This window comes from Oxyura jamaicensis, chromosome 2 (assembly GCF_011077185.1).
Source record: "Oxyura jamaicensis isolate SHBP4307 breed ruddy duck chromosome 2, BPBGC_Ojam_1.0, whole genome shotgun sequence".
Classification (NCBI taxonomy): domain Eukaryota; kingdom Metazoa; phylum Chordata; class Aves; order Anseriformes; family Anatidae; genus Oxyura; species Oxyura jamaicensis.
In genome coordinates, this window is record NC_048894.1 from 15749587 (window position 1) to 15821001 (window position 71415).

General features: G+C 41.6%; 1 protein-coding gene and 2 long non-coding RNA genes across 5 annotated transcripts; 2 read left to right on the forward strand and 1 right to left on the reverse strand.

Annotated features, from left to right (window-relative positions):
* Nucleotides 1-539: 539 nt before the first annotated feature.
* On the forward strand, nt 540-52664 carry ZNF438 (zinc finger protein 438). 3 transcript variants are annotated; one of them, XM_035318906.1, is made up of 7 exons: nt 540-668; nt 1793-1874; nt 2374-2427; nt 31290-31346; nt 39903-40008; nt 44694-46557; nt 48314-52664. In XM_035318906.1, exons 5-7 carry the CDS (start codon nt 39957-39959, stop codon nt 48918-48920), a joined length of 2523 nt encoding a protein of 840 aa, XP_035174797.1. In that variant the 5' UTR covers nt 540-668; nt 1793-1874; nt 2374-2427; nt 31290-31346; nt 39903-39956; the 3' UTR covers nt 48921-52664. The 3 variants fall into 3 exon arrangements, with proteins under 3 accessions (XP_035174797.1, XP_035174798.1, XP_035174799.1); XM_035318907.1 differs by lacking the exon at nt 39903-40008; XM_035318908.1 differs by lacking the exons at nt 31290-31346; nt 39903-40008.
* Nucleotides 52665-54024: 1360 nt separating this feature from the next.
* On the reverse strand, nt 54025-58462 carry LOC118162613. Its single transcript, XR_004748537.1, has 3 exons — nt 58451-58462; nt 54719-54728; nt 54025-54190 (listed from the first exon to the last, which is right to left on the reverse strand). It is a non-coding gene; the product is annotated as an uncharacterized LOC118162613 (long non-coding RNA).
* On the forward strand, nt 54561-56398 carry LOC118162612. The gene is made up of 2 exons (XR_004748536.1): nt 54561-54930; nt 55402-56398. It is a non-coding gene; the product is annotated as an uncharacterized LOC118162612 (long non-coding RNA).
* Nucleotides 58463-71415: the final 12953 nt, after the last annotated feature.

Here is a 71415-nt window from a genome sequence, read left to right on the forward strand (position 1 = left end):
AGGCGCCACGTGAGGTGTGATGAAGGCGAGGCGCCACGTGAGGTGTGATGAAGGCGAGGTGCCATGTCAGGTGTGTGGGAAGGCGAGGTGCCATGTCAGGTGTGTGGGGGAATGCAAGGCATGATGTCAGGCGCGAGGCAGGTGAGGCACCATGTCAGGTATGTGGGGGAGACAAGGCACCATGTCAGGTTATGTGGGGGAGGCGAGGCACCGTGTCAGGTATGTGGGATTGCGAGGCACCACCTCAGGCACAGGGAATGCAAGGTGCCATGTCAGGTGTGTGGGGAAGGCAAGGCGCCATGTCTCCATGCCAAGCACGAGGAAGGTGAGGCCCTGTGTCAGGCGGACATGTGCTGCCCTCAGCCTCCCTGTAAGCGATGGCTGATGTGGAAGGGGAGGCACGAATGGCCGTCATGGCCCGCCGGCGGTGGCAACCCCGCAGCCGCGCCCTGCCACACGCCGCCAGGGGCGGCCAGCCCCATGCCCGCTCCCCCCCCCGGCCCCGCCGCCCCCTCAGCGCCTTTCCCGCCAACCCCCTCCCCCACCACCCATCCGCGGGGCGCCACCGCGCCTGCGCCGCGCCGGGACTCCCTCGGCGGGTGACGCCACCGCGCGCCGCCGCCGTGACGTCGCGGAGGCGTGACGCAGCAGGCGGAGGGGGCGCGCGTGTGAGTTCCCTGCCCCCCGCGGCGGGACGGGCCGGGGCGGGAAGGGGGGGGCGGGCCCGAGGGGGGAGCGGGCCCGTGAGGGGCAGCGGGGCTGGCGGGGCGGGATGGAGCCTCCGCTGAGGGAGCTTGGCCCCAAAGGCACCCCCTGGCCAGAGGCTTGCCCGGTTCCGTGCCTACATGGCAGCCGGGGTGCCAAATCTCGCCCCTCGGGGCGGCCCGGTGCGCCTCAGGTCGCTGCTGGTGCTCAGCTGCTTTATTTTATCCGTGTTAACCGGGTCTGGAGCTGATTAATAACCTGAGGTCACAGGCAACTGTCAGTCCTTCGCTGCTGTGCAGCGTACCTGGCATAGTCCGGGAATTGCAGTCCTAAATTCGCGTGTATTCGTTTATCTGAACCTGTAGCATGCCATTGTTAATGGGCCTTCATGTAATTATTCCATAATAAAAGACCAAATAAAAGAACAAGATGAGGTAACTGCACAGCTCCCTCAAATCGCAGGAGCTCTCGTGCACAGCTTGTTTTTCACAGGGCTGCTCAGCAACCAAGATACTGAGCTGCCTCTTTTTTTTAGTCTAAGTTTATCACACCAATGCATTTCTAGTACTAGTTTTATGTGTAGTTAAGCTTTTTAAAGCTATTTTTATGCAAAACAAAGTGTACATTTAAGGGATGAGGGCATATCTTTTTTTTTCTGCCTCACTTGCTAAAAGAATCAGACTTTTTCGAAGTTAAAGTCTCTTAAAAATCAGAAAGGAAAAGGAAGGAAAATTCTTAGAGCAGTTATGGTGCAAGTTTAAAATACTTTTTGTAGTGGTCCAGTATATGGTTTTCTTGAAACATAGCTGGGGAATCAGAATAAAACTAACACTGTGTTCAAATGTTCTTAACCTTTGCCCAAGCTGCTGAAGTAATAAACTTTGGGGTAACCAGATATTCTGTAACTAAGGTGTTTTTCAGAGTATTCAACAAGGAAACACCAGTTTCCTATGCATCGGTTTCTCATTTGTGAGAATGTTGGAAATAGTGAGGACAGTGTATGTTAAGGTATTTCTGACTTCCTCATTATGAAACCTCAGATATACTTAGTAACTGATATGTATATGTACATGTTTTTAATGTACAGGTTCAATGATTATGCTGTGTTAGACCAACAGAATGTTCTTCATCAGTGACTTGAGGTGTTTCGAGCATTTTTATGTGAAGAGGTAATATTGTTTATGGAAGTGGTTTAATGTTTTAAATCTTTATGTGAGAATGGTGATAGTTTCATGCATTTATTTGTACCTAACGAGTTAGATGTTGTCAGGTCAAAATGAAATGCATGGCCAAGTGACAGAAGTACAGCTTTGATCTGAAGCTTGCTGAAAACATTAGTACAGTTACAATTACAGAAACTTAACAGAGTTTTAAAAAATAAGTGATCAAATCAGGAATGTGTTAACTTCATCAGTTACTTTATTAACAATATTGCTTGAAGTATTTATTACTGTAATTTCTAATTCAAATCACTGTAAACATATGGTATGCCTCAAAGATGTCATTCTATTTGATCTATTGAAATATATGTTTTAGCAGAATTCATGATTATTTACTGCTCTCTAAAATCTATGCCTCTGTTTTCTTATTTAATATGATTTTCTGTCCTTTGCTAAATACATTTCCTGAGATACTGGGACTTTCTGTTTTTTGTTTTCTTTAAAACAGGGATTGAGATGGATGAAATATTTTATTGGCCATAGCAGGAACAGGATGTGAAAGGTGGGTACTTTGAAAGAATACAGTTAAGATCCTTGCAGAATATTCTTTTTTTTTTTTTTAATCTGTTTTTATTTGAGCACAAAGAGATTGCATATTGTAAAGTAGAGTTTGAATTCAGTATTCAGTTACCTCATAAGAAGCACCTCTTTCTAATGGTAGATCTAACTAGCTTACGTCCTTTCAATTCTAGTAAGCTACTGTGTGTTTAGCTTTGGTTAAAAGATTAGATGCAGACAGCCTTACGTAGCTGATGCATTTTAGTTCTGCATTCTTTGAATGGAAATTTTAGAATCTGTCCTGTTCCGATGGTTTGCATGTTTCTATACTATTGTAAAACTGGACTGAGAAAATACCGCAAAGTGTTTCAGAATCTTGTGTTCTATATTCTGTTCAAATGGGGTCAAAGAAAGATTCACTCAATTTATGCAATTTCCTCCTTATTTAGAGCGTTTTTATTTTCATGCTTGGCATGATGGTGTTGGTTTTTTTTGAACCATTTCTGTAATGTCATCAAGGTCTATTGGTATACTCCAATGGAACTGCGTTCAAAATTTCCATGGAAAATATTGGTTCAGGAGCAGTAAAAGATTTTGTAATGCTTATCCTTATCTGCAATCAAGTTAAGATTTTGTCCTTATTTGCTTAGACTTAATTATAACAATAAAAATTAAACACTGACTTATGGAGAACCAGAATACTTTTTTTAAAAAAAAGATAAAATATGAACATATATTTTTACAAGACAAATACCAACAAATAACAGAACAGTTATGCTTGGGTAATACTCGAGCACTTATGCAGAATATTTGCATATTGTTATTATCAGAGTAGAGTGAAGTGTAAACTCCTGTACAATGTAAATATTAAAAATACCTATGGTGTACATCTTTAATGATATATATTTTTTTTAAATTTGGAAATAAAAACTTACAGTCACTTTTTGCTTCCCTGATTTCTCTTGCTGGCATAGCAAACAGGTTCTTACTGTTACCTTAAAATGGTGTTTGTAGAATCATGTCATCTTTTATTTTCTCTGTATGACTTCATGAAAATGCACAGAACAGCTGGGTAGAAACCATCCTACTCCTCACCGGATGTTTGCTGATTGTGTCTTTGACTTCCTGTAGCACATTGTTTGCAGGTATTGGTTTGCCCTGAATAAGCTGATTAAACTGAGGGCAGTGATACTCAAGCATTTTGTATTTATTAAATGAATGATTTCCTTGGTATTTATAACATAATTAAATGTTTTAGGAAATGTTATCACAGTTTGTATAGTGATACATCATCATTTATTAATTCTTACTAATTAATACCAAAAGTGTAATCAAAACGCCATCCATCTAACAGTGCTACAACTGTGCTGTGCATTAAACAAGGAAAGACTGTCTTTGGTTTGTCACTTCACTCTTTTTACTACTTTAGGAAAGAACCATTTCCTCACATAAGCTTGTGAAATATTCTTTCTATTCTTGGTTCTTTTTTTTGTCATTTTATTGAAGGGTGTACTGTACTCAGAGTCCTGCCTGAGGGCAGGCTGGCCAGAGTCCTGATACTGAAACAGGCTTAGCATTGAGCTGTCAATACGCTTACAAGCAGTGCACAAATGGAAAGGAAATAATATATAGCTCAGCACGTCTTTCAGAGTTGTGATGCATTGTGGTCACTTTGTTTGTGGTGAAGCTTTTTTCACCGGATTATATAAAGTGTAAAATTCTGCAGTATTTAGTACTGTGAGTAATCTATATATCTCTATTTACTTTTTTTTTTTAAAGTGAAACTTTTAGTGGATGCAATAGGATCTTAATGTCTGTGTATGTGTCCTGTAGTTTCATTCTGTGGCTTAGTCATTTATTGTTTTTCAGAAAGGCCAAGAACAAGATTGTTGGTTTAGAAAACATAGTCATGTTTAATGCCAGAGAGAGGTCACGTGCTGAGACGAGCTTTTGAGTGTCCCGTCCTGCTAAAATGCCCCTGTCACAGTAAGTCTCTGGGGAGACAGGAAGGTGGAAAGACCGGGAATGTTCTTGTGGCCTGCTTGACTTCTTGCTGAGAAAGGCAGGTGCGTTGAGGTGGAAAAGCAGCTCAGAAAATGTTTGATGTAAGTAGGTGCAAGGGTTGCTGGGAGAATGACACCACACCAGAAAGGCTTACCTGGACCTGTCAGTGGAATTGGTTTGGGATGATAGGTGGCTTCTAAGTTCATAGCGGAGTCTTGCTATTTGGCTGAATTTGGCAGATCAGCCAGAAAGAAACATTTCCCTAATCAGTCTCCCATACAAAGATATTATCAGTAAATGAAGGTTGGAATATCTGTAGGAATTAATGATTTCACTTGCCCTCTTTAAAACACCAGAAACCAAACCAAACAAGGCCTTAAGGGTGCATCTTCTGACTACTTGATTTGTTATTTGACCATTATAAGTGACAACTGAAAGGAATTCGGCTCTTCTAAGGGCTGTTGCTTAGGAAGAACATTCTCATAAATTATGTATGGTGACAGATTACAGTTCAAACCAATGTGATTTCTGCTGTAGTCATGCTTCTTTGCCACTTTGCTTTTCTTATATGTACATTTGTGGTTCTTTTGGATGAAAAATAGAAAGCAGGGTTTTTCCTGTTACTGCTTTGTACCCTGTTTCAGTATTCTACATGTCATTGATTTTAAATAGCATCAGTACAAAACTTAATCTCAGGCTTTTTTTGGCCTTTCCCTGAGTGGTTTTACCTCCTGAAGTGAGGTTACAGTCTGTCAGTTCTCTGAGTGCCTGTAATCTCAGGTTTGTATCAGGCTGCTGTTTCAGTGAAGTACCGCTACATACACGAAGACACTAGATTCTGACAGTTCTTGGTCTTTGTTAGCTCAGTTAAAACAGAGCAGGTGGTGAAGAAATAAGGTAGATCCATATTTTTAGGAAGCGAGACAGTAGAGTTTAAATATCAGTGTTCACTCCAACGTTCAGTGTCTCTGTTAATGACATGCACTCTCTTAAAAGTACATGAATACCCCAAAGTGCTGTTAGAGAATCCAAAAGGAGCAGTCTATACAAAGCTGCATAGCTTGTTGTGCAGATGTGCTCTGTGTATGATGAATCAAGCACTTCTTAAGTTACCAATCTGTCAGTAAAATCTCCTACATTAGTAATATGGATATTTAGTGGGATTTATTGCTATTGTCATAAGCAATTTTGGAGGCACTTCTGAAGAAGGAAAATGAATTGTTACTGGATTTGGAAAGGAAGTACTCATCTGTATTTCGGGACTGACACTGAGACCACCCAAATGCCTTCAGCTGTCTTCTGTTATTTTCAAAAATGGTTTGTTCTTTCTAGTAAAGTGTTTAGGAACAGAGCTGGGTCAAACACTATTATGTTTTTTCCTAAATGGCAGTATTAAACAAACTTTACAATATTGTTCCTGTCAGAGGAAAAACAATTGAGATGCTTTGTTTGATTCTCTCTTTTTTTTTTTTTTTTTTAAGCTCTCAGACAAAAGTAGCCATAGGCAGTTGTGACTTCACAGCTTCAGATGCGCCTTTTTCTTGGGAAGTTTTGCCTAATTTTGACTGGATATTTACCCTTTAATGGTCAATATAGTATCTATGATGTTTTATTAAGTTAATTCAGGGATGTTTGCTTGGAAGTTCTTGTAAGGTTAGTGGGATGTAGAATGTTCTTTTTCATATATATACGTGTTATGATGTCTATTTAAATCTTAATTTTTCAAAGGGCAAGTCCACTGTATTGCGTTACGGAGTTGTTCTTATGCAGAAGCACAGTTACTGCCTTACGTCAGTCCTGATGGTGAAAAGTTTGCAATTCTGCAGTTACCTTTGCTTATTCCGTCTTTATCTTCTCAGAAATCAGTGATTTTCTTTCTGGAAAGGTATCCTAGTGAGGATATAACAGAGATTTGGGACTGTAATGGGTGAGAAGTGAGCAAGAAATTATGCTAAAGAAGAGGGGAGCAAAGCTACCTGGCCTGAAAGAGTGTCTTCAAACATTCATGATAGCACATTTTCAAAGCAGGGGACTGGGTGTGAAGAATCTTGTTCCTGAGAGTTTGGTTAACTTCTGATATGTGTTCGTACTTGAAATCAGAGTAAACAAACATTAGCTTAGGTAAAATGTGTGATGGAGAATAGTATAGAAAATGAAAAACTATGGTAAAAATCAGTATCGTGCTGTGGTATGGCATGTCATCACACCGTGGTGCTGGATACCTCCTGGAAAAAGGGAGGTGTGGAGGAGAGGAGATTGAGAGAAAGCTAAAGGAGTGGTGTGTGTGGGGGTGGAAAATTGCTTGTATGAAGAGAAACTGAAAAAAGTTGGATTGTTCAACCTTTCAAAGGCAAAAATAAATAAATAAATAAAAGAAATGTAACACAAATACCCAGAATGATGAATGGTTTGAAAAAAGTAATTCAGCTTTTATTCTGTTGGTTCATGATACAAGAGTATGGAACATTCTGGGAAATCACGCTGGCAAATGGAGAAAGGATATATTAATGTTGATGAAACAGTGAGCTCTGCATTCCAGGGATGATTTTAATTTAGGAGTTTTCTTATAGAAATGGGATAATTTAGGGTGCAATAATATTTAATGACACTGATTCAGTTTATTTTTTTCCCTGGGAGAATATAAAACTTCATTTTTTTTTTTTAATTATTTGAGACTTTTTTTTTTCATTGGCATCTTTTCCACTGAAGTTCCCCCCAAAACCATGTATTGATGGCGGGAGTCAAGGAATTCAGATCACCCCTAGTTTGCATACAGGAGAAAAGGTAACATTGCAGTAACATTGCAGAGAAAAGGTAACATAGCAGTAACATTGGGGTCCTCATCAATTTGCACAGACGTTATGTAGGGCAGTTGGTTTTGTGACTTGCCACTAGTGAAACTAGCTAGGCATTGGAACGGGCTCCCAGGGAGGTGGTGGAGTCACCGTTCCTGGAGGTGTTCAAGGAAAGGTTTGACGTGGCGTCTGGGGACATGGTTTAGTGGGTGACGTTGGTGGTAGGGGGATGGTTGGAGCAGACGATCTTGGAGGTCTTTTCCAACCCTAATGGTTCTGTGAGACGTTGTTCTATTCACCGTTGATTTTTCTGTTGCCTGGACTCACGCCTTGAGTCCAGGCAACAGAAATACTTGAAATACTTTAATCCAAGTCAGTTCACGAGTTTATTCTGTACCTGGAGTGATGGAGGTTTTAGGGATGGTGAGATGAGCTAACATTGGCTTTCAGTGTCATCCAGCCAACTTCCAGCAACTATGTAAAAAGTCATAAAAGATAGCAGTGAGGGTATCTTTATTAAATGAACATGCTTGTCCCTGTGCCAGTTTTCTCTCTTGGTATGGTTCAAGTCCTAGAAACTACACGTGCTTTCAGTCTCTATCAAATACAAACCCCAGTGATAAACAAAAGCTTCAAAAGCAGTGTTCAGCAGGAAAAGGCTACAGGATCAGCGTTTGCTCATTCCCACTGCCATGTCCTTTTCAATCCATTTAGTGGAGGCTGCAGTTCTTACTTTTTTTGGGTGTATTTAGCAACAGCCTGACTTAAATTTGTTGTATTTGGCTCTAGCAAAGAGCAGATGTCAGGGAGGTGCTGTGACAGGAATAAAACAATTCAGAAAGCTTGTGGGAATCTGTGAGGATGGTTATAAGGGGGAAGACTTTCTCCTATTTTTTTTCCATGTTAGAATCCATACTGTAACATTCAGAGTTGGCATTCAATACAAACCTTGCCATGTTGCAAGGGCTGGTGCATTGACACAGGCATTCTTTCCTACAGCTCACGTTGTGGAGTTTATTTATAAAACAGCATATGCCTGTGAAATTATAATTGATACCTTAATTATGGGGAACTCATCCTAGAGATGGTAGCTCAGTGACCTGTGGGATTTTTTTCTGGTTTAGAATAGCCAAGATTTATACTGAAACATTTTCTGTGTGATTCTTAAACACAGAATTCCCCTGTCAAGACAGGAAAAACTTCAGTAATTAAGAGGTACTCTGTCAGGATGATAAGCCTAAAATAGTGGTCAACTTTAACTGTTACTTACGGTTGGAACATCTAAATAGTAAGCTTTACTTTTCAGGGATCATCACTTTTTCAAAAACAGGCATTTAAAAGCCACTGCTACATGTTGCCAGTCTTCTCATAAGCAAATGGGTGCCAGATGTGTGTGGGATCCTGGGGAAGGTTGTTGTGTTGTTTTTTTTTTCTTTTTTCTTTTGTAATGAGAAGAACGCTTCAAAAGTTACTGCCTTTTTATCTTTTGGACTGGAAGTATTTTATCTTTCTCTTGATAGAGACAATTCTGAAAACACCGTATAACTTGTTAGTAGAATGGTTGCTTGTTTATCTTTCTTATCTTTTTTTTTTTTTGCTCATCACCTACGTGCACTTCAAGAATATCTGTTGCAGCAGTACAGTTTGTAGATGATGAGAACATAAGCACAGACTAATTTGCAGTGGTTTTGATCACAGGGTGCTATATTTGAGAGTTGTGCCAACTCTGTTGTCTTACATGGATAATGATGTACTTAATACTTTGTGGAGCCTGAGGGATTTTTTTTCCTGTGATGAAAAAGCATTGCTTATACAGTAATCTGAAGAGGAGGATAGTAATAAATCTTCTGATTTTCCTTGAGATAATGCTCCTTAATCTTGTGCTTTATAAAAACCATGCTTCCTCCTGCTTTGGGTCTTTTGGTTCTAATGGGGTGATTGTAGCAACTCTTATCATTTTCAGGAGAGATGAGATTTGAAATAGAAGGAATCTATAGTATTGTGTGCTTAATCAGAATGTAATGAAAAAGCCTGACTTTTTTTTAAAGGCAAATGGTGCAGTGGAATGAGTTGTCAGAAGCTTCATATCTGTAAGGTACGTAGTATACTTACTTGCTCTGTTCTCCTCAGGGCTTATAAGGTCATGATTGGAATATGCAATTCACATTTGGGAACAAGTCTTTCCTATTTTTTGCTGATGAACAATGTAGATGTCATGCTTAAAGGAAAAAAGGACAAAGCAGCTTGCTTTTTAGCTGTAGCATTTTGAGTTTCTTGGCTAGGTTGTCAATTTCAGTGACAAAGTGACAAGCCCTTAAATAATTGTGGTCACCTCTGGTCCAAGAGGATTGAGTGAAGTCTTTTTGCTTCCCTAAAAGGAAGCCAAGTTTTTGTCAACAGCTGCTGTGATGTTTATTCAGGCTGCAGGTAAATCCTGTCGAGTGCACAATTTTACAGTTCTGACCAGTTGAGGGGATGCTCTTCTGCTTAAGATGAAATGCTGAAACTAACACAATTTGATTAGCATAATATATCACAGAATCACAGAATTTCTAGGTTGGAAGAGACCTCAAGATCATCGAGTCCAACCTCTAACCTAACACTAACAGTCCCCACTAAACCATATCCCTAAGCTCTACATCTAAACGTCTTTTGAAGACTTCCAGGGATGGTGACTCCACCACCTCCCTGGGCAGCCTGTTCCAATGCCTCACAACCCTTTCAGTAAAGAAGCTCTTCCTAACATCTAACCTAAAACTCCCCTGGCGCAACTTTAGCCCATTCCCCCTCGTCCTGTCACCAGGCACGTGGGAGAACAGGCCAACCCCCACCTCTCTACAGCCTCCTTTAAGGTATCTGTAGAGAGCGATAAGGTCGCCCCTGAGCCTCCTCTTCTCCAGGCTGAATAAGCCCAGCTCCTTCAGCCGCTCCTCGTAGGACTTGTTCTCCAGGCCCCTCACCAGCTTCGTCGCCCTTCTTTGGACCCGCTCAAGCACCTCGATGTCCTTCTTGTAGCGAGGGGCCCAAAACTGAACACAGTACTCGAGGTGCGGCCTCACCAGAGCCGAGTACAGGGGGACGATCACCTCCCTAGCCCTGCTGGTCACACTATTTCTGATACAAGCCAGGATGCCGTTGGCCTTCTTGGCCACCTGAGCACACTGCTGGCTCATATTCAGCCGACTGTCCACTATCACTCCCAGGTCCTTCTCCACCTGGCAGCTCTCCAACCACTCATCTCCCAGCCTGTAGCTCTGCTTGGGATTATTACGCCCCAGGTGCAGGACCCGGCACTTGGCCTTGTTAAACTTCATGCAGTTGACCCCAGCCCATCGGTGCAGCCTATCCAGATCCTCCTGCAGAGCCTTCCTACCCTCGAGCAGATCGACACACGCACCTAACTTGGTGTCATCTGCAAACTTACTGAGGGTGCACTCAATGCCCTCATCCAGATCATTGATGAAGATGTTAAAGAGGACCGGCCCCAGCACCGAGCCCTGGGGGACGCCACTAGTGACTGGCCTCCAACTGGATTTGACTCCATTTACCACAACTCTTTGGGCCCGGCTATCCAGCCAGTTTCTAACCCAACGAAGCGTGCGCCAGTCCAAGCCAAGAGCAGCCAGTTTCTTGAGGAGAATGCTGTGGGAGACGGTGTCAAAAGCCTTGCTGAAGTCAAGGTAGACCACATCCACAGCCTTTCCCTCGTCCACCCAGCGCGACACTTTGTCATAGAAGGAGATCAGGTTCGTCAAGCAGGACCTGCCTTCCATAAACCCATGCTGACTGGGCCTGATCGCCTGCTTGCCCTTCAAGTGCCGCATGATGACTCCCAAGAGGATCTGCTCCATGAGCTTCCCTGGTACTGAGGTCAAACTGACAGGCCTGTAGTTCCCCAGGTCAGCCCTCCGGCCCTTCTTGTAGATGGGCGTCACATTCGCTAGCCGCCAGTCAGCTGGGACCTCCCCCGATAGCCAGGACTGCTGATAAATGATGGATAGTGGGTTGGCCAGCTCCTCTGCCAGTTCTCTCAGTACCCTTGGGTGGATCCCATCCAGCCCCATCGACTTGTGCACATCCAAGTGCCGTAGCAGGTCACCAACCAGTTCTTCGTGGATGGTGAGGGCCACATCCTGCTCCCCATCCCCTTCCACCAGCTCAGGGTACTGGGAATCCAGAGAACAACCGGTATTGCCGCTAAAGACTGAGGCAAAGAAGGCATTGAGCACCTCCGCCTTTTCCTCATCTCTTGTAACTAAGTTTCCCCCTGCATCCAGTAAAGGATGGAGATTCTCCTTTGTCCTCCTTTTTGTGTTGATGTATTTATAAAAGCGTTTTTTGTTATCTTTAATGGCAGTAGCCAGATTGAGCTCCAGATGAGCTTTGGCCTTCCTAATTTTGTCCCTGCACAGCCTCGCTACATCCTTATAGTCCTCCCTAGTGGCCTGCCCACTTTTCCAAAGATTATAAACCCTCTTTTTTCTCCTAAGCTCAAGCCACAGTTCTCTGTTCAGCCAGGCTGGTCTTCTTCCCCGCTGGCTCATCTTTGGGCACATGGGAACAGACCGCTCCTGCGCCATTAGGATTTGCCTCTTGAAGAGCGCCCAGCCTTCCTGGACCCCTTTGCCCTTTAGAACCGATATGCCTGTCCTGTACCTAATTTCTGCTGGGTATTTTTCACTTGGCTGTCAAATTCCTTTCTTTACTGCAAACACTGCAGTAAACAAACATTTGAAAAAACTGTAAGTTACGGATTCTGTATTTAAAGGCTTTATTCTTGATCGCTTAATCACATTTTTAAAGGTTTCTACTACCTGATGAATTTCACTATAAAAGAAGCATGAAAGCATAGATTCCTTTTCGGCTAGATCAAGACCTGCAAGGATCACACCCCTATTTCTTTTTCAAAATGCTACGTAAGTGTTAAACTTGCCTTTATATCCTAGTGTACTGTGAAGATAGCTGCCTATTGCAAGGGGAGCTGGCTTCTGTATCTTCTCTGGCAGCTGAAGCCAAATGGAGTCTACATACAGCTACCGAGAGGCTTCTTGTTACTCATGGAACAAGTGCTGAGCAGTTGAGGGCTTTTTTCAGTAGCCAGAGAAGTTATTAAGGAACTGAAATTATTTTTTAAACCATAACTTTAATAATCTCTTATGACGTGCTTAGGTGCATGTGATAATGCTTTTGTATACTGTTAATTATTCAGAATAATTGTCATGTTCTTTATAGAACAATAATCTATTACATTTGGAACGCGTTAATCTATAATTGCTCTAATTTGGTGGCATGCTGGGAGAGCAAAATGCAGCTTTTGGAAACCTTTTGAAGCATTGACATTTTTAGGGTAAAAATAACTTAAATTTACAGGAATAGGTAAATGTAATACATTTACACACATGTAATAATGTAAGGTCTGGGTGCTTGCGTACAGTTTTGAGGTCTGGTTTTGGTCCTTACAGATAGTGGGTAAGACTGACTAGAATGTTGAGAGCAGCCCTTTGGTAGTTCTGTGGTCTTGTTTCAGACAAGCAGAAAAACACGTTTCCTTAAAAAAAAAAAGAAAAGTACACTGTGTAGTACATAAGTAGTGTTTTCACTCTCTGACATTCTCGTATCTTTCACGCGTTTAACAGTTGGTAACATGTGAAATACACAAATAATTTGTTTCTGATGTTGATGGGTCACAGAAGGGAAAGTGGCCTGCAATTCTGTTCCGCATCTGATTTGTGCGTAGCAGTAGAAGCAGGAACTGACCATATCTTTAAACAGTGCACTGTACCACTGGCTGTAGCCTCTGGCATAAAAGTAAGCTGGTTCTCAGGCACACTCTATTTCTCATAAAAACCTTTGGTTAGTGATATTATTAAGGTGTAATTGATATAATGGTATTATTTTTAAAACCTTTTTGGAGGTATTTTGTGTATAAAAATCTTCAAAATATGTAATATTGATGCTTATTGGAATGTGACATTTTTCAAATTTCAGTACCCAAAAGCTTATTTGCCTCTGCAAGACTAAAATAGAACTACTTTTTTTTTTTTTTTTTTTTTTAAATCAAACTGCATTTAGAGAATTTAAGAATCTTTTGAGAGATTTATTTGATCAGCTTTTGAGAAGCAGATGAATTCTTTAGACTAAAAAGGCTGCTAAGTAAGTTGATAGAAATGCTTCACTATACAATTGTTGGTTCTGTATACATCAATTCCAGTTTCAGGAAGCTGTTCATTTCAGAAAAAAAAAAATCAGAAAACAGAAAAAAAAAGAAAACAACAACATTGATCTACGGAAGCTGTGGAGTAATGGGCTTTGATTGGAGCATGGAAAATGCATGAAATCGGAATAATGTCATAAGGGTGACATCTACGTACTGTCGGAACTGCCCTGCTTTGTCAAGGAAATAGAGCAGGCTAAGTGTCCTGTGTCCTTCTTAACCCTGGGACACTTCAGTAATGGCAGAAATAGTTATTCTGGACAGTTTAAGCCTTTTTTTTGTCTAACTGGAGTTATATTTTTAAAAATGAGTGCTGTTAATGAAAGCAATTTACTTGGATTGTGACCTTATAACATTCAGACATCAGGCACGAGAGAGACCATTTCCAAAATACTAGGAATTAAATGTTAATAGATAAATTAAAAAAAATGAGACTTGATTGGCAGAGAATAACATACTTTCTTGGAGGGTATTTACAAATAACAGTTTCGTTTTTTTTAATGGTCTCTATCTGTTATTTACATATGAGTGGTGCAGGTATCTGAGGGAAGTAATTCCGTCTTTGGTAAATATATTTAGCAAACTGTTTTATACTGAGAAGGAGAAATTGTTTAGTGCCTTGACTTGCAGTATGGAACAGACTACATGGGAAGGCTGACACGTGGAGTTGACTGTGTGTAGGTGCCCCCAAAAGTGAAAGTTTTCAATGTATTGAAATCTCCAAGCAAATTTAGAAGCCTAATAAATTTCAAAACCAGTATCTTTGGAATTCTCTTTTTTCATTATAAACTGGGTTCACAGGCCCAGAATAGGACATTCCTTACTGTCCTCACTTAAAATCAGCTGTATTTCTGGCAATAAAACGAATGCCCGTAACCTCTCAGTTTTCAGCGGTAAATTACTGCTTTTCAGATAAAAATTCTAAAGAGGTCCAGTAAAGAGGTCAGGAGGAAAACTGGGTTGCAGAAGAATTTCCTGTTAGCAGTGCACACTGGTGAGCCACAACACAGCTTCAGAGTCCAGAGAAGAGTCAGTTAAAGATGTGTGCATTGAAGGGAATCCTCAGCTTCTGCTGTGTTGCCTGCACAAGGGAGGTACAAGAAACGTTTCCCAGCGTTGTCGCCATCAGTTCATCCGCACAGTAAGAGGCCTACAAGTTGGCTCTTTGCTGGAGCAAAGAGGCTTTCGGGCTGGTCAGCTAACCTTGGTGGACTACCAAAAGGTTTTATCCACGTTGGCACTGTCATAATTCAATTGAAAGATGGCAGCATCGCTGGAAATATTTCTGCGTGACGTGCACAAGTCCTTTTGAAGACAGAATGTCCTGCCGCAATTTGGAAATGCTTTTCTGACTGATCTGCAGCGTAATCTGTTGTGGATAGATTTGGATCGAGTTTGTAGCCATGGAAAATTTAGTGTAGCTGAATCTACATTTGCACTTTTTCAGATAATATATTGTACAGACACTGTACTGCTGACAAATTAATCTTCTGTGGAGGCAGACGTTTAGGAGCAGTGACTGTAATCTCAGAACGTGTATTGACTGGGGAGAGCTTGGCTTGGGTTTGCAAATCACCAGCCCTTAGAAGATTAGGTTTTGCACAGGAGAAAATGGAACTTTATTGTAGTATCCTTTACCTCCAAGATGAGGCCATGGTGCTTGCCTCTTTTTCAGCCTCCATCTCAGTAAAATAGGAAGTAGTAGTTTCACATTTCAGTTTTGTCTCCGAAAGGATGCCAGTTTGCATGCTTGCATGACTTGTGCAAGCCATGATGTGCAATGACTTTCTGGCCTTGATTTGGTTCTTCCTTACACCATATCTGCCCTGTCTGCATGCCCACACTTCAAAATTCTCATGTGCTTCTTGTGTATTTTCATATTTTGGTGTTTCATAAGCTGTGCTTATTTACTTAGTGTTTTCACTAACAGGTGGCTGAAGGTAGGTATCGGCCGTGCAGGAGTTTGTGCTGCATGCAGAGTTGGTGATGTGAAAGATCCATCTTAGACCTGAAGGCAAGGAAAAGGAAACAAAATGAGAATCAAGTAGAACAGATGAGGAAAGGAGAACTTCTGTAATAAATAGAAATAGAGGGGATTACCTGGGTGACAAGATGGAGGAAAAGCTGAAGTGCTGGTATGGAGATACACTGCAAATGTAATGTGTCATCACAGTGGTAGTGCTGTTCTGATGCATAACTGAAATGACAATTGAAGAAGTATGTTGTGTAAATAAGACAAACTAATTTTTCTAAATCAGGGAAGTACTTGTATATCCCATTTTTGGGGAGATTTGTTCATTCTGATTCATACTTACTGTAGGGGATCTTATTTTTGTTTAATATAATGAGAATATATTCAAAACTTTTAATCAGCAAATTCATTTAAAAAAACAACTGATGCTTGGGTGATTTATTGCTTGTCTCTTGTCTGATCAGGGTTATTTGCTGATACTTTGGAGCATTATCTATTAATAGATCCAAGTGGTACAATTTTCTTTAGTGGAGAGCTTAAAAAAAGTCTCTTCCTTAATAAAAATGTTTTGCAGGTCTGTTTGAAGAGCTCATGTATACGATCTTGTTCAGTTTCCAAACTGTCACTTGGAAGCTTTGTAAGTGGATTGCATTACACTCAGAATACTCAAATTCCATTTGTGTCTCTAGAGAACAGAGATCCCTCTACTATTGAATGCATAGGATAACTTGAACCTATTCTATTGAGCTATGGGGTGTATTTCAGAATTTGGGAGATGGATTTTTACAAAATAGATAACTGAGAGAGTTAGTATTCTTGCTTGGATAATGTGCTATTTGTTTTGGAAGGCAGTTTCCCATGACTAAATAAGAACAAGATGTTTGACCACCTTCTAGGGAGGAGGCTGTTTGGTCAGCATCAAATTAAAAGAAAAAATTTAGAAGAGGCAACGTACCATTCTTACGTGGTGTTGGAAATGTTTTCATGTTTCTTCTGAGCTTTAATTACAGAGCATGTGCATGGCAACAGGAAAGGCCAGAGGTTTTCTTCTGTTCTTGGAAGTATAGCTTTATCACATCGTTGGGAATTTATAGCCTAGTAATATGTAGTGTTTTTTCCATTCCTGTGTTTTGCAATGGGTTTGCACAGCCTTGTAGTTTGGCAGCAGAGAGCTCAGTTTTTCATGATTTTTTTTTTTTTTTTTTTGGCATGAAAGGGTTACTGTTCACATTTCCTGTGTAATTCCTTCTGATCTTGCTGGGCTGTAATTACTTTCTTGATGTTAAACATTCCCAGGCTCCTATAACCTCCTAGCCTGCTTGCACTGGCCAAGTCTGTCCCAGGTGATCATGTGGGCGAACCTCCTGTTTTTAAGGATAAAAATCTCTCCTTCCTGTGTAAGATAGGCTGCACACTCATTCCTTTGCTGTGCAATCCCAAGAGAAATCCTTTTAAAAAATAATAATAAGGTAACACATCAGTCTTTCAGAGTCAGATTTAGCAGCCAAATATGTGACAAATGAAGTGTGTGGGTTTAGAATTTGCTGAATCTTCATTGAATGACTTCTAGTTCACATTAAATATTCTTTTCTTAATTCATTTGGAAAATAGGTTATGATATTAAAAAGACAGATTTTGACTGTAGTGTCTCACTTCTGACCATGTAATTGGCAAATCATTTTAAGCGTGCTTGAATGTAGAACTACTTAGTTGAGCTTTCAGGATTATTTTTTGCTTTTGATTTCTTTGCTGTAGTTGCATATCTTTATATATATATAAAAAAACAAACACTAGAGGATATTACTCAGTTCTCTCATTGACATGTAGTTCAATTATCCCGTATTTCTTCTGATTTTCTTTCTGATTTTCATTTTGAGGTATATAAACAGTAAACACAAGGTTTTATTTTTCTTTTTAATACAAGTAACTGCATACTGCTGAAAAATAATGGCTTCAGAGGTGTGGGATCTGAAGTGATGTGTTCTGCGAAGGCGCTGAAAGTTTCTGTGTGGTACATTCAAGCTGCTCTTCAGCTTTCACCTGGAGGAGCCACCTGTCAGAATGCGAGTGAAGCTTGCTGTCCATCACCTTTATGCCATTTTCTCACAGTGTTCAGCAAGATCCAAGTGGTGTTTTAGGGTGTGAGGAGTTATAACGTGCTGATATATTAACTTTTTTAATAACAATGTCAGATATGGTAGCTGGAGGTTCTTTGCACTGTTGGGTTGATAAGAAACCCAAGTTTTGATACTTAATTCAAGAGCACTAGCTTAATTACCCTGCTACAGGCATATTTTTTTTTTTGTCATAATCCTTATTGTATTATTTCATGCTTTTAGTTGGTTGCTGTGTGATATTCTCAGGCTGCGAGTAATTCTGCTTTATTTAGATGCAATATTATGCTTGTAACTCGGATAATCAGAAGTTTTCCTTAGTAAAAAAATAAAGCCTGTGCTTTACTATATAAATTGAAGTTAGACCAGTTGGTGTTCATGTTAACTGTGCTGCTATGCCAGTGAAGTTTAAGATGAGTGTATGTTGATGAAAATATCTCTAATTTTTATTAGGAAGTCTTCTTGAGTACGATGGTGTAGTTATAACTGGAATGCAGTTAGTATACTGCCCAGTTCTTAACTGCTTTGTCATGTAGTTGGTAACGTGGCTATCAGATATGTGTATTTTTATTGTGGAGCTCAGAGGTTCTTACCCATGTATTACTCAAGCACAGATTCTGGCATAAAGTATTGATACAGTAGTCATATATATGGCTACTGTGTTATACAGGGGTGGGGACCATGGAGCACCTAGTGAGTGTAACTAAACAGGCCAAAGATACTGCTGCTATCTTGAAATTAAACCATTTTCCATTTATCATTGCCTTTATGCGATCTCCAGGTACCTGAGCTTTCATAGGAAACTTCATCTGAAGAGCACTTGCTTAACGCGTGCGCTTGGGTATGTGCTAAACACATGGCAGGAGCACGAGGCTTCCTGTGCAGCAAGGTGGTGCTTTTGGTAAAGCTTTTTTTCAGAACAACTTGCTGTAGGCTTTATGTTATGAAAACACGGGTGAACTCAGTTGAAAGTGAGCACAACTGTAGTGAAGCCAGCCTGCTTGCTGTCTAATAGGATGTAGAGACTTCTTTTTCCTGTTTAATTTCAATGCTACTCAGATGAAGACAGTGAGGAATTGCATGTTGTATTGTAATTAAAGGTAACCTGTTTTGAATTTACTTTGTGAAGTGCTTCGAGTGTAATGGACATGGCTCTCCATTATAAATTTCACCTTTGCAGTAGAAAATTCCCTCAGTGGTGATGAATTTTGATTGAAAAGTATGTGGTTTCGGAGTCCTATGCAAATTACATCCTGCTTTTTGTGCAGAAGACAAATTAAAGGATGTACACTCGTGATGTTGATCTTGTGTGGTCCTCTGTGTGTGTGCATGTTGATCTTCTAGTGGTTTAACTTAAAGAAAACTTTGATTTAGATGTCTCCAATGTGCTGGAGGCCAAGTGATGCATGTGGTTGTGCAGCAGGGAAGAACTGGGCCTAATTTAAGTGTATTTAGCGAGGAGAAGAGGTGTGTTTTGTTTTAATAAGCTATAATAAAATTAAGGAATAATAGGCATTAGGTAGGTTTTTAAGCTTTCAGACAATGTAGTCAACTGTTTTTTTATGTTCAGAGTTCTGCAAGTTCTGTCCTTGAGTAGACAAGTAAATTGACAAAATGCATAAATACGTCTAGGATTTGATACTAATTAATTCATTTTACTTATCTAAGGCAATATTACGTGCCTTGGTTTGAAACAGGCTATAAAAAGTAATGTGTAAACAAACATAACACAGCAGGTGTAATGGCATGCTTTGTAGAACTGCACACGTTTGGTTTTAGGTGCAGTGGTTTCTCACTTCCAACATTTCACAGACTGAAGTTTAGTTACAGAGTGCCTCTTGGCTAGGTTTTCAAGGCCAATTTTTATGTTGCTTTTTTGAGTGACTCGGTATTTTATTATGTATAGTTCAAGTACTTCTAAAATGTTGACTAGCATTCTGATAGACTTGCATTATTTACCAGTGGAGCTCAAAATGAGTGATAGACTTTTCCAGTTCTCTTGGACTTACCCTAGACCAGAAGATGCCATATCTACTGATGGAAGAATCTCAGAATACATGCTGGTTGTCACTGAATAAATCAGTATACAACTGTCTTTCAGAGAATCATGGAATGGGTTGGGTTGGAAGGGACCTTAAAGATCATGTAATTCTAACACTCCTGCCCTGGCAGGGACACCTCCCACCAGACCAGGTTGCTCGAAGCCCTGTCCAGCCTGGCTGTGAACACCTCCAGGGATGACGGGGGGTGCGTGGTTGGAACTGGATGATCTTTAAGGTCCCTTCCAACCCAACCCATTCTATGATTGTATCTATGAAGTATCTGTATGATACTTTAAACTCAGATGAAACTTAGAGGCTTTGAACATGACTATCAAAGTTTTAATTTGGCCATAACATGGGAGTTAATCCCACTAGCAAAAAAATATATATATATATAGTAAATTACCCTAAGCCCTTGTAAGTTCAGTTTCAAAACTTGAAGGATTGAAATGATTTAGGTAGTGTAGGTGTTCCACAAATAGCATGATTTTTGTGAGAAATGGTTGAAAATGTACTGGTTGCCACACCACAAAAGCCTACTTGCTTTAAAATCTTGGTCATGCTTAATTGTTATTGTCTTGAAGTACTAATTCAGCTTGGTCTTGCTTAGTTTGAGATTAAACTGAGTGAGTTAGGAATACAAATATCCTCAGGAACAGAAGGCAAAGCTGGAGGCCCGTAGAGAAAGAAGAATGTTCCCAGGGTTAGCATAGTCTGAGCACCACAGCTGGTTGTTGGACAGCGGCCAGGAACAATTTTGACATGTTTATTTCCCTTTTTTTTCCTCCATGAGCATGTTTGGGGGACACTTCATTAAGGATGTCCCACAGCCTTTGAAGCTTCGTGCCTTTAACGTTTTTCAATCAACAAGCAGGGTGATGGATACAGAAATGAAAATGATATTGGCAAGGACTATTTGCACAATAAAATCAACATCAGTGAATGAAGGCAGCGAAGTAGGACAGGTTAGAATTCAATTTATTCTTTTGCGTGTTTATCTGCGTGAAGGTTTTTTGTAATGAGAAGGCATGTTTCATCAGTAAGTAACGTGCTGACAGATGGTTATAAATCCTACAAAAACAGATATTTAAGTAATTCATAGAACATGCTTATGCTTTGTCTGCAAATCTTGTCCTGCACACTACATGGCGAGTGGCTCACCAGTTTGAACAACAGATGCTGCTCCTGGATGCTAATCAATCAAGCAATATCACCAAATCTGGATAAGCCGGTGGCATATTTTTGTCTATCTACATTTTCCAGTTGATATTCGGAAATGTGTTTATACCAGGTTGTCTAGAAAATATACTGTTTCATGCTCTTAAAATAAATACCAGACCCTTTGGCCCAGCAGTTGCTTTGTCAGTCGAATCAGACCTCTGGGAGCATGAAACAAGGGAATTGGGGCGTTCCAGGCAGGAGATCCTTCAAAGTGATGTGTCCTTTCCCAGAAGAGGAGATGGATGTGACTGTTTGAGCAAAGAATGCAGGCACAACAGCTGAACTTCTCTGCTGGGGTCTGTATGTAACAGTTTGGGTAGAGCAGCAGGGAGGGAGGGTGCTGCTGCCTCTGCATGTGCTCAGCACACAGGTTGCTTCTCTTGCTGCGATCTACACCAGGGTTCTGCAGCTGTATCCAGTTCGTCAGCTGTGGAAGCTGAACTGGCCTTACATTTGCAAAATAAGTGTGAATAAATCGATTGTGTGTTGGGAATTATTTTTATCTACAACAACAAATTATGCAGTGCTCTTTAATGCTGTACTGGCTCCAGCTGGGAGGAGTTAAGTTTCTTCAGAGCAGCCTGTATGGGGCTGTGGTTTAGATCTGCGACCAAAACAATGTTGCTAACACAGCCGTGTTTTCACCATGGCTGAGCAGTTTGCAGAGCATCAAGGTCTTCTCTGCCCTCCCAGTGAGCTGAGTGGGGGGTACGCAGCACTGGGAGGGGACACAACAGGGCAGGTGACCCAAACTGGCCAGAGAGATATTCCATGCCATGTAACGCCATGCTGAGCAATTAAAAGGGGGAAGAAGGGGAGCTCAGGGAGGCTGCCATCTTCTGCTCAGGAACTGGCTGGGCGTCGATCTACCCGTGGGAGGTGTTGAGTGATTGCCTTTGCATCACTTGTGTTGCTCTGTGTTCTTCTCATTCCACTTCTTCATTTATTAAACATTTTTTATTCCAACCCACAAGTTTTCTTGCCTTTATTCTTCTTTTCCTCTTACTTGGTCCTACTAGCAGAGAAGGAAGTGAGTACTGGGATTAACCCACAGCAGGTGCTTATCACAGAATTTATATACAACCTAACCTTTTAATTTTGCATTAAATTTGGAACCACGGGTTTTGTGAGGGTGTTTCACTGAGATTGTTCTAATTTGTAAATTTAATGTGGGATTCTTCCAATGCAGAATAGCTTGTTATATGCTGAGGAAACAGTAAAGGTGGAATTGGTATAGGATTAAGTTGCTAAGGCCAGTCATCAAGTTTGGCCCGTTAAGTCCCTCTTTCTGGTGAATGGTGATAGGACCGCATTTGGGAAACATAGTTTGTAATTCCTGGTTGGACAACGTTTTTAATGTTCTGCATTATTAAGAAAATCCAACTAATATTTGCATCTCTGGTTTTGGAACTATATGGTGTTGAAGTGTAGTAGGCACTCAGCTATCTGGAAAAAAGGTCCTTAACCCTGAAGCACAGTCCAGGGTAGCAATGTTGTAGACAGAGTTTGGGGGTGGAATCAGCGTAGCATGAAAGCAATTGAAGCAGTTCTTAGTACAACACCTGATCAGTTACCTGGGTTATTTTTCAGTGCAGTGCGATCTGCAAGGACCAGCTGGGCCTCCTTCAAAATAAGAAACCAAATGTTCCAGTACACAACTTTTACTAAGAGCTTTTTTGTTGAGGGAGACTGTAAGGCCTAGTAGTGTGTAGAATATAGTCTGCTTTGGTGATAAGGTGAGCCCTTTTTTGTGGATCTTGAACAACCAAACCTCTTAGAAGTGATGAGCTGCTAGGCGATTTGAATTTTAACACACTGGGGATATATACCACCTTGGCCTAGGTAATCTGTTGCCCGCTCAGACACAGGTTTGCCTTCTCCATTTGTCATCTTTTCCATATGACGGTATGCTCCTTCTATTTTTCTTTTTTTTCCCAGCTCTGGATCACTTGTTTTGTGTAAGCCTGCAAACAGGACACGTTGAAGTTGCTTTTAAAAAATGTTCTATATTTTCTGTGTGAGGGATATTGCTGCATAAATATCATAAATGTTTTGGTCAGGTAGAGAAAGTAGCTTTCTGACTGAAGCTGTCTAGCTGACTTTTTTTAAGAAACTCCATAAAGGAAATCCTTACCGAAACAACTGTAAATGATGCCCACTTTACATACAGGTAATACCATGGCCAAAGTTAGGACTACTCAGCTCCAGAGCTGTAAAGTCAGAAATAACTCCGTTATTTGAGTCAGAATTGCAAAGGCGTTTCACCTTGCAAAGTTTGGAGTGTTTATTTTTGCTTGGATTTTTGTCAGCTGCTGGTTGTCTGTCCTCTAAGGAGAGCATTAACATCTGCAGACTTTAAATAACGAAACCCCTGTACAGAATCCCTCCTGAATGGCACAACAAGTTATATTCAAGATTCAGGCGGTGTCCAAAGGACCCAAAATGCCACAGTCCAAATAGAAGAAGTGATTAGGGATTGATTGTTTCTCATTGAGTCCTTGCCTAATTTGAGGGCCAGCTATGATTCTGCTAAGACTTTCACGGCATGTTTCAAGCTCCAGTCAGTCAGATTGTGCAGGTGAACGTGCTACGCTCATGTCTTAATCCATAAGGTATTAATGGAATTTTATGGCTTTGTTATCTGAGACATTCAAATATGTTTTGACTGCTGAGTCCTTTCTGAGGTATCAAATATCTCCAAAATATGTCAGGACTTCCAAATTAAGGAAGCAGAACACTTGCTCTCCTTTCAGCATTACAGCCCTGGTTGGTTATTTCTGTAATCTAAAGTGATAATTAGCAACATCCTAAAACTGAATTTTCACCAGAAAAGTGTTATTAAGCTACCAGTAATAGTTTATTCCTCCACTGTCACAACTGAGGAAGATGGGGGTGTCGAGAAAGCAATATGCAGTTCAGTTTTCTTGTTCTTTCCTTTAGTAATTATTTTTGTTAGTACTTTTGTCACACACTAACCTCATTCTGCTCTTTGAAATAACCTGTTTATCTTTAGTGTAAGAGCAAATAAAAAAAGTAGATGTGGCGTTATTAACAAAGTCTCTTTTCTCTCTGCTTCTCATAAAGTCAAATTCTGTTTAATCCTTCAGCATAGCGTGAAATGCAGGAATTTTTGAGTACTTTTACAGCTAATTCTGAAGCGTGGTGAAAGCCTTGGAGCAAGAATTGCTGGAACAATCTGTCCTGTATACATAGGCTCAATGTTACTACGATTTTTCAGGTCATCCTTTGTGGTCAAGTGGTAAATGTTATTTAATTTCTGAAAGGCATCTGTTGAGTTGGAGGCTTTCAAGACTCATCTGGACAAAGCCCTAAGCTCAGCGCTGACCCTGCCGTGAGCAGGGCAGTCGGACTGGGTGACCTGCCGGGGCCCTGCCAGCCCGGGTGATCCTGTGAGTACCGGTGTGCACAATGACGGGTGTTTGTCTGACCGTGTGTAAGCTGTGTGCTGACTGTCATGCAGTCCTCGTTTAGTAGTGGCGATGTTGTTTATCTGAAAAGGAAGCAAAGGTACTGCAGCAAATACTTAGTGGGAAATAAATGATGTGTTCTGTGCTTATTTGGCCAAAACAGTCATTAATTGTGAACATCAAAAAAGTCAAAAAGTCTCACAATTGAATCAGGCATCACAAACTGTATTGTAGCTGAAAAACCGTAATAGCGTACTGCAGTTCCACCGTGAGTGCTGTTACATATTAATAACAGAACAGGAAGACACATAGATTCTGGCTCATGAAACTGCATTATTGAGAACTGTGGCAAAATGTCTTAGAGATTTGGACCAAAACAATAAATGAATACTGAGTTAAGGGCTAGGATAACATGGGGGGGAAGCAGTAGAAGAAAGAATTGCTCAGATTGAATTTCTGAAGTACTCATGGCCAAATAAGAGCGTTAGATGTTTGTCTCTTCTGATTTAAAAAAAAAAAAATAAATAAATGTTAGAAATATTGACAGCATGGATTTCATGTACTATGTTGCAGAAATGAGTTTGTTTTCCAAGATTATTGTTTCCAGCTGCCCTCAGAATCAAGAACAAATGTAGCAATTTTTACTGAGTCATCACTTCACATTTACTTTCATAACAGTAACATCCAGGGCTATTTTAAAATCAGAAGCCTTAACTTTCTAACATAACATTATAGCAAAGGTGTCTCTCTACTTACAGACTGCAGTTCATGGTGTCCAAAGCAGTACTACTGAGAAGTTATCTACTAATGAAAATATGAAATGGCAATCTGTGGAAATTTAGAGGAAAGCAAAGCATTATTTCTTGATGTTCTATGAATTGTCTAAGGCATAATAGCAACCTTGCTGTTCTTTGCTCTTTTTAATTTTTCAGAATGCTGTTTTTTCAAATGGAAAGTAGGGTAATTTACAGTCGTAAAGACTGTTCAGCTGTGATTTATCCTGTCTACATTTCATAAAATGATGAACCAATATTGCTCCTTCATTCAAATGATACTGCTGTCTTCCCCCATGCACACTTTTGAGAAACTTTTTAAATAATTTTTCTCAGGTCCTTGAGCTTGCTCTCTTGGAGATGGTTATAATTGTAAAATAAGAATTATTGTGACTGCTGAGCTGTCTGCAGCAGTAAAAATTAAATAAATAAAATCATGGAGTGTCCCTGTTGCTAGCAGTGTATGTGCTGGTCTTTATTCATGTAGTTGAAAAAGAAGTTGGTTTGAAAAGATTTCTCTCCTCAAGGAAAACAGTCACCTTCCTTTGCTTTTTCTTTTAAGCCAAAAGATGCAGCTGCAAGCTGAAGATGCACTATATTGTTTTGTAAGTAAGCTTTTATTATCGACACAATATTATTGAAACTAGCATGGAACCTGTTGTGTAGGCACGGTTCCACTCTGACAGATGGGCATAATGCAGGCATGCCAGAGAACCATTGTATAGATCACGTAACAGGGTAAGAATTCTTCACGTGAAGAATTTTTGTCCAGGCACTCAGTGCCCGTGAGGGTTGAAGTTCAGGAAACGTGCTCTGACTGGCTCATCACACAGGATGATCAAAAATTTAAAAATAGCCTGGGATTAAGTTCTGATGGGTTTGTACTGGGAAAAATGACCTGTTGCTGTGAGGCTTCTGTTTCTTTTTGGCTGTCTGCTGAAGTCACCTAATGGTCTTGGCCAAAAGAATTCTGCTACAGACACACATTTCTTCCTGATTAATTACCTAGGTATGGAAACATAAGCAGTGTGTAATTCCTCTTATAAGGAAGCTGCTGGTTTAGCGTGTGTATATCTCTTGGGATATATAGTTGGAGGATGAGGAGCTACTGATGTAGGATGAAATCCTGTTGTGAAAATACAATTAAAATAGAAAGTTTTGAATAAGAACAAATAGGACTTACGTGACTGAAGGCCAGGATAGTGAAATGCAGAATATTTTTGCAGGTTTTCAGAAATGCAAATAACCTGTTGCCTAGCTATTGTCATTTTGGCCTTTTTTCTTTTTTAAACAAATTGGCTTAATGCCTTGCATTTGATTTATAAAGTAGCCAAGCACTATAGGCTTCTGGCAAAAACAGTTGCTTGAACAAATGCCTTTGTGTGTTACACTAGTCAATTTTCATGTGTGTCACTTTTATTTCCTCAGGTTTTTTGTCATATTTCATAGCTTCAATGGGTTAATCCTACTTCAGGTCTAACTCAACCTTTAAATACTTACAGATGTTGCTAAATTTCCAGGAAGCTATTACTAATTCATACTTTCTGGGGAACTTGGTTTTTAAAAAGTTTCTAAATTTTGGGAAATAATGATTGAATGGAACTGTCATTTACAAGATGGCACAGTATGGGAAAGAACAGGTGTGAAAAATGAAGTGAATGAAATTGCTTTTTAAATATAATTTGACGTTTCATGGACTTCTGTTAGGAGAACATTTTCTAAACTGTGTTAAATATTTAATTTTTTCTTTTTGGCGAAATGTTTTCCTTCTGAAATGAAATTACATAATATTATTTAACTAATGCTTCTTTACAAATTTTAATTTAAAACTAGGCATGTAATTAAGCTTAATATGAAATTATAAGATTTGAGTTAATGCTTTCTTCTGGTACCTGAACTAATGTTCGCTGCATTGAAGGTATAGTCATCATCGAGAAGCTTTGTTCTTTTAACAAAAGGTACCAAAAATAAATTCAGTTAGGGTCACAGTGGTTTAGTTTAATACTGTTATGATAATAAGTACTGTAATTACTTTCAGATAGTTCTCCTTTCCCAGAGGATGAGATTTTTAGTTTTGATGCCTGCTTAAAGCATGAGAATGACAGTAAAATTAATGTCATAACCTTTACAGCCTATTTATCATTTTCTCTCTAGTATCCTAAAGGATTTTGTGTAACATCTAAAATAAATGTCCCAGTATGGACAAGCATCAAATTAGGTTAATTGGGTTCACCTGATATTCAGAGCCAGTGTGTCTATCAGGACACCAATTTCATATAAAAGACCTGTGGGTATCTTGCTGTGAAGATTACTTTTAAATTATTACACGCTCTGTTTCCTTTGATTGTTAAAGACCAATTTGCAGTGTAGTTCTAAGTTGTTTTTTTTTTTTTTTTTTTTTCACTTTGTTTGATATTTTTGTTTCTTCTGGTATCTATCTTTTCATTCCAAGGTAATGTAAGGAGCAGTAGCTTGATAGCTTATTTTGTGGCATTAAATTTTTCAATTCTGTCCAACTTTAACTCCACTTACTTGAAAATCTTGGTAGTAGATTTTTATCTCTGACCCGTCAACAGCAGGTGCCGAGGGAACTATATTGAGCTTTGGAGTACTGCATTTAGACTAGTTTTATATTGTCCTATTGTAGGGTTACAAGCTGAATAAACCAGATCTTAAGATTACATAGAATTTTAAGTTTTATCCTTGGGTTTGGTGAGGTAAATTTGATGAAAATGCTACATAGAAATATCATCTTTTGTGTTTGAAAAGAACTGGTATTGGAATCGTATGAGTGCTACAAAGTCCATTAATAAACAAGGAAGATTTTAAGAATGATTGTAATTGTTCCCTAAAAGCAATGAGGTATCCTGAAGTGGTGGCCAACATACAACCTGTTCTGGGTGTACAAGCGTAAAATACATGCAAAATTCAGTTAATAAGTTTGTTTTTAAGGTTAGCTCTTTTTTGAACATCATGTTTTGTAGGGAAGTAGGCATGACAAGTTAGACTTATAAGCAGATGAAAAAAAGCTCTGCTGAGGCTGGGTATAGGTAGCTGTACAGATGTTGTACCCTTAAATTTCTGAACTGGTCATTCAGAATTCCAGAACGTTCTGATCAGACTGCAGGATACATGTAGGGCACCACCAAATGCGTTTAGATATTGAGTAGCTGTTAGACATTTTGCAACCTGACTGAAGAAATGTCAGAAACTGTCAGTGAGAGAGGAACGTTTATCATCGTATGTATGGTGCACTTCTGGTGGGACTGGTTGCCGGGCTAGCATTAGTCGGTGATCAGAAGGACGGTATCACTGCTGATTCAAAACATAAAAAACAGTGTAATCACGTAAAATCCACGCTGGTCCCCGGAAGTGTTTTCCCATTCCCAGATTCCATCGATGTGGCCTGTTCGTTCCTGTAGGTTCAGAGGAGCCTGTGTCTGTGGTACCACGTCACCGAGCTGCGTTCAGCTGAGCCGAACCCTCTGTGTGCTGCATCTGCCCAAGGAGCGGTTGGCGGCTTAAGCACCACGGACAGAGGCCCGCTGAGCCGCTCCCCCTGCTCCCGCACATCAGCTGAGCCGATGCCAGGAGACGCTGACTGACAGGCACGAGCTTCTTTGCATGTGCCTCAGCACAGAAGATGTGGGTACCAAAGAGCATCACCTGTTTGCTGTGTGAGAGGTCTCCTTGGAGTTTTCTCTCATGCTGTTACTGAGCTTCCTAGAAACAGCCTTGGTTTTGCCTCTTCTGTACTTCGCTGTTGCCCACAGAGCTGTCTCCTGCTGGGAACCTCACCGTTGTTTTTTGCTGTTTGAGTAGTAGTAAGGAGACATCATCGAGACTTGATCTTATATTTGGTAATGGCTTCAGAATTGGTATTTGTTTTTGTATTTATCCCCAAACAACTTTTTTGTACTTCTGCTGAGAAGGGGGCTCTTGAGTGTGCATCTGGAACGTTCTTTATGTAGGATTGTACTGGCCAATCTAACAGCCAGGAAAATAAGCAAACGCCATGTCCTCACAGCTGGGTCTGCTCACAGGAAGGTAGGACATCCTTGATCAAATCAAACAACAAAGCTTTCTGAGCTCCATCTGTGTCAGTGGACTTGTCTGTTAACTTTCCAAAGCCTCCAAGAGCATTAGGAGGACTAGAGGGATATACCTGTTGTGACTCCTGTCTCTTAATCTAACATGCTAGTCATGTTCAGCCAAACCGAACCATGGCACAGCCGTTCCAAAAGCCAGAGCATTTTACAACAAAGAAAATCTAAGTAGATAATAACATAATTTTACATTGTAATTATATTATCTTATGTCTTTCATTCTTGACTGTTAAATCACACTGGAAAGAAATAGCCGACTCTTAAGTGACTGAGTTGTCGCTTGATCTAATGCTCTATTATGTCAAAAAATGTATCAATTAGTGTGATAAGAACCAATGTCAAGCTCAAGAGAGGTGGCAGTGTAATGTTTGCTTCGCAAATGCAAGCTATATTCATTGTAGCATCCATGGAAGATTCTGCTTATCAGTCAGTTACAGGGAGTCCTTGCAGTCAGTTGTTACTCAGAGTGTGGTGAGGCCCTGGCCCAGGCTGCCCAGAGAAGCTGTGGATGCCCCATCCCTGGAGGTGCTCAAGGCCAGGCTGGATGGGGCTTTGGGCACCCTGGTGTGGTGGGAGGTGTCCCTGCCCATGGCAGGGGGTTGGAATGGAGTAGGATTTAATATCCCTTCCGACCGAAGCCACTGTATGATATTTGAAGGAAAATAGTTGGTTAGTCCTACGTTGTCTGTGCATCTTTGGAATGTGCTTTAATGTTGGAATTCATGGCATGTCCTCTTCTGCTTTAACAGGCGTGTTGAGTTACAAGAAACCTCAGTTAGCTGTACCCAGGACTGAAATATGGAGAGTGCATGTAAACAATTTAGAGAAACACTTGGTTTAAAATTCAGGTGTGGTTTGCGTGAGGTATAGGCATACTAGGATACATACTGACACACAGTTTTGGAAAACTGATTCCATTGTCCTATTTTTACAGGAATCCAGCTTTTCTTAAGCGGTGAAAAGTGTTGATTTCTTTTTAAGGAAGCTTTTTGGTTTTGCTTTCTGTTTTTATGAATGAACCAGCTTAACATCTGAAAATGTGTTATTATTGTATAGCAGTAGTGGGCTATTTACCTTTTGAGAGTACGGAACAGAATTGTTGAAGAAAAAGGTATTAATAGCCCATGAATGCCGTCTTAGTATATATATTGACTTAAATATATTTTGAAAATTAAATTGAAGGCTGAATGAGTACAGAACTGCTGAACACGCTTGTTCTAAGTTTACTTTGTTCAGCTGGATAATCAAAAGATTAGTGTGGAAATGAGTCATTGCTCGTGATCCCTGCGCTTCAGCAGAAGCTGCTAATACCCAGAAATTACCACCATTTGAATAAAGTTTCATCGCTCGAAGATATTTAATCTGCAAGGTAAACATGTAGCATTATTGCTTGGAATAACATATGTGATAGCATTACATTTCCATTGTGCATTACAGGATGCTAACAGTAGCTAAAAAATTGTCAATCTTCATGAAAAAAGAGCAGTCAGAAAAAAATGTATACTGAATTAATCACATTACTTTTCAGTGCTGTTATGCAATTGATTGTGTTTTCTTCACTGTTGTCTTTGATTATGCTGTGTAAGGCCTGGATGTCATACAGCACCGGGTATAACGTTGAATGTTTCATTGCATAAGTGAATGAAAAGAAAGTTAGCTAGATTATCAGCTGCAAATATCGGCCTTTCACACCAGGCTCAAAACATATTTGCTAGGGCATACAAGGAGGTTTTTTGTTTTGTATTGATCCATAAACATACTTTCTGTGTCAGAATTAATTTGAGTTGTTGACGCCTTCTGCAAGCACTAAATTCAGTTAAGAAAAAGTATGAAAATGCAAAAGAATTACTGCATTACTCATAAAAAGTTTTGCTTACCATGATAAGTTTTCTTCTTTATGCAGTGCTTTTAAAACTGGTTTGAGACCTCAAAGTAAGAATACAAAGTTTTCTTTATTTACCAGTAAAGTGCTCTAAATAACATTTAAATAAACCCCAAAATTTAAGTATATGAAAATAAGTAACCTCCCTACATGTGGTTTGTTCTCTCTCTGTATTCAAACTTGATCGTGACAAAAAAAAAAAATCCTCCAAAATGTGTTATTTTTGCGAGTCTGTTCATACTTTAATATTAGTAACTTTCTTTAGTTTCTAAAAATGTATGAGAACTTCTAAGTATCTCTGTTTCTTCTTTCCAGGAACGTTGCCGTATCTGTTAGAGGGCATAATGCAGAATCCTTTAACTTTTTCTGCAGGTATAGTATCCTTTTTATCCTTCTTGAGAAATCAGACATTTGTCCAAAATATGGAAGAATAATATCATATCATTAATAAATGCCTAAATAATAGGCATAAGTGATGCCTACTATTCTACCCTAATTTGGGTTTTAAGAAACCAAAGTTTATGCTTTATGCATAAGCATAACAGCTTATGACTAAGCTGTTACAAGTAATACCGCTTTAAACAATTTTGATAACTAAGATTGTTTTCTTCTTTAGGACATTGCTAATTGCTGTTACCACCTCTAGTTGAAACTTTAACTATATAACTCTGGTTCTTGTTTGAGCAGAATTAATTATTCAAGTTTTATTACATTTCTTTTAATCCTTATATGTTTGAAAATCATTGTTACATTTAACCCTCATTCAGCGGGGGCTCAGATCTTTGCACAAGTTATGCTTTAAAGCCAACACACACACACAAAAATACTAACTTATTTTTAGATTCTAAATGTATTTTCTCCAGCATTCCTATCCTTAATATTATTTGTTGTTTTCAACTACATTTCTTCTGTTTTGTCTCTTCAGAAGTCATCTTCTGTTGATACACTTTCAGTAGAGTTCGTGTCTTGATTTTTTTCCCTTGTTATTAATGAGGATATTTGCACTGCAACTCTATATACCCAAGCCTCTAAATGTTTGGCCATAACTATAATCCCCTTTCCCTGTTGTTGTGTTGCGGTGCTAATGTTTAAGTATGATTTTTAACTTGATGTCATTTTTATGATAATTCTTAAATGTGAATGTTCGTTGTTTATGACATAAGCTCTAATGGACCCTTCAGAACCACTTTAGGCTGTCAGTTAGGTTTCCATTGTTAGTACTTACGTTAATTAAGACAAGCACTCTATATTACTTATCTGGAAGCTTGAGCTTTTGCTGCCATGTATGCTAATACTTTACCTGTTTTGCAAAGGCTGATGTTTTTATGATACCGTAATAATTCTGAGGAAGCTAATCCAGGAGGATGCCAAGTGAATTGATCCCAGCTGGTGTAGTCCTGTGTCTAGTGAGACCATTCTTTCAAGGGAAGCAGTACGTACTGTCATGTAAAGCCATCCAGCTTGCAGTGCAGGGTCTACAACCATATACTGGTGACTGAAATACTTGATTCTCATACTTAAAAGCTTTATTGTTCCTTTAAATAAGAGGAATTTGACCCATGTAGTCAAATTGAAAGTTACCTGTGTGTTGAAGTAATTTCTGAATAACAGGAGGAGAATACAGACTGTGAAATTGTTTGCAAACTTGAAACTGATGAATCATATGCTCCAAGGTTTTTAAAGAAAGAAATGTATCCTTTTTTAAAGAAAAATCCACTCCAGCTAGTATCCTGTGTACCCACTTTCACCCAGAGGGAATGATAAGAGCCGTGCTCTCCACTTTGGAAGTGGGGGGTCATGTTGGAAATCATAACCAGATCCTAACTAAGAGCTATGTCACTGTGAAATTATGATGCTTACAAATATATTAGTATAATTTTTGTATTCTGTGACTATCACTCTTTTTTTCTTCTTGTATGAAGCATAACTCTTGCTTCTTTAAATGTTATGACACTGAAAATAGTGAGGCTATTAACAATTTATAATGATTTATGTGCAGCAATAACATTGGTACATTTCTTACAAATAAAAGGTTTGAAAAGGAATGGTGTTGGAAGTAGAACCTATCCATCAGTTGGTTACATTCAGGATAGCATTTTTGTCAGCCTTTCTGTACCGTGAGTGCTTGTTATTTTCCAGTTGAGTGTGGAAGTAATGGTTAGTGCACGTTCTTTGAGTGACAACATAAACCCTTCACTGCTACCATTTGTCATGTAGTACCAGGAGTTCTGTCCTTTCATACGCACCCCTTCAGGACGTGTATTTTCCTCAGCTTAAAATAATTGTATAAGGTGATGATGACAATGATCAATTGAAACACAGTGCAAAGAGATGCACTTTTATGAGTAATGATAAAGATTTAACTTCTGAGATCTCATAATTCCTACGAAAAAATTTAAATCATCATGGAAATGTATTCTGTCATTCACACCCATGTTGATATTTGCTTTTGAGCAAGTGCTGGGGTTTTTTATCTTGCTCTGTAATGACACAAAATACCACTGAGCCTTAGAGGACTAAAATACCTTCGGATGAGTGGCACTGTCAGATTTATAAAAATACTTCTGCTAAATGATTCTAATGTGAAATAATTGTGTGTAGTGGACAATTATGCAAAATCAAGGCTGTCCTGGTTTGTCTAACAACTGATTTAATACTTTTAAAATATGTATTGGAAGAGTGTACTAAGAGTTTTGCTCCTTAGGTATGTTTATTTTATTAAAAAAATTACAATAAGAAGTCATTGTATAGTTTAATACACCGTATATCAGTGTTAGTATGGGCTTTTGGTGCTAGAAGATCTCAAACTTCAATTAACCATGTAAATGTGTTTTCTTAGCATCAACTCTCACTTTGCTGGAACCCCTGCTGCCTTTTTATCATTAACTTAAATGCAGGTGCAAATAGCATTTACGCACTTTGATAGAAAGCAGTTGGAGACATTTCACTGTGGGACACAACACTTTCAGATTGTGTACATCTGTTCAAATAATGTATCCAAGCCAGTGACATGAATGCAAGGATAAAAACATCTGCCCCTGAGACCATTTGCCATACAGCAGATGCTTACATCTTTATTTATGCAGATGGTTTGTGTGATGAGCTGAGTAATGATGAAAGCAAGGAAGTTTGACAAAGATTTCAGGGTATTGCTTGGGATGAGAAAATATGTTGGTAAGAGTGGTTCATTTTCAGATGCCTGTGCAAAAAAGAGCATCTGTTATATTTACTGATGTGTTTAGTAACATGGACCTATTTAGGGTATTAACTAGATTAAAACAATCACTAAACTATTTTATAAAAAATTGCAGAAAAATTATACTACAGCTACAGAAGATAGTTTAAGAGGAAGACTTAAAGCTTTGCGTTAAGATTTTCACACATTCTCAGGGTTGTACAAAACATTGGCTGAAAGTTTTGCACAGTAGAATATTTTGCCATACTAACATAGCGCTTTGGAAAGTTGTTTAAAGGCCGTGCGTTAAGATTTTGTGACATTTGGGATTTTCAGTAGAAGCCATATTTAGTGTTACAAAATAATTCGATCTGTAGGCTAGCCTACAGTTTTGAAAATTACTGTAGGCTACTTGATGTGAGTCGCATATCTAAATAAATGAAACCTCAATGCCTCCGATAGACTTCAGTGCTTGCGACAGACTTGCCCAGCTCCAGGGATGGATGGAGGCAGCTTTGTGTTACGTCCGACTCCCTCTGCTGGACTCGTGCAACCAGGGTCTCCTTTTGTTCACGAGAGCCGTCTGGCTGCTTTCAGCACAGTGAGCGCTCCAGCTCAGCACGAATTCAGTTGGAAATTTCTGTGCACAGCAAACGAAGGATGTCATCTTTGGCCCACATTTCTGGTGACTACATTCCTGTTTTATTTCCATTGCATGGTGGCACCCATCACAAGTGTTTCCTGATGCATTATCACTTAGCAGTGTATTCAGTCAGTTCCTTCACAGCATGTCCAGTGTGTTCTTTTGAGAACCGGTGCTGCCTTACGTGACACCTTAGCTAGGATGGGCAAGCATAGTAATGTCAATAAGCATTGCAATTTGAATTATGCACATGGGGGATTAAAAAAACAAACAAACAAACAAAAAAAAAACCTTCAGGTGCTGTAATTTAAATATTTTCTGCTATATCCTACTTGACAGAAAGGCCGAGCCCCATTCAGGTTCTGCAGCAAGTGATGATTTTGTGTTATGAAAAGTAATGTCTTAGTCGGGAGAACCATTGTCTTCCTGAAGATGTTTGTTTCATTTGCCTTACAGGGCTTGTTTGTCTTTGAAACAAGTAAATTGATATCTGCTTAAAGGACCGTGGAGATCCTTTAAAGATTAAAAAATAAATAAAGATTAGTGGAATTGACTACAGGTGGCAATGTTTTGCATATTTCAGCCAAAGCCATATAGTCATCTTCTGAAGAAATTTTGATTGTGAAAAAAGAAGAGAGAGAAAACCTAGAACAAATAAAACCCTTAGATATTCTCCCTTCAAAAAGCTAAATGGCTTGGGTCATTTTCAAAAGAGATGAACTGTTTACAAAATCCCTCAGAATCTACTCTCCAACAATCATCAAAGTTTAACAACGTGTGCTGTATTCTGGTCATTTACTGGGGGCATACCTGTTCATACTGGAAGATTGAAAATAGACTAGGCCCTGTCTGATCACCTTCCGATCCTCTCTTCATCTTCGGTGAGGGATCACTTTTCAAGGTTTCTAATACAGAAGTCACCATTCAGATGCTTTTAATGTCTCCAGTAATATAAATTTGCTCTATGGACAATCCCTACGACAAAGTGATGAATTAATCATTTGTATTGTTTTATCTAAGGCTGTATTCAGAAACAGAGGCTCTTGATTTCCACATGAAAATTGACATTCTATAAAACAAGCAACAATTTCACTCTTGTGCTCTCTATTTGAACATCAGTATTGGGGAAGAAAAACAAGTTTGCGGAATAAGAATCTTAATTCCCTTACTGAAATCAGAAGTAGGTGTTTTCTGTCCCATGGAGGGAAGGGAGGGTTGAACTCCCAGTAAGAAGATTGATTCTGTTCTCAGCTTATTTGAAAGGGGAGCAAGAGTCTAGTCAGAAGATGTTTCATGACTTATTCATAAAATGGTTTTACTTGACCTTTTTGTGCTGCATAGTTTCTGAAGAATTGTCTTCATTTTTTTTTTTTTTAATCAGACATGGTCATTATTGTTTCCTGCACTTAACAAAAAATAAGTCTATTAATTGCCACTTACATTAGGCATATCGGGATTTTGTCCAGGTTGATGACATCTTGATAATTATTTTTAAAAGTATTTTTCATCTGACATCAACTTCACAATGAGAGTTACAGTTCAGGTCTGTATCTTTCTTGACACTCACTTAAAGAAATTTCAACTGGCAGTTCTCCCGGAAAATAATTTTTAAAAATCCTGTTAGTATTTTGAAACTAATGTTTGTCCCCACTTCTTAGAGTACCTAATTAATGTTGACAATGCAATTGAAGGTTTATGAATTATGAGGTTATGAGCAGTGATTGCATCCCCTCCCTTTATCTATTTTCTGAACAATTAGTTCCCCCAGGTGGTTGCGTTGCTGAAGCCTGGCTTCGCAGATCTGCAGGGGTGGTATCCTGCATTGAACGTTATGACTGGGCAAAAAGAACAAAGTTAAAACACTGGAATTGCATTGCTACCAAAATCATTTCTTTTCTGCTTAACTGAGCCGTGTCAGAGCAGCGTGGTTGCTGGATAACCACGCTCTAGGTTTGATGGGTTTGATTGCTGAAACTAGTTTAGAGGCATATAGAAGCTGAACCACGCTCTCTCTGAGGATGTATGTATGTAACAGCATCTCTCAGAAAAGATGTTCTGTTCCTGAACAGAGAAGACCCAATCTTTTCATCTTTGGTGTTGGTTTCTGTTTGTTTGTGGTTGAGGAGGCCAGGTACCATCTCAATCCCTAGATTTATCCACACAAACATTATTCCCAAATGCTTATTGTGTTAGAGACAAAAAGGTCTGTGTGATTTTGTCAGCTGTGGAGAAAATTATTACAAATAACAGCTGCTTTATGTCTGGCTCTTCATGGCAGTTTTCCTTTCTCAATACGAAAATATTGTGATCTATTTAAAATCTATTAATTATGTTAACCTTAGTATGAAATCAGTAACTTATAAACTGAAAGACTGTGCCTTCAAAAAAAAATAAATAAAGGAGGAATGCGTTTGAATTTCCCAAACACGGTATGAGAGGTGTTAAAAGAACATACAGAACTGTTAATAAACGGGTTTAAAATTAATTGCAAATGAGTGCTTAAAAATCTCTTGTGTATGTTCTGACATTTAGGAAAGACTTCAAGACTTTTTGCCTTCATACAGTAGCACATAAATGGCTTTTTTATAAGAGGCTGTGTTAAGCCTTGCGTTGCCCACATTTTGCATAAGATGTTGCTTTTGAATATTGTTTTACCCAGATGTGGCTTATCTCTTTACATTAAAACCCAAAGCTTACCTTAAAGCTGTTGGCCACTAGCTGTTCCCCACAGAAGTAGGATTTCCTGCAAATTTTACTTGTGTTGGGGTAATACAAAGAGGTAAATGCTCAAGACTGCTACAGAACATTTAAACTCCACAAAGAGAAATTCTGATCTATGAGAAATCCAATACAATTTTATTGTTATTGTTGTTAATGCTGCTAATACAGCATCCGGACGCAATAATTTTTTGATTTGTTAACTTCTGATTAACAGATCTGCTCTGCATGGTTGTTGTTTCACATTACACTTGTCTTTAAGGACAGGGGTACAGGGGCCAAGGTGCTGGCGAGACTGTATTGGCAGAAAGACATCATAAATCATGAAGCAGTTCCTAGTGTACATACAAACACAGAGGAAACAGTTCTGGGAATACAGAATGGCATACTGTTTTTCTCCATCTTTTTTTTTTGTATAAGTTACGTCAGCTAATAATTTAGTGAGAAGTAGATCTGTATAAACACTGGCATTTATTGAGATATGGTTGTTAGTGCAACAAGAATCTCTGTCAGGAGAAAAAAACAGTAGGAAACCAAAGAACTTCCCTAAATACGAACCTATGTTCTTGGATCGCTGCGTGAACTCTCTCCAACATGACTACCACTGTTTATGCCAAAAATCAATTTAGCTTGTTCCCACATTTGAAAAATGTTGAATGTCCATTTTAATGAAGTTAATGGCAGAATACGTTTTTATTTTGCAACTTTATTGCCGTAACACTCTTCTGCTCAGAAAGAGTCTTCTGCAGACTATGTAAGGAATCCAGGCAGTGTCCCACTGTTCATTGAATTTCTTGAAATGCACTGAAATGCACTTGGAAAATAATAAACTCTACAGAGTTTAACGCAAAGAAGGCCCTTCTAAATGGCAAAATGCTTAGTGCACAACTAGCAAACTATATTAATGCTAAAATCAAAAATAATTGTATATAACCTTAAGAGGTCTCATTTCCCCTTTCAGAATTATAACAAGCTCTTTTCATCCGGCTCCTCCTCTGGTATGCCAGGACACGTTTTCTGGATGTGTTTGTACATTCTGTGTCTTAGTCTTTGTGCGGATGATGCACCGAGGTTTTCCAATCTTGCGTTAGAACACTTAGGTTGTTTATTTTTCTAATTTATTTTAAATTGCATAAAAGGCCTCCTATGTAGACATAATTACGTGACTCATTAAAAATCAAGCACTAAAAGATGAGAAATAGAAGATACAAGATTATCCCCGTGGTTTAAATGCTTCTCCTCTCCAAATCGCATGTAAGAGTAATGTTCCTTATCCATTTATGCCTGCCTGTAATTCCCTATCGCAGCCTGAATCCTTGCCCTAGATGCCTTCCAAATCTTATTTCTAGGTTTCTTCTCCTTTTCCTGCTGCCCCTCTCTAGATTCTGTTTTCTTTCATGCTGTGTGAACCCAGCAATTAAGAGCTAATGAGAGGGAGGCCATTTCCTTGTTTCCAGCTTGGGGGTTTGGACCCAAGGCTAGTTCTAGGAAAACCCCCGTCAGCCTGAAGCAGGACCGCGCTCAATAGAAGGGAGCAATTGGAGAAGTTAGGTGCTTGGAGTATCCATTGAACCTATGCCACGAGCTTACAACTTTGGCTGAATTTGGGCAGCTTTTCAGAAAGGTGAGACACCGCTGTGTCAAATGTAAGGTCTTTCTCTAATACAACGTTACTAGATTAAAAAAAAAATGTTGTCATACCTGGGGATGGCTGACAGTTTCTGTTAAAATTAATTTTAATGAAATATGTGAGGCAAAAACACATAATGGAACTTTCCACCCAAATCGTCAATATTTGGCAAAGAGAAACAACCAAACATTGATTCTTACAGAATATGTTGTGTTGGGCTCTCCTGACTTGTAGGCTTTCCTACCAACCTCCCATCTGACAGGTGTGTAGGGCGATGGTTGGACCAGATGATCTTGGAGGTCTTTTCCAACCTTTATGATTCTTTGGAGGACAAAATCTGTTTTCTAGAGTGATTGCAGTACTTTTGATTTGTGTGAGATTATGGAAAGTGTCAGTCAGCATAGGTTTTAGCCCTTTGTGTTTAAAAACCTCAGCAAACTTACAGAAACTTTATTCTGAGCTTTTTGTATCGGTACTGTTGACTGTCTGCCACGACACTCAAGCTAAAGCATCCCATCTATTTGCCACATCAACCAGCTTTACTCCTTTATTAAACTATTGCCTTGGATTCAGCATGTAATATATTAGATTTTAAAACATTTTTGAGGATAGAAAAATGGTGAAGAGCAAGAAGCAGTAGCTTTCTTAATGCATTAACTGAAAGTTAATGTTTTATTTTGCCTTTTTTATTATTATTTATTTATTTATTTATTTATTTTCCCTGGTGGAGTCTATTTATAACTGACTGAAGCACTTCTGCAGGTGGTGGTTTTTTTGCATGCTAATCCTGCAGAGAAACATTGTGTCCAACAAAGTATGCTGGGTCAGCCAAAACAAGAAACTTGTGCTGGAAAGACAGTATCCACAGGTATTATTTAGTGTGTATGGAGATCTGGCCAAATGAGTGATTAGCTAGCATTGACAGAAATAAATCTCGTATTGTGTTAGAAAGTGGCTACACATTTTTTCTTTCCAAAAGAACAGATACTCTCCCTTTTGAAGTTTGCAAAAGCCTCAGCAACATAAACTCGGATTAAAATGTCACAAATCTTTCTGGTGTGTATTCTGCTTTTTCCGTCAAATCAGGATGATCCTTCTCCTGTGCTGTGTTCTGCCACTTGTCCACTCATACACAAATGAGGCACACACCTGAGCAAGTGAAGTGGGCTTACGTTTTTTAAAAGCAATTAACATTCAACACACAGTGGAATTCTGTGTATTGATGTTAATTCTGAATTCTGGAATTCTGATCCTTTTTTAATGTTTGAAGTAGATGAGATTTGGGGGGGAAATAGGATTTCTTCTGATGCTTTCTGCAGTGCCTGAGTTCAGCAGTGTTGCGTGCAGTACGTATAGAGAGAATGAAAGGAACTGCAAAAAGAAGCAAACTAGGCTGGACTAAAGTAGGCCTGAATGACTTGCAAAGGAAAGGGAACCATGAATGAGCAGCAGCCCTGTGGAAGGCTTTCCTTCCTCCAGAGAAGCCTTCCAGCATGGCTCTATCAGAGACTTTGATGCATCATTGAATTTTATTGGTGTATCATTGGCCAGTCCTATACCATTTTAAGACAATTTAAAAGTGGGGAAAGCTTATGACATCCTGCAAGTCTCAGAGTGATTTGATATTCGCATGTATGAGTGTGGTAACCATTAATCTTTCAGCAGAGACTTTTAAAGCAAATGGATTGAATTGCATTTGATTTAACCTCGTACTTAATTATTTAAAAGTGTCTACCTATTGCTCCAAGTGCATGCCTGTTTGAAAGACTGAAAACACATCAGTTAAAGTGAGCTTCACATCATTCAGATAGCGAATCTAATGTGCTCATTCATTTCCTTTATTCTTAATGAAATTGTTTTGGAGAAAGTATAAAAATCGCTGCCTTCAGTGATGTGCCTGTAAAAGTAATGTGGTCTAAAAGCAAGGTCCATCCTCAAGAATGCCAGTGCAGGGCCTCACTTAGCTGCCAGTTCCCCTTCTTAGGTGCAAGACTTCTTGTGTATGCATAGGAATGGAGGTTCTTCCTCAGGCCACAACTGCCAAGTCCTTGTCAAAAAGAGTCCTTTGAACTGGTGGACGTAATTTGGAAGGTGGCGTGGAGCAGAAGTGTGATAACATGGAAAGATGCCTGTTACGTGTCCAGGTGGTCTTCTGGAACAGTGGCAGCCAGAGCATGTCCCCGTCATTCAAGATCTTCAGTGGCAGGGTGGCAAAGATAAGAATGACAGTAGTGATCTGTGTCTGAAAGGTATTGTTGAATCTTCTGGCCAAGTATAACGGGAGAAAAAATAGTTGAGGTCACTGGTGATACGTGGATGCTCTGGGTGCATTCAGTAGGACCTTCAGGCTATGAATCAGCTGGGTCCTTTGTCCTGATCCAAGGTGCTAAATAATCTTCTGCCCAGTCTTCCAATTAGCTTTCTGCATGCAAAGTCTTAACAGCCTGAAAGATCATCAGACAGCTAGCCTGCATCTAGCCCATCTCTATATTTAGGCACTGGCTAAGCTGTTTAACTGCAGCAGCTGTGCGGGATGAGAGGGAAATACAGAGCTGAGTATCCTTTGCATACCAGAGGCACTGCAGTGAATATTTCTGCACTGAACGGTCTAATGTAAACTTGGCAAAAAGAAAAAAAAAAAGTAGTCAAGGCTGATACCAAACATGGCCTGCATGGAAAAAGTATTTATGATAAAATTACAGCAGTTGGAAAAGGAGCGTTTGTGTAAAAATCCCTTTTGAAATAGTTATATCAATGCTCAGCACTGTATTAACTGCAGATGATGAATGTAGATCTAAATGGACCTCGTTTAAAACAACATTTTGTGGTTGATTTTCCTGAGGGTGCTTTCTTGTGGATTACTGAGGAAATAATGTATATCTTTAAATAAAAGGGATTTTACTGCCTGAATTTGCAGTAGGTGAGTCAACATATTTGAGAAGCATATGCTTGTTTTCAAACCCAGTGTAATGCATTATTACTACGAATATTTCCTTCAGTGTAATGCGTTATTACTACAAATATTTCCTTCTAACCACAAATTAAAAGTTCCTGGTGCTGCAGCTGCCATTTCTGCACCTTTGTAGAGGTGGCACGTCCACAGCAATTCTCCAGCTTTTCCCGAGCGCGTGGAGTTTGCTGCTGAGGTACTGGCTTTGCTGAAAAGTTTGTGCAGATCAGTGAATGAAATTTTAAAATAAAAAGGGAGAGGCCAAAGCCAGACAAGAAGAGGAACCTGCTCCATCTTGATTATAGTGGCAAGGTAGATAGCTGCTGGTTTGGACCAGCAATAAACATTGATATCAGTAAACAGCAAGCATAATCTGGAAGGTAAGAGCAGACCCTACCCCTAAAAGAAAAATGCACTCGTCTGATCATCGTCTGCATTCAGGCTGTGCAGTTTGACCTGTAACTAGCTTTGAAGTTTGGCGTCTGGTTTGGTTACTACTTATATTCGTACATTTACATTACATTAACCAATGCAGTTTGGTTAATACTTGTATTAGCATGTTTTATTATAATACTTCTGAGAAGCTCTTAAAGATGTTGCCTTAAAAGCAGCAACAAGAAGACACAGGAAAACTCTCAGTACTATTAGCTACCTCATCCGTCGAAAAGATCAGGATTTCTTTATGTATTTAGTGATTGAAGATGAGCAAAATAGATGATCTTAGTGAAAAACAGCGCATGCTTCTAGCTTTTGGAGAATAAAAGTAGAATGTCTCTGCTTTTTCTGGGTTACGTAAACTTCCTAGGCCTGTCCTTATCCCCATATGTAGGGATCTCTTCATATTTGTGCAGGATTTCATGTGTGCAGCAGGATATCTGGAACTTCTGAACATCCCTACAGGCCTCCAGCAGAACGAAGTGCAGTTGGTGCCCGGTAGTTTCCCTTAACTGGGGGCACCAAGGTGATGTATAATAGACTTGGGTTTTGGTGCTCCGGATAGCAATAAAAGGATCAAAGCGCCGGGTTCTGCACAGTTACAGTATGAACATGCTGTAGGTCAGAGACTTGGGAGAAGCATCAGACCTGCTGTGGAGGAGCTGGGCCGTTTGTGGGATTGTGCAGCGACCCGGCGTGTCCTGGAGGCGGTGGTTTTACTGCCCATGTGCACACCATGTGTGCGCACGTGGGTCTGTCCAGGAGTTGTGGTCATGAAATGCGATAGCTCTGTAACTTCCAGAGCGTTGTGAACTGTGTAAGGTCTGGAAAGAACATCCAGTGTTAAGATAAACTTACTGGAGTTTCCAGTGCTGGTGGTAATTCACAGTTACCTCTTTAAGTCTGGAAGAACGTATAAATACATTTATAATACAATCCTTTAAAACAATAAGGAGTACGTCCTTATGGAATTATCTCACTGCAATATTTTGGGATTCCAGCATTTATTTTGACATACTCTATTCACATGTGGTTCTTGTCTTGTTTGTTTTTTAATCCTGAAATACATTATTGCCTTCCCAAATTGCATTTATGGTGGGGGTATATGTGGATAAATTTTCAGTGAGATTATTGGGTTATTTTTGTGGCTGTTTTTTTTCAGAAAACCTATCCCAGTTTTTGAGAACTGGAAGCATCGGTAATTGAATTTATTTGAGAGTTGGTAATGAGGCTGTTATATGATATGGTAGCAGTTCAGTTTAACTATATATCAACTCCTTTTTTTATGGAGTGTGTGAAAGGTTAGCATTTATCTCTGCTGCTGAGTGTGGATTAAATCTTACACCTTTTTCCTTTTGTTTTTGTTTTCCTTAATTATCCTCATGTTTTTTCCCACTACAAATATTTGTGACATTTACCAACACAAGTAGAAACAGCAAGGAACTGTTTTATAACTTAGATAAATTGCATATTCCAAGAAAAAAAAAAAAAAAGAAAAAGAAAAAAAAAGAATAACTTATTACAGCAATAGTTCTAGTGTGCACTAAAAATGTATGAACAATGTGTGTGATTGGGGTTCTAGCAATGGTAAATCCTAAGTCCTTTTTTACACATTTGAATGTATTATAGCGGTAATTTTTTAACAACTGCATCAGCTATGCTTTAGTCTGTATCTAATAAAACCTGCAAATTCTAAATGGTAAGAATTTTTGAAAGATAGCATGATGTCAGTGAAAAGGTGTGATCAAGCATGTGCTCAGCAAACTTCTGCATCATGAAAAATGTTAAATACTGTCCATTTCCAGTCAGTTCTTCCAGATGAATACTGACACCACACTAGCTCAGATTTTCCAGGGCAGCAGAAGCTTATAAGCACATACATTCTGAAATGTCATGTAGTTTTTAATCGAGAATGGAAGATACATTTAAGATTAGATTAAGATTTTTTTCCATGTGTACATAGACATTGCTTCAGGGAGTATTTTTGTTTTGTCCACAGGACTTCTGCAATTCTAAACTTAATTTATCGGTCATTTGGGTGCTTAATGTTTTTAATAAGGTTATATGTAATAGTATCCTTTGTAAGCTGTTTTATTTTTGCTACAGTAATTTTTCAAAACGAAACATCATATGCTTTATTACATGTCTGTATTATTTTATTATTACAGATAAACACAAATCCACTTCGGATATACTGCAAAGTTTTCAGAAGAAAAGTCAGTTTAGGACCATCGCTCCCAAAATGGTACCAAAAATTTTAACATCTGGAGTGGTTTCTTGCCTCCAGTCACCAGTGCCTGAACAAAACCCACCAAAAATTTCAGCTGCAGGTTCTAAACCTCTGATGGTGCCAGCTCAAAACTACGCCGTCATGCAGGTTGCTGGTCACGAGGGGACTTTTTCTCTTTTGGCCTTGCCGTACGTTACCCCCGCCGTAACGCAGCCAATGCAGCCATCAAACATGGCCCTTCCTGAAAACCTAAAGCTGCCTATCCCGAGGTACCAGTCTGTGAGAAATAAATTGCTGAGTGACAAAAAAACAGCTCACGTCTCTGTTTCGGGTACCCAGAACAAGATTCCTACCAAAGCACAGGTCTCATCGCAGACTTCCCCCATGACTACCCCAGCTGAAGACTGTCCTGAAACTCGTTCTAGTTCAGATTCATCAGAGCAAGTGATGCTATCAGACCGTGATTCATCTGAAATTACAGCTGCCACATTACTAAATGAAAATAATTCCGTGGAATCTGGATCTCCTTTGGTGAACAAAAAATCTGCTGCCAATAACGTTTCTGGACCACCTATAGTTAAAGACTCTTTGAGCAAGCCAGCGAGTTCAAGTAATCCCATGAAACTTAGTCTGCACTCCGTGAAGACGGCACCTGACACCACAAGGGAGTCATTCATTTTGTCTGAGAACCTAAAGGAAAAACCCACAAATACTGCAAATTCTGTTACTGTCCTTGCACCAGCAGTTTTTGGCAGTCCGATACAGATGACTCCATCGACACCAAAAGGAAAACTTCCTATTTTGCCTTACTCAAGAATGAAAAATCCAGTGTTTTGTAAATCTAAGCAGAGTACTGCTGTTATGGATGTATCCAGCCCTTTGATAAGATCTGACTGTGAAAAGACACCAGCTTCGGTGAAAACCTTTCATATTCCTTCTAAAGGATCTGATAAACGATTAGCTCTACCATTTACACAAGCCCCCAGACAAAGCATTCGAGAAAATACTTTCTCTCCATCCAGCAAAGTGGATGTTGACAGCCTTAAAAAATTGAATGGTACACCCTCGAAAAGAAGAGGCAGGAAGAGAAGAGCCCCAGATGATTTATTGGCCTTTCAGACCAAGCGAAGGAAATGCATTGTTAATAAACTTCGAGAAGGAAGAGAGAGGGTGAAAGCTGATCTTCAGCCACCTGAAGATAAAAAAGCAGAGGCGGTGAAAAAATACCGTAGTATTAGACCAAAACCGGTGGTGGTTGTGCAGGCTATCACACCACTGACCTCTGCAGCCGTAGTAGAGGCAAAGTCTCCTGAGCGTTTAGGGCAAGATACTGTTTTAAACAGTTCACTTGCCAGTAAATATTTAAGCTACAAGCATAATGACGCTACATCGGTTAAATCAATTGATTTAGGTAGAAATGTGTACTCAGCTGTACCTAAGCCGTGGCATAGATGTCACGTTTGTAACCATAGCTTCCAGTTCAAACACCACCTTCAGGACCACATGAACACGCACACAAACAAACGGCCTTACAGCTGCCGAATTTGCCGGAAGGCGTATATTCATTCTGGAAGCCTGAGCACGCACATGAAACTTCACCACAACGAAGGCAAGCCCAAAAAGCTTGTGTGTTGTGAATTCTGTGCTAAAGTTTTTGGCCATGCAAAGGTCTATTTTGGTCACCTAAGGGAAGTACACAGGGTTGTTATCAGCACCGAGCCCTCCAGTAGTGAGCAACAGCTGCAAGATGCTCTGAAGAGCAGAGACACAAATATAAAGGAGGCAGAAGAAGCAACAGAAAGGTGAGTGCTTTCACTGATTAAATGCTAATAAAAATGGGATTTCAGATTACCAGTGGAAATTCATAAGCATCACCACAATGAAAACTGTTGATTTTTCATCTCTCCTTTTTTTTGGTTTTATTTTTGTTTTCTTCCCCAAGTGAGATTTGTGATGGTTTAAATATTCTCTTAGAGAATCCAGTCAATGCATTAGATAATCCAATGTATTTCAGCTGATCTGTAGAATATAAATTATTACTGACACTGGAATGTCCAGAGTAATTTTGCATATCTTCTAGTAATACCCAAGCCACCAGTACCGCTATTTTGATCAGTTGATTTCTTCTGTTTTTTTTTTTTTTGTTTGTTAATCTGTGCTATCTTTTGAACCTCTGTATTCTACCCATTTTGTGTTATTTTTTTCCCAGAAGATAAGTAAACCAACTGCAATAAGTGAAAAGCAATTCATATTCCAGTATTAGCTCGTAGTTTGTTTACACTATTAAATATCATTATCCCATTTCCTTCTCTGGAGTGCTGTGAGCTAATCTGTGTTGTGCGTTGATTACCTCTGCTTCTGCAATCACTTTGCCAAGTAAAAAAGTTAACATATACCATATTGAGATGGATAGGGCATTATTTTATTTCTGCATTACAAATTTGAGGTGAATTTTCATGGCACAGTATAAATGTTAGCTTTTTTGTTTGCCCCACTGTGCATTTACTTCAGTTGAAACACACTTTATTATAATGACTTTATTAAGCCCTATGCTTTAACCTGCTGCCTCAGTACCAGACCGTATGTCTTTTGCTTTGCATAGTTCCAGTCTTTGGGACACCAGTTGGAGAAGTTTTGAAGTATTGAACCTAAGAAATATCAGTGCTTTCCTTTCAGCCTTACTAGTTGTCATACAATGAATAATTCAGTATATCCGTTTTCTTGGGTAATCTGTCAAATGTGTATTGATACTTGTGAATTAATAAATGTCTATTAATAAACAACAACGTGGGCCTTTTCCTAGACTTCTTGAGAAGGTTTTTATGGTGTTTGGCTTTGTTTGGTTTTGATTGCCTTAACTTAAACAAGGAACATGCTAGCTCGTACATATGTCTGTTTCCTTTACACGGCAGAGCTGTCCTGAATCAGTGAGAGAGGCTGTCTGGTTGTAAATGAGCTATTTAAACTTTTTTAAACAGTGGTGCAAACTTTTAGGTAAAAAAAAAAAAAAAAAAAAAAAAAAAAAAGCTCTGAAGTTTCATTGCTTCCACCTCTGAGTGGGAGGTGGGACCCGTGGTTTTGACTTACATTGACTTCAGATCAATCAGTACAAGTAAGCTAGTTTCTGTGAGTAGTCAGCTACTGGTAATTCTCATTTGTGCTTTTCTAGCACAGAGCTAGGTGTATTTGAGTTGACCTCACTAAGTCAGGAACTGCTATTAAAAGGTGAATAACATTTTTAAAGGTTAGTGTCATTAAAAGATTATTTTTACAGAGATTATTTTGCCATTTTAGAGGCAATTCTTAAGCTCAGCAGTGTCAAATAACATTTGGCTTCAGTTGTTTCCTAATCAACCTTATTAGTATTTTATTTCTTTTTTTATCTGTTCCTAATAAATTGAATACTATAGGAACAGTGCCTGTTTTTAATCAAAAGACTGTTTCGTTGGTGTCATCTCTTCTTGGAACTTGCATGGACAGAAACTATCAGCTCTTTGTGTATGGCTAATACTGAAACAGTTTTGTTGTTGTTGTTGTTTGTTTGTTTCTTTTTAAAAGGGGAAACAAGTGCAATTTGGAAGACCTGTTCCATAATCCCGGAGAGGTTAAATTGCAGATCAGATGTGGTCGGTGCCAGTTCATCGCACAGTCTTTTGCTGAAATGAAGTTTCATTTATTGTGTTCTCATGGAGAAGAGATCCAGGGAAGAGTAAAGGAAGGGGTTTTGCAAGGAAGTAAAGGAGCTAAGGGGGAACTCATCAGACATGCAACACACTTCTGGAAACAGCGCAATGAAAGAAGACATTTAGCAAAATGCAATGCCCGTGAGGAGGAGTTTTATGCTTTTCCAAAACTGAAAAGACAGATATACTTTCACCATCAGAATAATGATGATATGTTATCTAAAAGTGAAGTGACTCAGTCAGGAAGCAGTGAAGCAGCCAAGGAGACGCAAAATGTAGGTTGTGGTACACCAAGCAAAAAGATTGAAATTTGGTCTAAAGCTGGATATAACTGCATTTTGTGCAAACAGTTATTTGGAAGGAAAGAGGATCTTTGTGATCATTGGCAGAGTCATCATAACTGTGAAGACCCTTCTATTTTATGGACAATCTTTAGTTTGGTCTCAAAACAAGGAATTATCGAACTTTCCAATAATGGTTAATATTGAAGTGCAGTTCTACTGTGCTGTATTGCTAAACTGACTCGTGAGATGTACGGCTTCAGAGGTTGGTTTGGTATGGTGTGTTTTTTTGTTTTGTTTTGTTTTTTTTTTTTGGTTAGCAGTTAGAATCTTTGCCCACCTTTGTTTTGTTGAATAGAAAATGTATTCATCCACTGTCTTTCCAGATGGGTACATGCAGGCTGGTTATGAAATACTGTATTTAATACTCATGTACGAGGAACTTAGCAGCAGCAAATACTCAATACTAATGGTTAAAATTAAGAAGATACTCAAATTACCTTATACTGTACATTATGCAGAAATAAATCAGTTTACATGAAGTAATCCCGATCTTGAATGAAATGGCAAACCAGTCTGAAATTCTAATTTCAATCCCAACTGTGCTTCCAGATTTTATGCTAAATTGGTATTTCTGTACAATTCTGTAGATCATTTGAAGGTGCATATATGCAGCCCACATTCAGGAGCTTTATTATCTATAATTTAAAAGCTTTTAATGTTGTTTTCTTGATTTCAGTCTTTTCAGCCACCAGGTCTTTTAGGAGTTATATTCTGTCCTTACAACAGCAGGGATCTCTGGACTTTAAAGTGAAAAATCTACATGTATTTTTTTGCCTGTAGCCCTTTGGATTGAAGACAGGAGTTAGTCACCACCTGTGAAGATGGAACCCTCAAAGCTTGACTGCTTTATGGAAAAAAAAAAAAAAAAAAGAAGAAAGAAAAGAGGTTGTTCTAAAAATAATCTGAGATTGTTACTTCAGGGAAGTTTGACATTCTGCAATAGGTTGCGTGATTCACAATGAACTTTAAGCATTTTCCTTGCACCTCCTGTGACAGCAGCACTACTGCTGCAAACACCTTTGGCTCTGCCTTTAGCACTCTCAGTATATCTCTTTCATACTTATGCAGTTGGCCCGGTCTTTGGCTTCAAAGGAAAATTGTTCCCCTGCTTCTGAGTCTATGGTATAGCTAATGAGCTTTTTTCACTTGTATTGCCAGATTTACCATATTGTAGGATTGGCCTGCAGCACCTTCACCCTCCAGTACCAGGAGCCAGTAGCAGTTTCCTGTAGTGGATGTGGTGTTCCCCCTAATGGACCATTTCAGCACATCCCCAAGGGGGCAATTTCAGTTGAGGCTGTAAGGAGATGGAGTTCTGGAGCTCATTTTTTATGAAAAGTTCATTGAAGCCATTAAATCTGGTTTGAAAATTGTGTTTAAACTGCTGTTACTTAAATCTTTATGTGTACCTGAATTATTTTGGAAGCGTTACCGGGGGACAGTGTAGGAGGTTACCCTCAGCAGACTTGCAGATGGCACAAAACTGGGGGAGAGGGCTGTGCTGCCATCCAGAGGGACCTTGACAGGCTGGAGAGATGGACTGGTAGAAACCTCAACGAGGAGATATGTGAAGTCTTGCACCTGAGGAGGAACAACCCCAGGTACCAGGACATGCTGAGGGCCTCCCAGCTGGAAAGCGGCACTGTAGAAAAGGACCTGGAGAGGTCCTGGTGGGCACCAGGTTGATCACGAGTCAGCAATATGCCCCTGCCACAAAGGTCAGTGGTTACTGAGGGCTGATGGAGGGAGGTGATCCCACCTGGAGTGCTGGGTCCAGTAATGGCCTCCCAGCACAAGAGATATGGATGTACTGGAGAAAGTCCAACATAGTGCCACAAAAATTATGAAATGACTGAGAAGTCTGTCATACAAGTAAAAGGTGAGAGAGCTGGAACTGGTTAGCCAAGAGAAAAGGCTCAGGAAGGATCCTATCAACATCTATAAATACGTGGAGGGAGGGTGTGAAGAAGACAGAGACAGGCTCTTAGTGCTGCCCAGTGACAGGGCAGGAGGCGATGGGTGCAAACTGAAATACAGGAGGTTCACTCTGAACATCAGGAAACACTTTTTACATTGAGGCTGGCTGAGTCCTGGCACAGGCTGCCCAGAGGGGTGGTGGAGTCTCCTCAGAGACTTTCAGAAGCTGCCTGGACATGGCCCTGGGCTCCCTGCTCCTGGTGGCCCTGCGTGAGCTGGAGTTGGGCCTGCTGGGCCCAGAGCTCCCTGCCAGCCTCAGCCAGTCTGTGTGGTTCTGTGAACAGCTTTGCCTGGTGTTGAACTACAAGACAAGTTGAGAAAAGTAAAAGAGAAAAGGAAAATTCTCATGGGTTATGCTGCTTGGTGAAGTGGGAGAGTCCCTGTTGATTTTTACAACCTCCTCCTTACTTACTGTTCTTATAAATACACAATAGTGGTGTTTTTTTGTTTGTTCATTTCATTGCTTTAGAATATTGCTTTGTATGCTGAACTACTTTAAAACATTGTTCTTATGCTTGTGTGACACCCATCTTTCAATCCCTACAATGCATTGAAATTTAGTTTTCCTCACCAGTTAGATGGAAGATGCGTCATATCTGGAAACGACTAACTAATTTTGAAGACAGCGTTTCATATGAAATTGAGACTGTATTTAATGAAGCAGAGAGTGTTTACATTTAGGAGTGTGTTGTGTTCTTTGTTTCCCACAACTTAATCCCTTAACTTTCAAAATCAAAGAGCTTGCTGTTTTCTGCGAAATGGAAATGTAAGAACAATCCCTCCTTCCCATAGTTAGCACCGAATCAAAGGGAAGTTGATTCCCAACATGCAAGTGTGCATTGGGCGAAACCCATTAAAAAGGCTTGATGGTGTGTTCATCATTTAAAACAGACCTTAAATCATCTTTTCTGCAACATTAATCTGTTCCTAAATATAGTTTAAAGTGAGCTGAAATGAATGCAGCTCTGCCACCGAGCTCCTCCTGTTCGGGAACAGCACAAACCATGGCCAAACGGTCCTTCCAAAATATTTTCCAAAAGTATTTGTTAAAAATAGTGCATTCTATAGAGCCAGTGATGTGAATGAGTTGGACTGTGGTGGTTTTCGACCAGGAGGAGTCTCACTGCTCTCATTGCACGTTGAAGAGGGGGTTGCAGTGCTGGTGGGGGAGGTTTGGGATGAGGGAGCAGGTTGCTTTTTTTAAACTGGAAATTCTCATGTACTTCAAGTGCTTCACTTTCATCAAATTCTTGAGCTTCTCTTCCTTTCCCTAGTCCAGGCCAAATGGGTAAACGGGTCTCAGCTTTCAGCAATTTTAAAGCCTGAAAAACACATTTTAAAGCATGGTTTTAAGCTGTTTCTCAGTGTTCTTGTAAATGTATAAATTAGAAGCACTTTTTTTTTTTTCTTTTTTCTTTTTTTCTTTTTTTTTTCCTGAGCCTGAAAGCATTCTTAAGTTTCAGCCTATTGTGATTATGGTAGATCATGAAAGGTTGGGATTTTTTGAAAATACATCTGTATTTACTGCAAAGCTGTCCTTTGTTTAAAAAGTGTTTGTTTTGAATTTGTGTTGCTTTTGATAGCATTTGGAGGTATAAAGTGAGCCTTATTTACAGCAATATTAAATAGCGCATGTTTGCAGTTCAGCTGAATGGTTGTCATGAGTACGGTTTGCTGTTTACCTTGAAGTGGGACAAGTTAACATCTGGTTTTGCACGTAAATTATATTTTTAAATTGTTAAAACGAATGTTGTTGTTTTTTTAGCTGTAGTTTTGTTCCCCTCTGATTTTTCATTAAATCTCTGTTTCAGCTTCCCTGCTCAACTTTAAAGCTGTTCCTCACATGGAAAGTTGTTCCTTCATCATCACACCATAAATAATAAAAGCTGGATGAGTTCCACTGCTTCTCTGGCTTGCTGAGTATTGCCTTTCTCCAGCTGCAGAGCTACAGTTTCCTATGGCTAACTTGACATAGTTGCTGGCAGTAAATTTTTTACTTCATTTATTTATTAGAATTGAGATCTCTGCTGTTTAGCTTCATCAGAGTTTCTGTCATACTTCATTAGATACATATTTTATCTACTAGTCACTGAGCTCTTTAGAATCACTGTCATAAGAAGGATGAACAGGTATTTAAGAGAGCAGATTTCAACCCTAACTTTGTTCAGATGATGCTGACGTTTGAGAATCACCAGCTTATCTAGGCTCAGCCATGTAGTGTATTATATTTCTACAACGCATCCCCCTACATACGCATCTATTTTGGAAAGAAATGTATGCTTCAAATACAGCTAGTGTCAGTTATTATTATCAAACCTGTACAAAGTAGGTTTGTGGTTATTATGCATAAAGATTAAAATGCTATTAACTGTAGTAGGTTGACTTGTCAAGTTCCTTATAGCTCTGAAAAATGAAAGTCTCCGTGTGTCAAGTCTGACACTGAGAAAATCTGGTCCTGTGAAGAAAATTCTGATGGCTGAAAAAGAATGGCAAAGTGTGTCCTTATTGCAGCCTGTGGTCTTAGAGCTGATCTGTCACAGTTCAGGATTTCCTCTGTTTTTGATTAAATTGTCTGAATATTTCTTTGTTAGTAACACTGAAGAGGACCTGGAAGAAAGTTTCATGAAAATTTGCATTTATTTCCTTTCTCCATACAGGCAGACACGTCCATGGAAGCAAATAGTCTGGGTGACCTTGTACAGGCACAGAGCGGGGCAACGTGCAAGGTCTGGCCTCACCCTGTGCCCTTGTGGCTGACCTTTCTGCAGTTCCAAAGCAGAAATTGTGAATTTGAGCCTAAAAATACCTTACTTTTCAGACCTGAGTGAATTTCTAATAACTTTACTATTAAATCTTTAAGAAATTCTAAACCAAAACCAAACCAAACCAAAACAAAAACCTTGTGCTTTATTTGATGATTTTGTTGCTGTAACAGTACCAGTATTGTTCTAAAACATGATGTGACTGGGGCTGTCGAGTACAAAGGAAACTTCCTGTTTCTTTTTTTTTTTTTTTTTTTCCACATGTTACTGACTTCTCCGTGTTGGCATTAGGAATGATGGCATGAATTATGATTTATGCTGCTGACAAATCTGTGTACATTATTCTGAAGTTATTTTGCAGAAAATTTGCAATTTAATCTAGAATAAAGGATTAAGTCAGTGAAAAGAGAATTATTTCCGAAAGAGATACGTAAGCAAACTGTCCTTCACTTTCTTCTCATCCAGAGTAGTACAGGGAAAAGAGAAAAAAATTCCTGACTGTCTCTGACTTGAATTTTGTTAAATATTTCTGCTGTTGTGCCAGTCCAGATCATGGCCCAGGGCATCTTCTAAGGGGCTTGCAGAGTGCAGCTTAATTCAGGGGAGGAAAGAAGAAGAAATATCCGAAGCAGGTCGTGGCAGCAGAGGTAGGCACAACCCACTGAACGCCTTTGGTGGCCTGTGTGCATGGAAGTTGTTCCTGTAGCCTCACCCTGAACTTCTCCCTTCCACCACCTGTAGATCCGTGGTGGCAGTGTGCTGCTGCTGCCCGAGGTGTGTGAGCCTGGAGCATCCTCAGCTTCCTCGGGCACCGGCTCTTCCGAATGGCACAGCCTGCTTTGTGAGCCTCCTTTCCGAGTCCCACGTACATGCTTGGAGTCAGGTGGGATGGATCCAGGCTGCTGAGACCTGAACCCTTTCCTTTTGCTGGGGAAGGCATCTTTTAGCTTTACTCAAGAAAGTGAGATTAAATGCTGCCCCAGTAGCTAGCAAAGCAGGAAAATGGCTCACTCAGTTTCCTGCAGGTACAAAACTGCTAAGTAGTAGGGAGAAAAACAGTAGATATAAGAAACAGAAGTAGTTAAATGTAATTTGTGAGCTCTATGTGCTGCTAGAGAAAGTCAGAATGTCCCATCACAAACTTCCATAGAGGTGTCTCATGGGATGTGTAAAGCAGCAATTCACAGACACTGTGACTGACCTTTCTCTCTTCCCTTTTCCCTCCTGACCCCTTTTCCCCTCCTTTCACCTCCCCTCTCCCCATTTTCCCCCTTTTAAAGCCACGCTGCCTTTTGAGCATCCTCTCCGAGCCATTCTGGCTGAACACAGTTCAGAAACATCCAGCTCGACAAAGTCGAGGCCGTGTCCGACATCTCTGCTGCGAGCCGGGAGCCATGGACGGAGCAGCCGTGAGTGCTCTTTGGGGCTCAGGGACATGTGGGGGCCAGGGACAGCCACGGCTGGGCTCAGCAGCAGCCCCCGGCCTGTTGTGTGGGGTTTGGCTTTTTGGAAAACCTTCGGGTCGCCCTTATCGCTGCTCCATCCCCAGTGGCGGGGCTGCTAGCGTCAGCAAGGCTTCGGTGCGGTGGCTGGTATTTTAAGCCCTGTTATAAGCGGTTTTGTGACATTTGTAAAGGAAGAACAGAACTTGGGATAAAAAGTCCACCTCAAGACCAAATAAAGTGCTGGTTTCAGCTGGTGATGCTTCAGTAGTGAGAACATGTTTTGGCACAAAACCCCGTCCTTTCTGTTGTCCCAGAGCATGGCCAAGGCCTTTGAATACCTGCACAAAGAGCTTCTGCTACTCTCTGCTCCGTGCTTACTGGGGCTTCATGCTCACAATGAATATACTACTTTTTTTTTTTCTTATTATTTTTCAGATTTAGGCTATAAATAAAGCATTTTATTTCCTGCATGCTAAGTAATTTCGTGCAGCTTCAGGTTTAATCTGACTTTTGAAGGTACGCCCGATCAAGGAGATCGATATAGCTCCCTATCGCTGGGAGCAATAAGTGACATGGCGGGGGAGGAACGTAATAAATAGCCCTGTGAGCATACCTTTGAAGCAACGCGACTGCTTTCCAGTGGAAGTTTAATTTCTTCATGTTTTTAGTTAAAAGCTTTTATTAATTTTAACTGAAGTAAATATGCTATACTTCGCTTTTCAAATAAATCCTTTTACAGCTCGGAGTCCTTGGAGTTTGAATCCTCTCCAGCCACGTTCTGCTATCTGCCAATTCCTTGCTAAGTGCAAACCTGACACTGCTGCCAATAAATCCACCTTCATGCCATTTAAAGTCATCTGCTGTATTTCTGCGCAGCTAATCAAAGTTTGTGAGAAGCCATTTTTTAAAGGGGACAGAATTCTGGCCATTTCCATTAAGTAAGTTTGCTGCTATTCGCTTTAATTATAAAAGGCAGAAGTGGTACAGATTGAAAGCTTCCTTACTTTTATTCTTTTTTTGTGAATTGTTGGAGGGGGAGTTCGCAGGAGGAAATGGGTTTTGTTCATGCAGCGGTGCTCTCCTCGCCCACTTTTTAAGACTCTCCTGAATGCAGCAAGCCAGTGCCCGTGCTCTGTACGTTGATTGCATCCTGTTAAACGCAGAGCACTGCTTTATTTTTACCTGGTGAGACAGTTCATCTGATAAATGGATGGGACGCTGGCACTCCAGGAGAAAAAGACGATGTCTGCATGGGTTCATAGTCTCAAGTCTTTCAGAAGCAGAATTTCCAATCCCCCTACGCAGGCACCACCACGCACAAAACTATAAAAGGATTAGGTCTGTGGAACATTTTTTTTTAACTTGTTAGTGCCATACTGTACACAATGTACTCCTGTTATTTTTCTTTTATTAAAGTGCAATAACACTATGATTGTTGTACTACCAATATATTTATGGCTGATCTGATTCCTGAAATACACCATGGCCATCTGGGCTCTTCCAGGAAATTGGATTAATTGTTGAATTGTTTGAATTTAATATTAAAAAAAAAAAAAAATAAGAAGAAAAAAATGCTGCTCTTGTTGGTTAACACCCCAGGTAGGATTTAAACAATATTTCTGAGAGTGATTTGTTGGCGCGGCGGAAAAGTCTGGTGCTGGGCCCTTCCGCAGAGATTTGCTCACATGAGGAAGCAATGCAGGTGGCAGTCCGTTTCAGCACCGAATGGATTTTCCCCCTTTCTTCCTGATAAATGAAGTGCTTATGGAAGGTGAGAGATTGAAAAAGCGAGGCGCCCTCGGAGGCCCCGTGCGGGCGCCGTGGCTGTGCCCCTGCCCCTCGGCCGCCGGCGCTGGGGCTGCTGGAGGGGAGCTGCTGCTGGCGCCACGGAGCTCGCCTCCAGGAGCCTGGGGCCTGATGCACAGCACAGGAGGATGTTTTGACACCAGACTCATTTCGTCTGTCACTTGATAATAAATTGTTCCCGTGTCTTCATTGTAGGCAACTTCCCTTACGCGTTGAGCTTTTGTCTCGTGTTTTCATTTTGTGTATAATAGGTGGGATTGGGTTTGGAGTGAGTTCTCAACAAATTGTTCTGAGCCTTTCTGGTACATGAGACCATTCTGTTGTTGCTAATATGGATCACCTTCATTCGGTGTCATTTTAAGGCAAACATTTGATGGCTTCTACTGTCAAATATTGCATGTAAATCTAACGGTGACATATTTTTAAATTATTTTAGAGCCTGATTAAATTAGCCCTTTTAAAAAGAATGCAGGTTCGCTAATAGTGTTTCCTGCAATGCGCATCTCTGGAGAGAACTGAGATCTGACTTTTATAGTCAGAACCAATTAGGCTCATCCTTTATTCCCCCTTCTCTCCGCAGCATTTAGATGAATCACATTTTTCAGGCACAGTTCAAGCAGCCTGTCAGGTCTCCTGGGCTATCTGCCTCCTGGGCTCTGCATTCCCACTGTCAGCTGTGAAAAATAATCCCCCTTTTGCACTTGTGTCCAAGGAAAGTAAGATGATGAATCCACAAGTTAGATTTAAGGGTAGGGAGAGAAGTGCAATATTGTTTGCTCAGCAGCGAGCAAGGTTTTGTCCTAGTGGATAAGGCTGCTGTAAGGTATGGGGAAGCATGCTGATGTTTATAGCTTTCTAGCTCACAAATTTATGAAGTTCATCCTCACTTAGAAGAAAAAATAGCTTTTGCTCTTAGTCAGTTTTCTAGGTGTGCCTAAACGGTGTGCCTAAAGAGTGGCAAAAAGAAGTTTTGAAGAAAAGATGAAAAACAAAAAACAGAAAAAAGCAAGAAATCTCCAACGTACAGATGCTATCCGAGTGGGAATGACCTCTTTCAGATGAAGCTGATAGTTTAGACTTCTTGCTCAACAGCTCTGATGAAACTGAATTAAGAACTCCTTTCAAACCAAAGGAAAACGATCTTTTAACCTTGGAGGACTTGGAAGAGATGTTCCCAATGAGGTAGGGAAAAAGGGTAAATACCAAGTTTATCCCTTGGAATTGTTGTCAATTCCAGATGCAGCATTTGTGTTCAGTGTTCTTCTCTTTGGCGCAATACGGGAGTGTTCCTCTCATGTGCAGAAGAGATGCTAGAACTTTAATCACTGTGGAGCCTGCAAAGCAACTGAGTTTTCAGTTTACAGTGACAGAAATCTCATTAAAAAAAAAGCCGCTATAATGAAGCCTCTTGCCTTTCACCTTCCAAGTTTCCTGCCCCTCATTATATCCGTGTTAGATTTAATGCACATCCATATCAATTCATGCCAGCTGTCCAGCATTCTCGCTCCGTGCAGGCAAACTGTGTCGGTATCCTAATAAACCCCTAAATGCATCCAAATCCTTCTAAAGGCTTTCAGACAACGCAGCGAATAGTGCTTAGCTCGCTGTCAAATCGAAGCGATTAGTCTCCTAAACGCCAGCCTTCTGAGGACTAAAGCAGCGTGGTAAATGCAGCCACCTTCCCTTTTTTAACTTGGTTTTAATAGCTCGCTGTGCTAATGGCCGGAGTTGTAATTGCCTGGCCGAACTCTGAGCTGCTCCCCATTTCAACTGTGCGATGTCAGTGTCGTGTGTTGGAGGCATTTCACAGGCCACGAGAGACGCGCCCCACGAGCACCGTTCCTCTGCGAGGTCACTGAGCTTCAGGGCTGGCCGGCTCCTGCCAGCACCAGTTGCAGAGCCATGTCTGTATGTCTGCAGCAATGTGGGAGGTTTTGTCACCAGGTCGCTCAGGATGAGGCCCCGATCTGCAGCCTGGAGCACTGAGGCACGCGTGGGTCGCTGGCTGGGGAGCTGCCGTGCCGCCGGGTGAGTGAGTGGCGGCGGGCGATGCAAAGGGAGAATCTGGCTGAATTATGGAGCAAGCGCAGCTTGTCTCATCTAATTAATTACTGAGGAAATTGTGTGTGTAACAGGGGAAATCCCGTTCCTCCTGCTGACTTCAGCAACCCCAACAACAGGTCAGTAGATCCCAAAACCGTGTTTGGATTCAGTGAATATTCTTGCTGGTGGGGTTGTCCTGGAAGCATCGGTAGCCTTGGGATGAAGAGGGAAGTTCTGTCGGGAAGCCTGAACCGGGATGGAGGAGAACATGGAGCAGTTTCACTGACATACTGACAACTTACGAGGCTGACTGCTGTGTGCAATAACAATGCAAACTGGAATAAATTGGTCTGGCCTCGCTGAACAAATTGCAGCTTGCAGAAGTTACCAAATTAGGGCAACAAATGCGGAGAGGAGCTGAGGAAGTCAGAAGTATTTTCAGAGCTGGGTGTTTGTTAAGAACAAATGCGAATGAAGATACCTGAAAGGGGATGTAAATTCCTTTATGTCCAACAAGCTCACTGCAAGGGATTGAAAGTGAAGAGTATTTGGTTCCTCACCCTGGGTTACGTTCCTTGGGCCGCCTTTCCTGCCCCCGTGTGCCCTATGGCACCTGCTGGCACCCCGGGGGCACGGGCAGCGCGCCGCACAGGTACGGAGCAGCCGGGAGCAGTGCGCCTGAGCCAGGTGTCTGCTTCGGTAGGCAAAGAGAAGCAAAACTCCCTTATTTTAAGTTTCTTTATTGTAACCTCTACAATATGAAATCCTGGTGAGTCTCTGCAGGGGACAGCAGTATGTAACTCTAAGTAGAAATGACTGATGTAAGAAGGACTGGCCATGTGGCCAAAACACGATTTCTGCCTCACAGGCCATAAAAGTACACTGCTTTAGGTTTTTCTCCTCACAAGAGTTTCCCTACCTGTACCATTGGAGGTTGGCTGATGCTTTATGGACAGTCTGGGAAAAGTAATTTACCGTGTCTGGAAGTATTTGCAGGGATTTCAAAGAGAAAGATTGAAACACACTCAGAGAAACGGCTTTGAAAACGTAACAGCAGCCTGATTTTCCTACGTGCTGTGGCAAATCGCATGCTTTGTTGGCTGTCCATCTGTATCCCTGTCCTGTCTGGAGGCAGCAGTCCCTTCCAGCGATTCTGTTCACAAGAAAATGAACAAGCTGAAGCTCCCAGGTGAAGCTGAGCAGCAAGGCTCAGGGCACCCACCTGCCTGTCCCCCTGGGCAGGCGAGCCCAGCAGGGCTGAGCTGCAGGCACACCGAGCCTGCCCCGGCCTTTTCCCCATGTCCCACCCCTGCCATGTTCCTGGGGACGATGTTAAAACCAGGGCAGGTGCTTGCAGGCTCCGGCAGTATCCCAGCGAGAAAAATGTGACTCATCACGGGGAACACGATACCCTTCATCCCATGTAAAACGCTTTCCTGGAGAAATCGGATACGGCTTTTATGTTAAAATAATCAATGTGCGGTTGGGGTTGCTGCACTTTGATACCTAAATCTTGAAAGGCTTCAGTTTGGCTGATGAGAAAGCGAGGAGCCAGCCCCCCGTGGTTCACACAGAGGGAAGGGGAGGCAGGCTCAGAGGAGCAGCCCCTGGCCCTCCCTGCCCCGCCAGGGCTGTGAGCAGTGCTGACAGCCTCAGCTGTGTCAGAGGCAGCACAAAGAGCTGGCGTGGCTTCATTTTGTTGTCTCTTCTTCTCCATGTTCTCTTGGGCCATGAAGTCTGATTACACTGATGGCTTGTATGTGGCCTGCTCTGTTAACTCAGCTCTGCCAATGAGCTTTGTTTTCAGTAACTCATCCAGGGCTTCCTCGGGTGTCCTCCTTACGAGCTTTTTGGATGCTGTCATTTAAATTGCATCTTCGTTTACTGAGAGAAGCCTCGTGCCTGTCCCACACCCAAGTTCCTCAGTTCACTTGATTTCATTAACCCATTTCACTAATTTCTTAAAGTTGGCTATTAGAAATTGAAAATCTGACTGGAATACTCACTTCCTTGATTACTTTTTTCCCTTTTAATTTAAAATAAATCAAATCATAAGGAAGCAGCATCGATGACGCCTTACCTTGGCAGATGTCAGCCCAGACACTGAGCTGAATTCCCTGGTGCTGTCTGCACGCCGAGCTTTCCGCAGCGCCGAGCTGGGCTCGGTACCGGGTGGGTGCAGAGATCCCGCGGCAGGCAGGGGAACCGCAGAGCAGGCGGAAAACAAAGTGCTGTGAAACCGCCGTGAGAGCCCCTGCAGAATTTATGGCCTTCGGGGGCCTGTGAGAGGTTTACGAGGCCGGAGGGTTTCTGGGGAACACTTTTGTGTGGGATTTTGCAGGTGGGTCCCCGAGATCTCACAGCGCTGTCTGCTGCCGTCACCTCCTCGCTGCGAAGGCACAGGCAGCGGCAGGAGACGAAGCAACCTTGCGTGGCCGTGTGCTCGTGCTTCCTCCAAAACACTCCTCAGCCATGCATTGGATTTCTGAGCTGCTGGCCATGTCTTTTGGGGGAAATACGCAGCTTTTCTGCACAGCCATGCTCGTGTTTGCAGGTCCCCTGCATCGGCAGGAGGAAGGGCAGGCTGCATTTTCTCTCTTCCTGGCATCAGTATCAATAATTGGTTAAGATCAATACACTGCTTTGGAAAGCAATTGTTTCTAAAATGTCTGTGCAGAGCCAGAAGGAAAAAAAGCCTTTTATTCAGGTCAGGCTTGATTGAACATATTTTTTCCTCCAAGTAATTTTACTTTTTGGTTAAACTTCTTGTGGCAAGACAGAAGATTGCAAGTGTTGTGCTGCAAAAATCTGTTCATATAATATATATATATAATGTTTTATTTTTCGTATATATTTTTATACATATATTCTGTTTGATTTTTCATCAGAGACCTATTAGATGTTTCCTGATGATCAATTGTTATAATCTCCTCAATAACAAAACATGATATTGTGGGTTTTATTGTAATACCCAGAGGCTGTAACGAGCCAGAAGCATCTCCAGGAGCGGCGGCCAGGCCCGTGCCTCCTTTCCCCAGGTCGTCTTTCTCTGCAGCCACGAGGAGCCCACTAAAGCTGATGAGCACACGCTGGAAACGAGTGTCCTTACCGACATCTCATGCTCTTGTCACCCGCTGACCAGGAGGGCTCGTTTGCCCGTCCTCTCTGACTCACTGGCGTGGGTTTTCCCCCCAAGGCAGTGACACCCGGGTGACAGCGGCGTTTCCCCGGGGGTGACCTGCACAGCGTGACGGGAAATGCAGCCACCCAGCTATCACCCAGCTGTATTACAGGCTCACGATGGGAGAGAAATGATTGCTGTTCTGAAGTGAGTGACACACTGGGAAACCTCAGGAGGTCCTGACCACGTTCTCCCCATCACTTCTGGCAGGTTTTTGGCCCCTTGTGTGACTTTGCCGTGTGGTTCCTTGTCCCAGCCAAAGCAGTGTTTCCAGCGAGGGTACAGCCCGTGGCTCCTTGCTGCCAGCCCGCCTGGCAGGGCCCTGCCGTTGCCTTGTGTTTGCCTTCTGCTGCCTTTCCTGCCTGTGTTTGACCACTCCTGGCTTGAATCCCATGAATCCCATTTCTTACGGCTTTGTCCGGAAAGGGAAAATGACAGGCAGAAGCCCCAAAATCCCTGGTTGGGGCCGAGAGCTGTGAGTGCCGATGGTGTCTCGCTGAAGCCTTAATGTATACAAACGGTGCAAATATCACGGGGAGATTACTGCAGAAGGGCGGATGAGGGCTGTGCAAAGTGGATTCCAGCAGGAATACGACGACTGGTAATTCAGTTTTACGAGCCACAAAACGGAGCAATTGAAACTCAAAGAAAGAGCTTTGTGGTAATTGGTAGCATAACCTGCCCAGCAGATAAATGCGTTAGCCGCTCCTGAAGAGGTTGCTGGAGCTGTGTGTTAAAGGACATACCCGAATGTAGGTATTTCTCCTGGGTTTTTCTCTCCTATAGGGCTAGCAGCTGGAGAGCATGCTTTCTGATCGCATTTCGCTCTTATTTTTAATTCATTTTCCCCACCTTAAAGTATTCATCAGCCACTGCAGCCTGTTGTTTCAGACAGCTGCTAGGTCCCGGCTGATGGAGTTTATTGATTTCTGGCTCCGAGCTCGCAAACCTGATTCCAAACACATCTCCTGCCGGGGCTGCGCGGGCAGCAGAGCTCCTCGCTGGGCTCGGGCCCGGCCACCAGCAGCAGAACCTCCCGCAGCCGGCCCTGGGGCAGCTCGCCCCTTCCCCTGCCACAACCCCTGGTGTCCCCATGCTTCTCACACACGAATTGCATCCTCTGCCTCAGCGAGAAGCCTGGAAGCCCCAACTAGATGCTCACATCTGCTTTCACCTGCCTTTACAGACAGCCTGGAAGCATAACTCCGGGAGGGACAAACTGCGCCTTTCATCCTAACAAGACATTGTGAAGGAAAGCCCTGCTGCTCTTGGCAGCCCTCTGTTAACGCCGTGGCAGCAGCTGGGCGGCTGCTGGGGGGTTTTGGTGATGCCCACCACACACACACACAGCCCCGTGCCCGCGGCAGTGAGGCCGGCTCCTGCCCAGGGGCTGCTGCTGAGCAAACTATCTGCTTGCCATTGCTTTGGTTGTTTATAACATTTTGATGCTTTTTTTCTGCAACATTGTATTGAAGGAGCCTGGTGATCCTCTTGTGCAGAGGGCTGTAGCAGTGCAGCTTGCTCCTGATGTATGTATTTCAGCAAAGTTTGCCTGATAATCTGTGGGGTCTGCAGAGCTGGCTCCTCTCTGCTGCGTGGCCAGCTGACGGTAGCATCGCTCCCAAATTTCACGTTGCTGATTGTGAAGGCCAAGCTTCTCTGCTCTGCCTCTTGTTTGCTATGGGAAAGAATGGGCAAGCCAAACCATCCCTTCTTTGCCATGAAGTAAAATCACATTGTTGTGCTGCATGGGATTAGAGGAGCAAAAGAGCCAGTGCTCTCCTCTGCACGGCTCCTCGACTGTCTGCTTGTATGCACTGGGAAGGCTGTGCAAAAGTACGAGGCTCGGGCACCGCGGAGATAACCAGGAACGGAGAGGCAATGTGTTTGCTGCTGGGCACCCTTATCTGCTCCGATGGTGCTGGGTTTTCAGCTAAGTGTGACTGTGAAGGATAATTACCATCATGTGTTACCTGAGATTACAGGGTTGCTTTCCGACTAATGACACTAGGAGAACCAAGCAGTTGTTAATATTTAATCAGGCTCTTGGCTTAACAATTGGATAAATGAGGTGTGTAATTACACAATTATAGAAGACGTTTCAGATAGGAACTGTGCTGTTATTAATAGTGAAGGTGAAAGCTGGTGAACATACACTGTTCGGTCCCATCAAGCATGTCATTAAAAGCGATCTTCAGTACACGAGCCTAACAGTATGTCCTGTGAGATGGTAAACAAAGGTTTCAGCTGCTTTTCAGATAAAAATCCCCGCTTAGCCACAAGATTTCCATGTAGGAGGAATGCCAGGCCAGATGTTTTGTTGATGTGGCAAGCTGTAATCAGGGGTAACTAGGGAACGTTTAAATACATATACAGAGTGTGCCACTCGTTTACAGCCCTGCTTTATGTATCATTTCTCAGCAGTCAGGTGATTATTTTCCCTAGGTTATTCATTTTATGTGTTATAGGAAACAGAGAGGTACATTTTAATTCAGTGCAGAACTTACCCGTCTGGTGGGACTTTTCTTTAGAATAAATGTTCGTCACATAGGACATGCAAGCTGTTGGGTTTGATTGCAAAATACCAGTCAGAATGAAAACAGGGATGCTATCTGAAATAATAACATAATAACATTCCGTTCGTTTAATCCCGTGCTTCACCTCTGCTCCATAAACACATTTTATTTTTTAAAGTGATTTTGATTTGTAGAGATTGCAGTAGTTGCAGTTCTTCAATACTCTGCCGCAGCGAGCATGAACTGCAATCCTCTCGAGAGTCAATTAGTGGGATACTGGAAAGTTAACATCAAATCAGAGAACTTATTGACCAGCATGATTACAGCTTAGTGAAATGAATCTGAATAATGCACCAAATTAGCCCTTAGAAGTGCTTTGCACAATGACATGAGGCAGCATTCAGGTCTTGGAGAGGTTTCTCAGGCGAGTGGCTGTAAAGCCAAGAAGAGCATTTGTTAGCAGACGCTGGGAGCAGCACAGTTTTGATCACTCCCTTTGCACCTAGCATCTCTGAAAGGCCTGAAGGGACCCACATCTGGATGCACGGACACTGCTGAGTTTCTCAGCGCCCATTTACAAGTGCGACTCGATGCCACCACTTTTGGAGTGGGCTTTGAGGTCTGGGGAAGAAGTATTTTTGTACAAGTGACATCAACGTGTTGTTGTTGTTGTTGTTGTTCTGTTTTTGTGTGATTTTTATTTGTTGTTGTTGTTGTTTGCTTGTTTTATCTATCTCAGGAGCTGGTGTAACCAGCGGGATGACTTGCACACCAGCCGCATGCTGGTTCCATGCCAGCGGCCGCGCTGTCTCCTCCCTGCGTGCTCACGCACGGGCTCCTCTTTAGCAATTTGTACTTGGTGTGGAGTTCACGCTGTGAAGAGAGCAGAACCTTTTAATTATAGCGATGCCAAGCCAACAGAGATAATTAGGAAAATAAGCTCTTAGCCCCAGCAAGCTGAAGATTTATGTATATGGCACATCGACTTGGGCATAGCGAACCAAACAGCGTGCCAGGCTTTCAGATTGCACCCTGCACAGCCCTGCCAGCCTGCCCTTCGAGGGGCAGGTGCCCAGGTGGTGACACCTCTTCTGGCCCACAGGGTCACAGCGAGCAGCAGGGAAGCTGCTGCTGGGTTTGTGGTGGGGTTACAGGAGAGCTGCCTCAGGGCCCGCCCGCGGGGAGCAGGGGCACGGTGCTGCAGCGCTTCCTGTAACGGGGTCCAGCCTACTCCGGTGCTCTAATTTTAAGAGGTGGTTTCATTATCTCTAAAGCTTTTTGATGCATCACATCCCGTTAGTCAAGATACGATCTGTGCCCAGTGCTCCTCCAGCAGTTACGATAAAGCCTCTGCTGGCAGCTTTGGGGGGAAGTCCAGGACCACCGGAGGGACTTTTCTAGCTAAGGCAAGCAAGATCTGTCTGTTAGCTGATGTCTGGGTGGCACCTTGAAACGAGAAAACTCTGTGTATGTGCCCACATATTTCTCTCACACCAAAATGGTTTGCATTTAAACCTTTTGAAACCCTAATACTTGGTTTGTGAATTCCTGATGTGCTTTATCTATAAAACTAAAAATACAGCAGAAGCATATTGAGTCCTGGTGTCTGCCTCCTCCCACGTGCAGGCCATCCCTTTATCGTAGAAGTTCAGAAGGCTGCAGTCAGTGGCCATAGAGCTTTTATGCAATAAAACATGTATTTAATTAAAATGTTAAAATATGTACAATGTTTCCAGGACACTGCTTCTGCAGATCGGGCATGTCAGTGATTTATGCACTGCCTGGCTTTATATGTTGCATCGGTCTATTTCCTCCTGTCCTCAGCAAGCACCACGAAAGCCCTTCCACTGCATGCCCTCTCCCAGTGACACCAGTCCCTTTCCAAAGGGCAAACAGTGACAAACAGGGTGTCACAGATGTTAGAAGCAGCACACACAGAGATTACACATGCACAAGCAATTCCCAAAGAAAAACAAGGCACTGCTATCTCGGAGATCAGGACTGAACCTGGCTTTCTGCCCAGCTGACACCTCCATTTCTCTAGCTGTGACTTCCAAAGGCAGCTTTTGTGGGTTTCATAAAACCTGTTTGTTTCCCTGTCCTTTTCTTTGAAGGAAGGCGGTGTCACCCAGACCTTGCGGAGCTCTCAGCTGGATGCACGCATTGGCTGCCCCGTTCAGTTCCCGCTGAGCTGAATGTGTTTGTTTGCATTTAGCCTCCTTTGATGGTAACGAGAGGCCGTGACACATCCTCTCCCTGTGCATCCCAGATGTGCTCCCTCAGGAGGGTCCTTCTGTGGCTTTATCCCACCAGGGCACAGACCCCAGAGGTGGGGGGAAGTTTTTTCCAGACTTCCGTGCTGGGGCCGGGTTATGCTTCCTCCCAAGGTCCATGGAGCTGCTTGCCATTGCTTTTCAAGGGGGTCTCTGTCGTGAGGTGCTTTCTTTAAGGAATATTTCAGTCTTTGGGTGCATTCCCAGGAGATCAGCACAGAGAGTGACCCTTGGATCAGGCTTTTGGGGTGGCGGCTGTTGCATGGTCACGGTGCTGATATGGGCACTATGGGGCATGAGCAAGATGGAGCAGAGCTGGCAGCACCCATGGCAGCTTTGCAGCAAACAGAAACTGTGTTCTTCTGCATGTTGACTGCACTGCAGCTAGAGGTGATGCAGCCCTTCTCGTGCCAGCATGCCCATGGCTACAGCACAGCAAGGTCCGGCCGTGGTGTGGAAGCAGCATGGTGTAGGGTCGTGTCCATCAACACAGGCTTTGAGTGAAGGAAGCATCCGTTTGGCCTCTCTCTGAACTGATGTCTATGAGCCTTAACTTCTCAACTCTTCCTTCTTTCTATATAAGACATGACATCCCAGCTGTCCCACCTCTGGTGTGTGCTCAGGAACAAGTTGGTTTAAAAACTGCACAACTCAGGGCTCTTTGTAAGGACTTAGCAATTCCTCGATTACTCCTGAAAGAAGGAAATAAAAAGGGGTTACACAAGGTGTGGGCAAACCTCATGGCACATGATTCTAAAAAAAAAATAAAAACTTTAAAATTAAATATGCTAATGTGGGTGATGCTGATCAGTGGGCGTAATCAAAAGGCTTACTCAACTGCTGTGGTTTGAATAAAGATGGATTTGTGGTGTTTCAAGTTCTGGTCCGTAGATGTGTTGAGTCAAATGCAGTCAGTTAAGTGTAGAGAACCAGCGTGGCTGCAGATGCCCAGGGATGGCGGAGATGAGCAACGAGCTTACATTTTGGCAGAGAGGTGACCACAAGGCTGAACTACTTCAGCATAAACAGACAAGTGAAATAAGGCAGCATTGGGTTCTGCAGGCAACTCAGGGACCCACTTATCTTTTATCAGTAGAATTTAATTTCTGTTTGTAGAAGAATGGGTGGATGTTACGCAACGTTTCTCTAGAACTCCAGCTGCAGAAAACAAACCACATCTGGCCCATAAAATAATGAAATTATCTGAAAGCTGTACTGTTCTTAAAAGCAGCTAGAAGTACATGTTCAAATAACTTTCTGGAAGAGAAAATATCCAATTTGTCAGATGATAATGCATAAGCCTAGGAGGAGGAAAAAATTAAGTCAAAAGAAATATGGCACGTCAGGGAGTTCAAATAAAGAAGAGGATCCTCTCCACCAAACCTCTGCAGGCTTGCAAGGCATAAATTACACAAACAGCATTTAAAAACAGGAATGCGAAATTCAAAGAGCAGAATTAAAAGCTCTGTTCATGTTCCAGCCGTGCAGCAAGTGTGCAGCAGATGTCGGGGGCCGGCGGGTGAGAAATGCCACGGCCTGGCTGCACCGCGGGCAGCGCGTCCCCTGGGCACGCAGGGGAAGGCAGGTCGGTAACACGCACACGGGCACCTACGTAAAGCCCACAAGAAGAGGAATGCTGCACATCTGGGCAGGATGCTTTAACATTTGTGCTCTGTGGTGAAGCTGCTGTCACCCGAGGGGCTGGCGGTGCCAGGAGGCTGTCACACGGCATCGCGGTGATGTCCCACGCTTGGTCCTTGCCCTCGCTGGTGCTGAGCTGTGGGTGCACCACAAGGCTCCTTGCTGTGCTGCACAAGGGAGCAGTCTTCCCAACCACAGCTGATGTCTGGGCTGGGAGGACAAGTCCCATTTTTGTGGCCTGTTGTGCCCTATTTGGGTGAAAACGCCTCACTTTGTTTTCATGACACTGCTTTCTGTGGCTCACTGTGCGCTCCCGGCCCCCTGCGAGCCAAAGACAAGAGGGAGCAATGAACGTAGAAATAGCATGTTGGAACAGCTTGGCTGAGGGAACTGTCAAAAGACTATTGATTCCTTTCTTTGTTTGTGTGTTTAAGGTGGTTTCTGCAGCTACACTTTGGTAACGTTCTTAAAATATGTCAGCCGTGGCACGCTAAGTGGTAGAAAACCAACCTGCTGCCTCCACTCCCCGCAGCGGGGGAAGCGCGGTGCCACGGCTGCACGGAGCCCTTCCTGCATCTGAGTTGTTCCTAATTTAAATATTTGTATCTCCCAGACGGTGCAAACACATCAGTCAGTACCACACACACGGTTCCCAGCCAAATGCACATTGAAGGCCTTGCTGACAGCCCCAGCAAGCGGGTATTTCAAGCGGGTCTGCAGGCTTAAAATTAAGGAGCAGAGCCTCGCTGAAACGAACTCCCCTTTACATCATCCCAGTCATCCAAACTGGTCTTGCCATGAGGGCAAATTGCAGGCACACCTAACCTGGGCAGGTTGGGATGGGATGAGGGGTGTCTGTCACCTGGGAGCTGGAGCCGGAGCAGAGCATCCTCGTCTGCCCAGCCTGCACCTCGCTCCTCGGGGTGGTAGAGAGCCCGAGCTGAGCCCCACGGCGTGGCATGCTGCCTGCCCCCATCCTGGTGCTGACAAGGCTTTTAAAAGGTTTGTTTGCATACACATTCATTAATAGGAAAGCTACAAAGTTTTGGGAGTCCCACACCGCTAGAGCAAAGCATGGAAAGGCAGGCGCAAAACGCCCTGTGTTGTGTCAGTGGCAGCTGCGGCTTCATCTCCGTGGCTGGGTGATAGATGAGAGGAATTCGCAATTCTTCCCCACTCCCTCGGAAGATGTATCCTATAGAATGAGAATAGACACGCTGAATTATTGAGAGCCAGCCCCTTTGCCTATGAAAATGGCACGGTGTCATGTTAAATACACTGTATTAATAGGTCAATTACAGGCCTATTTTGAGTTAATGGAATTAGTTCTTTTTATTATTTTACATTTTAAATGCAATCTTTCAAGTTGTACTGGAGACTGAAAGAACAGAAAATAGAGGAAACCAGCTAAAGGCAATTAATGCTTGCAGAATGCCTGAGAGCAATGCCAGCGGCTGAGAAGGTGCGATGGGACCAGAGCTCAGCTGGGAGCATCCTTCTCTTCCCATCTACATCAACTCCCCCATGTGTAAGTGGGAAATGCTATTTTTTCAGCCCATTCTTTATATCTGAAGACATCTTAAAACAAGGAAAAATATGCTTGGGCTCCCAGCCACAGCCCTAATTTCACTGACTCATATCACTTTCTTTAATTCCTATTTGGTTTGGTGTAAATTGAGTATATACAGAGGTAGGGAGCGCAGTATTGCAACTGGTCAGGGTAGAATTATTGCATTAGTCACCGAACATTTGTTCAGCCACGGCTTTGTGCTGGAATAGGCTCTGAAGGGAAAGAGCTCCTCTGCTCTTCAAAGGATTTGCTGCCCTGTGATGGCCCTGGAATATTAATGTATACGAAAATCGACCCCCTGTGGTACACAACAGGAGAAGACTGCAGAAGGGGAACCTCTGAGCAAGCCACGCTCACCTGCCTCTACGGCTGGGGCCAAAGGACCAGCAACAAAGTGAGGCCCCAGGAGACTTTTGGGTCCTGAAGTGCCTGGTGAGAGGGCAGCTCGTGCTCCCCATGCACGACACCATTGCTGCAGGAACCATGCCGCATGCCCCATGCTGCCCTTGGAGTGGCAGCATCACGGTTTGGCCCCTGCCGCAGTGCAGGGCCCAGCTCCTCCTGATTCACCTTGCCTGCTTTTTAGAAAACCTTCAGGTTTCTAAACCCTTCAGGTTTCTAAACCCTTCAGGTTTCTAAAATGCATCGGACCGAGGATTTCTTTTATTTTGGTGGCTAGCTCCCTGCAGAGCCTATTATCAGTACCTAACGAAGAAAAGCATCAAACCCTAAGCAACAGCAACACTCACACAATGGCAATTTGGAAACTTCTTTGGGCGTAAGATTAAGCACCGTGCACTTCCAGCTGGATGAAGCGGGTAACTGGTTCTGCCTGCAGCTGCTGGGGCTGGAGGTGGATGTCACTGTCAGCAGGAGATGTCACCCGGGGCTCGGCGTCGCTGCGCCTGCAAGTCCCACTGGCGCGCGCCGCTCCTGCTGCGGCCAGATCCTGCACCGGAGAGACGCCGCAAGCAAACCTCCCCTCTGGCGGGGGGATTCCTGTAAGCTGGGCCACAACGCCGCTTGCTTCCTGGCACTTCCTGTCTCTTGATCTTATTGCGCTGATTTTCCTTTACGAGCAAGAAGGAAAAAGCTGGGAAAGCTGTGGAAAAGAGAAAGGAGAAAGGGGTCGTGCTAGAAATTCTGAAACCTCAGCAAAGCTCTTGTTTAAAGTGATTAATTCAGTGACCTCTGACCACAAGGCAGACCTTCAATTTGCCAGCAGAGGATAAAAGAGTCAAGATGTGAATGAGTAAAGCAGGGATGAAGGGTGAGTTAATCCAGTAACTGTGAAACAAGACTGGAAATAAAAATACTCGATATGTATTCTTCCTCTCTTTAGTCCCTCTGTTATATGCTGTTTATTTCTGGATACGCCAGAATATCAGGAACATTTATATTCTTTTTGATCCGCACTGT

Excerpts from the sequence above, each read along its gene's own strand:
- ZNF438 (XM_035318906.1), top strand. The coding sequence starts at position 39,957 with ATGCTGGGTCAGCCAAAACAAGAAACTTGTGCTGGAAAGACAGTATCC. Across the intron at positions 40,009-44,693 it reads TGGAAAGACAGTATCCACAG|ATAAACACAAATCCACTTCG; the intron begins GTATTATTTAGT and ends TTATTATTACAG. Across the intron at positions 46,558-48,313 it reads GCAGAAGAAGCAACAGAAAG|GGGAAACAAGTGCAATTTGG; the intron begins GTGAGTGCTTTC and ends TCTTTTTAAAAG.